This window comes from Opisthocomus hoazin, unplaced genomic scaffold, assembly GCF_030867145.1.
Source record: "Opisthocomus hoazin isolate bOpiHoa1 unplaced genomic scaffold, bOpiHoa1.hap1 HAP1_SCAFFOLD_117, whole genome shotgun sequence".
Classification (NCBI taxonomy): Eukaryota; Metazoa; Chordata; class Aves; order Opisthocomiformes; family Opisthocomidae; genus Opisthocomus; species Opisthocomus hoazin.
Window position 1 is genome coordinate 2,353 of NW_027448814.1, and position 65,981 is coordinate 68,333.

The 65,981-nt window shown below is 64.2% G+C and overlaps 1 long non-coding RNA gene across 1 annotated transcript; it reads left to right on the forward strand.

Moving 5' to 3' along the window:
- Positions 1–19,586: 19,586 nt before the first annotated feature.
- Positions 19,587–30,351, forward strand: LOC142359399 (uncharacterized). The gene is made up of 3 exons (XR_012762325.1): positions 19,587–19,651; positions 27,605–27,714; positions 30,248–30,351. It is a non-coding gene; the product is annotated as an uncharacterized LOC142359399 (long non-coding RNA).
- Positions 30,352–65,981: the final 35,630 nt, after the last annotated feature.

Below are 65,981 nucleotides of genomic sequence, written 5' to 3' on the forward strand. Positions count from 1 at the left end.
GCTCTTGCTCTCTTGCTGCTGCTTCTTTCTCCGTCTCTGTGGGACTGCCTGTCCCCGTCCTTCTCTCGCCGTCCCTTTCCCTGCTTGGTGCTTTCTCGTTCCACCGCCGCTGTCCAGCCACCTGTCACTTTTCTCCTCTCTTGTAGTGGCCTGCACCCTGCTCCTCATTTTTGGCAGCCTCTGCCGAGCAGCGCGTCGCTCCGGGAGGCGACGGACGGACTGTTCGCCGCTGAATCAACGGGCGCAGCTGCGGGAAGGAGTGCGAGGTGTCGGAGGGGCAGAGGGAGCGTCGGGGGCCCCGAGCCCCGGAGCAGAGCGGCTCCGGGACTGGCTGGGTGCGTGACTGAGTAAAGACCTGCGGTCCCTTTTGCCCTGGCGGCTGCGTTTGTGCTTGGTTTGCACGGGACGAGGGGCTGCGCCAGAGGCCAGGGGAGAAGGGGACGGGCTGTGGGGCTGGGGCGACGGCCCCCTGTTCCTGCCGGGGTCCAGCCGTGGGCCGGGGCCGGGGGAGCCCCAGGTGCGGGCAGCGGGGCTGATGGCGACGGCCGCTCCCTGTGCCGGTGGAGGGCCCGGTGCTGCCGTGGCGCGGGTGGCCGTGGAGGGGCCGGTGCTGCCGTGGCGCGGGTGGCCGTGGAGGGGCCGGTACGATCGCTGCTGCCACCCGGTGAGCAAAGTTCGGTACTGCGGCTCGGGTGGCGCCGTGTCCAAGGGCTCGCTGCTGCCACCCGGTGAGCAAAGTTCGGTACTGCGGCTCGGGCGGCGCCAATGCGCGGTGGCGCGTGTCCAAGAGCTCGCTGCTGCCACCCGGTGAGCAAAGTTCGGTACTGCCGCTCGAGTGGCGCAGGTGCTTTGCGCGCTGGGAGGAGCCGTGCCCTGTGTGTCCGGCGCTGCAATAAGGAACGCCTGCCTGCTTGCTGAAGTGCCCAAAGGGCTTCAGAGAGTCTTTGTGTTTGCCCAATGACGGCATCGTGGGCTCCAGCCGTGGGCCGGGGCCGGAAGAGCCCCAGGTGCGGGCAGCGGGGCTGATGGCGACGGCCCCTCCCTCTGCCGGTAGAGGGCCCGGTGCTGCCGTGCCGGGCCCGATGCGAGCCGAAGGAGGAGCGGAGCCATAGCCGGGTTGCGGCTGCAGCGAGGGAGAAGGTGAGCGCGGGGTATGGGGGTGGGGTTGGATGGAGCGGCGGGTCCCGGGGAAAAGCCCCCGGGAGGGCGGGGTCCGTGTCGGGGGCAAGGAGCGATGGGGGTGCGGCGCCGTGTCGGAGCCGCGAGTCGGGGGTCTGCTCGGAGGCGGAGCCGGCGCCGCCCCCGCCGGCTCCGCCCCCGCCCCCGCCGGCGCCGCCCCCGCCGGCGCCGCCCCCGCCGGCGCCGCCCCCGCCCCCGCCGGCGCCGCCCCCGCCCCCGCCGGCGCCGCCGCCGCCCCCGCCGGCACCGCCGCCGCCCCCGCCGGCACCGCCCCCGCCCCCCGCTGGCGCCGCCCCCGCTGGCGCCGCCCCCGCCCCCCGCTGGCGCCGCCCCCGCCCCCGCTGGCTCCGCCCCCGCTGGCGCCGCCCCCGCCCCCGCTGGCGCCGCCGGCGCCGCCCCCGCCCCCGCTGGCACCGCCCCCGCCCCCGCTGGCGCCGCCCCCGCCCCCGCTGGCGCCGCCCCCGCCCCCGCTGGCGCCGCCCCCGCCCCCGCTGGCGCCGCCCCCGCCCCCGCTGGCGCCGCCCCCGCCCCCGCTGGCGCCGCCGGCACCGCCCCCGCCCCCGCTGGCACCGCCCCGCCCCCGCTTTCGCCGCCCCCGCCCCCGCTGGCGCCGCCCCCGCCCCCGCTGGCACCGCCCCCGCCCCGCTGGCGCCGCCCCCGCCCCCGCCGCCCCCTGGCCGCAACGCGGTACTGCAGCCCGGCGTTCGGCTCAGAGTGTGGCCCCTCCGGCGCGCCGTCGGCTCGTGGCGCATGCGCGGTGCGGCGGAGCAGCATGGCGGCGGGCTGGTGTTCGGTGCCGGGGCGGCGGGGGAGCAGAGAGGCCAGCGGTGAGGCGCGGGCTCCCCTCCAGCGGGTGCGGGGGTGCGTGGTGGCTGCCCGAGGGTGGTGGGACGGGAAGCTTGGAGCCGGCCGCTGCGGCAGGCTGCAGGAGGCGAGCCGGGTGCGGGCAGCCCCGGGGCCAGAGGCGGGAGGTGACGGAAGGGAATGGGAGAAGGAGGCGGGCACCCCCCCCCCCCCCCCAAGTCGGCAGTGCTCCCCCGGCCCCGCTCGCCCCGCGCAGCCGCCCCCAGCTGCCTCACGTCCCCTGAAGCCTGTGTCCCGGAGCGCCCGGCCTCCCCCAAGGCCCGTGGTGCGGGCTGCCTCGGCCTCCCTGAACGCCGTCGCCGCTGCTTGTTTATGTGTGGCAGGGGCTGCGCTGAGGACGCGTTTGTCCGTTCGTGCCCTGGGGATGCCGTTGGCTGCGCCCGCTCCAGGCTTGTGTGGGCTGCGTGTGCCGGGCCTCGCTGTGCTGGCGGCGTGGGGGCGAAAAGGGAGAGGCGGAGCGCTGAGTGGCTGCGGACAGGAGGTGGCGTGGCTGAAGCTGGAGAGTCCCGAGAAGGCTGAAGAAGAAGAAGAAGAAATGGAAGGCCACCTGGCTGGCAGCTGCCTGGCGCTGCGGGTGAGGAAGGCTCCGTCTTGGTAGCCCGCAGCAGGCCAGGCCGCCAGCGTGCCCCGCAGGGTCTGTATGTGTCACCAGCAGCAGCATGGTCCGGTTGTGGAGCGCGCGAGTGCAGCTGCGTGCGTAGGGAGCCTTGTCTCGTAAGAGCTGCGAGACATGGACGTTTTGTCTTAGGTGGGGACAGCCAAGCGACCGGAGTTACGGAAGAGGAATGGAGGAGAGCAGGACGGAGAAGCGTCTGAAGCGGCAGAGTCTCCCGGGAGCGCGGAGAGCGAGAGCTGCGGTGAGTGGCGGGCCCTCGGGGCCCTGTCGCCCCTCTTCTGTGTCCCGAGCTGTCCCCTGGATCCTTCTCTCTCCCACGCTGCTGTGATTTTTTTTTTTTTTTTCTTTTTCCTTTTGTTTTCCTTTCCTGTACCTCCCGTCTTCTGTCTGTGTGTGTGTTCTGCTCCCTCTCCCTCTTTTTCTCCCTTCAGAATTTCTCTAGCCGGCTCCCTGTCTCTATTTCTCTGTCCTGCTGGCTGTCCGGTCGTTTCTTACTGTACCTCCCTGTCCAGCCGACTCTCTTTTTGCTCTCCCTTTTTGCCTTTCTCTCCTTCTCTGTCCTGCTTCATGGCCCTTTCTTCTCTTTCTCTCCCTCTCTGTTCTCTAGCCCCTTGCTGGTTTGTTTTGGGGTTTCCCTGCACACACGCCCCCCGCCCCTTTCTTGGTCTCTTTGTCTAGATCTGACCCTTTCTTTGTTTCTCGGTCCCTTTTTCCTGTTCACTGTCCTTTTTCTCTCTCTGTCTGTGTCCCCTGCGCTCCGTTGCCATCTTTATCTCTCCTTTCTTCTTCATCTCCTCCCCCTGCCCCCGTCTCTCTCTCCCTCTTTCGCGCTCCACCGGCCCTACATTTTCGTGCTCCGTCTCTGCAAGGCTCCTCGTCCCTGTATTTCTTGATTTCTCTACCTCTCTGGCGTTTCCTTTCGACCCTTCTTTCTCTCTGAGCTTCTCGGTCTTCTCCCTTGTCTTATTTTCCTCTTCCTAGTGCTCTGCCCTGCTCCCCATCGCTTATTTTCTCTCTCCGTTTCTCTGCCCTGCTCCCCGTCCCTGTCTTTCTTTCTCCGTCCCCCTCGGCTGCTCCACAGCAGAGTTTTTCCTTTCTCCGGCTCTCTGACCCGCTCCCCGCCCACCCAGGTTGACCGTCCCAGGTTTTGTTCTGCGTCTCCATCCTGCCGCTGTCCTCATCTATCCTTTTGTGCCCTTCTCTTTCTGTCTCTTTTCGTGTGTCCCCGCTGCTTTTTTTCCCATCTCTGTCCAGCTCCCTGTCCCTTTCCTTTTTCCTCTTGCTGTCCTTTTGCCCTGCTTCCTCTTGCTGTTTTTTCTGCCTTTCTCTCTCTGCGCCATTCCCTCTCCCATCCTTTCTTTCTCGATCCCCCTGTGCAGCTCGCTGTCCCTTGTTTCCTTTCTCTCTTCCTCGGTATTTTTTTTCTTTCTCCATACCTCTCTCCCGCTGCCCGTCACGGTCGCATTTCTCCCCCCAACGCTGTCCTGCTCTGTCCCTTTTCTCTCTCTCTGTCGTTTTGTCCTGCTCCCTGTGTTTGTTTTTTAATTCCTCCCTCAGGGTCCCTCAGCCCGGTGCTGTTTTTTCCCTTCTCCGCCTCTGTCTCCTGCTGCCCAGCTGAGGCTTTTCCCCCTCCGTCTCTGTCCTGCTCCCCCGTCTCTTACTTGTGCCTGTCTTTCACTTTGTCCTGCCTCCTTGTCCCCTTTTTCTCTCTCAGTATCACCTTGTCCCGCTCCCTGTCCCTGTCTTTCTCTGACAATCTGTCCCGCTCCTTGTCCTTCTCTTTCCCTTTGCTGTTATTCCCCGTCCTTGTTCTGGCCTTTCTTCCTTCTCTTTCTGTCCTACTGCCCCAGTGCCTCTTTTTCCACCGCTGTCCTGCTCCCTGGCCCTTGTTTCCTCTCGCCGTCCCTCTGTCCTGCTTCCTGTCCCCAGTTTTTCTGTCTCTCTTTCTCGATCCTGCTGCCTGTCCGGTCGTTTCTTGCTGTACCTGCCTGTGCAGCCGGCTCTCCCTTTTTGCCTTTCTCTCCTTCTCTTCCTGCTTCCCGGCCCGTTCTTGTCTTCCTCTCTGTCTGTCCTCTATCCCCTTGCTGGTTTGTGTTGGGATTCCAACCCTGACCACCCACCCCCTTCTTCGTCTGACCCTTTCTTTGTTTCTTAGTACGTTTCTTCCTGTTGCCTGTCCTTTTTCTCTCTCTGTCAGTGTGTCCTGCACTGCGTGGGACGGTGGTGGGAGGCTGAAAAAGGGTGGGAAGCTGGGGGGGCGGAGTGGAGGCTGGAAAGAGGTAGGAGGTTGCAGAGGGGTGGGAAGCTGAATTAAGTAGAGGCCAGCAAAAAGGGAGTTAGGAGGCTATCGAGGGGTGGGAGGCGGGGGGGGGGGGGCGAGGAGGGGGGAGTAGAGGCCAGGAAAAAAAAGGAGGCCGGAAAGGGGTGGGAGGCTGCAGAGGGGTGGGAGGCCGGGGGCGAGAGTAGAGGCCAGAAAAAAAGGGAGGCCGGAAAGGGGTGGGAGGCTGCAGAGGGGTGGGAGGCTGGGGGCGAGAGTAGAGGCCAGAAAAAAAAGGAGGCCGGGGGGTGCGAGTAGAGGCCAGAAAGGCCCTTTTTTGTGGCTTCTTCCCTGTCTTTATCTCGCTTTCCTGCCTTGTTTACTCCTCTGATTCAAATTCTCTCTCGATCCGTGTGTTCTGCTTCCCACTCATCATATTCTCTCTTTTTCTCTGTCCTGTTCCTGAGGCTTCTTGCCTAGGAAGCCACGTCTCGTATGAGCTCTAAGACAGCCACATGCATTTTCTCTCAGGTGCAGGAGAGCCAAACGATTGGAGCTGCGGAAGAAGAAGGGAAGAGAGAAGGGGAGAGAAACATCTGAAGTGTCAAAGTCTCCCGGCAGCACCGAGAGTGAGAGCTGCGGTGAGTCGTGGGCCCTCGGGGCCCTGTCACCCCTCTTCTGCATCCTGGGCCCTCCCCGGCTCCCTCTCTTTCCCCCACTGCTACGATTATTTTTTTTTCCTGCTCTTGTGTACCTTCTTTCTCCATCTGTCTCTGACTTGTCCCCATCTTTTAGGTCCTCCCTCTTTCTGCCCTGCAGCCTGTGGCATTTTTTTCCTTCTTCCCCTCTTTCTGTTCAGCTCCCGGTTACTAGTTTTGCTTTCCTCCTACTCTGTAGCCTGTCAGTACTTTTGCTGTCTTTGGTGCTCTCTGTCTGCCTCCTCGTCCCTTGATTCGAGGCCTTCCTTCTCGGCTCCGTAGCACGTCACAGATCTACTGCTTTCTCCATGTCTATTCTATTCTATTTCCTCATCTCTCTTTGTCCAGGTCCCTGCCGCTATTCTTTTTTCCTCTGTCATGCTGCAGGGTTTTTTTTTTGCATCTCCTTCCTGCTCCCCGTTCTTCATTTTCGGTCTGTGTCCTGCTCCCTCTTCTTCTTTCTGCTGCCGCTCTTGCTCTCTTGCTGCTGCTTCTTTCTCCGTCTCTGTGGGACTGCCTGTCCCCGTCCTTCTCTCGCCGTCCCTTTCCCTGCTTGGTGCTTTCTCGTTCCACCGCCGCTGTCCAGCCACCTGTCACTTTTCTCCTCTCTTGTAGTGGCCTGCACCCTGCTCCTCATTTTTGGCAGCCTCTGCCGAGCAGCGCGTCGCTCCGGGAGGCGACGGACGGACTGTTCGCCGCTGAATCAACGGGCGCAGCTGCGGGAAGGAGTGCCGAGGTGTCGGAGGGGCAGAGGGAGCGTCGGGGGCCCCGAGCCCCGGAGCAGAGCGGCTCCCGGGACTGGCTGGGTGCGTGACTGAGTAAAGACCTGCGGTCCCTTTTGCCCTGGCGGCTGCGTTTGTGCTTGGTTTGCACGGGACGAGGGGCTGCGCCAGAGGCCAGGGGAGAAGGGGACGGGCTGTGGGGCTGGGGCGACGGCCCCCTGTTCCTGCCGGGGTCCAGCCGTGGGCCGGGGCCGGGGGAGCCCCAGGTGCGGGCAGCGGGGCTGATGGCGACGGCCGCTCCCTGTGCCGGTGGAGGGCCCGGTGCTGCCGTGGCGCGGGTGGCCGTGGAGGGGCCGGTGCTGCCGTGGCGCGGGTGGCCGTGGAGGGGCCGGTACGATCGCTGCTGCCACCCGGTGAGCAAAGTTCGGTACTGCGGCTCGGGTGGCGCCGTGTCCAAGGGCTCGCTGCTGCCACCCGGTGAGCAAAGTTCGGTACTGCGGCTCGGGCGGCGCCAATGCGCGGTGGCGCCGTGTCCAAGAGCTCGCTGCTGCCACCCGGTGAGCAAAGTTCGGTACTGCCGCTCGAGTGGCGCAGGTGCTTTGCGCGCTGGGAGGAGCCGTGCCCTGTGTGTCCGGCGCTGCAATAAGGAACGCCTGCCTGCTTGCTGAAGTGCCCAAAGGGCTTCAGAGAGTCTTTGTGTTTGCCCAATGACGGCATCGTGGGCTCCAGCCGTGGGCCGGGGCCGGAAGAGCCCCAGGTGCGGGCAGCGGGGCTGATGGCGACGGCCCCTCCCTCTGCCGGTAGAGGGCCCGGTGCTGCCGTGCCGGGCCCGATGCGAGACGAAGGAGGAGCGGAGCCATAGCCGGGTTGCGGCTGCAGCGAGGGAGAAGGTGAGCGCGGGGTATGGGGGTGGGGTTGGATGGAGCGGCGGGTCCCGGGGAAAAGCCCCCGGGAGGGCGGGGTCCGTGTCGGGGGCAAGGAGCGATGGGGGTGCGGCGCCGTGTCGGAGCCGCGAGTCGGGGTCTGCTCGGAGGCGGAGCCGGCGCCGCCCCCGCCCCCGCCGGCTCCGCCCCCGCCCCCGCCGGCGCCGCCCCCGCCGGCGCCGCCCCCGCCGGCGCCGCCCCCGCCCCCGCCGGCGCCGCCCCCGCCCCCGCCGGCGCCGCCCCCGCCCCCGCCGGCGCCGCCCCCGCCCCCGCAGGCACCGCCGCCGCCCCCGCTGGCACCGCCCCCGCCCCCGCTGGCGCCGCCCCCGCTGGCACCGCCCCCGCCCCCGCTGGCGCCGCCCCCGCTGGCGCCGCCCCCGCCCCCGCTGGCGCCGCCCCCGCCCCCGCTGGCTCCGCCCCCGCTGGCGCCGCCCCCGCCCCCGCTGGCGCCGCCCCCGCCCCCGCTGGCGCCGCCCCCGCCCCCGCTGGCGCCGCCCCCGCCCCCGCTGGCGCCGCCCCCGCCCCCGCTGGCGCCGCCCTCGCCCCCGCTGGCGCCGCCCCCGCCCCCGCTGGCGCCGCCGGCACCGCCCCCGCCCCCGCTGGCACCGCCCCCGCCCCCGCTTTCGCCGCCCCCGCCCCCGCTGGCGCCGCCCCCGCCCCCGCTGGCACCGCCCCCGGCCCCGCTGGCGCCGCCCCCGCCCCCGCCGCCCCCTGGCCGCAACGCGGTACTGCAGCCCGGCGTTCGGCTCAGAGTGTGGCCCCTCCGGCGCGCCGTCGGCTCGTGGCGCATGCGCGGTGCGGCGGAGCAGCATGGCGGCGGGCTGGTGTTCGGTGCCGGGGCGGCGGGGGAGCAGAGAGGCCAGCGGTGAGGCGCGGGCTCCCCTCCAGCGGGTGCGGGGGTGCGTGGTGGCTGCCCGAGGGTGGTGGGACGGGAAGCTTGGAGCCGGCCGCTGCGGCAGGCTGCAGGAGGCGAGCCGGGTGCGGGCAGCCCCGGGGCCAGAGGCGGGAGGTGACGGAAGGGAATGGGAGAAGGAGGCGGGCACCCCCCCCCCCCCCCAAGTCGGCAGTGCTCCCCCGGCCCCGCTCGCCCCGCGCAGCCGCCCCCAGCTGCCTCACGTCCCCTGAAGCCTGTGTCCCGGAGCGCCCGGCCTCCCCCAAGGCCCGTGGTGCGGGCTGCCTCGGCCTCCCTGAACGCCGTCGCCGCTGCTTGTTTATGTGTGGCAGGGGCTGCGCTGAGGACGCGTTTGTCCGTTCGTGCCCTGGGGATGCCGTTGGCTGCGCCCGCTCCAGGCTTGTGTGGGCTGCGTGTGCCGGGCCTCGCTGTGCTGGCGGCGTGGGGGCGAAAAGGGAGAGGCGGAGCGCTGAGTGGCTGCGGGCAGGAGGTGGCGCGGCTGAAGCTGGAGAGTCCCGAGAAGGCTGAAGAAGAAGAAGAAGAAATGGAAGGCCACCTGGCTGGCAGCTGCCTGGCGCTGCGGGTGAGGAAGGCTCCGTCTTGGTAGCCCGCAGCAGGCCAGGCCGCCAGCGTGCCCCGCAGGGTCTGTATGTGTCACCAGCAGCAGCATGTTCCGGTTGTGGAGCGCGCGAGTGCGGCTGCGTGCGTAGGGAGCCTTGTCTCGTAAGAGCTGCGAGACATGGACGTTTTGTCTTAGGTGGGGGACAGCCAAGCGACCGGAGTTACGGAAGAGGAATGGAGGAGAGCAGGACGGAGAAGCGTCTGAAGCGGCAGAGTCTCCCGGGAGCGCGGAGAGCGAGAGCCGCGGTGAGTGGCGGGCCCTCGGGGCCCTGTCGCCCCTCTTCTGTGTCCCGAGCTGTCCCCTGGATCCTTCTCTCTCCCACGCTGCTGTGATTTTTTTTTTTTTCTTTTTCCTTTTGTTTTCCTTTCCCTGTACCTCCCGTCTTCTGTCTGCGTGTGTGTTCTGCTCCCTCTCCCTCTTTTTCTCCCTTCAGAATTTCTCTAGCCGGCTCCCTGTCTCTATTTCTCTGTCCTGCTGGCTGTCCGGTCGTTTCTTACTGTACCTCCCTGTCCAGCCGGCTCTCTTTTTGCTCTCCCTTTTGCCTTTCTCTCCTTCTCTGTCCTGCTTCATGGCCCTTTCTTCTCTTTCTCTCCCTCTCTGTTCTCTAGCCCCTTGCTGGTTTGTTTTGGGGTTTCCCTGCACACACGCCCCCCGCCCCTTTCTTGGTCTCTTTGTCTAGATCTGACCCTTTCTTTGTTTCTCGGTCCCTTTTTTCCTGTTCACTGTCCTTTTTCTCTCTCTGTCTGTGTCCCCTGCGCTCCGTTGCCATCTTTATCTCTCCTTTCTTCTTCATCTCCTCCCCCTGCCCCCGTCTCTCTCTCCCTCTTTCGCGCTCACCGGCCCTACATTTTCGTGCTCCGTCTCTGCAAGGCTCCTCGTCCCTGTATTTCTTGATTTCTCTACCTCTCTGGCGTTTCCTTTCGACCCTTCTTTCTCTCTGAGCTTCTCGGTCTTCTCCCTTGTCTTATTTTCCTCTTCCTAGTGCTCTGCCCTGCTCCCCATCGCTTATTTTCTCTCTCCGTTTCTCTGCCCTGCTCCCCGTCCCTGTCTTTCTTTCTCCGTCCCCCTCGGCTGCTCCACAGCAGAGTTTTTCCTTTCTCCGGCTCTCTGACCCGCTCCCCGCCCACCCAGGTTGACCGTCCCAGGTTTTGTTCTGCGTCTCCATCCTGCCGCTGTCCTCATCTATCCTTTTGTGCCCTTCTCTTTCTGTCTCTTTTCGTGTGTCCCCGCTGCTTTTTTCCCATCTCTGTCCAGCTCCCTGTCCCTTTCCTTTTTCCTCTTGCTGTCCTTTTGCCCTGCTTCCTCTTGCTGTTTTTTCTGCCTTTCTCTCTCTGCGCCATTCCCTCTCCCATCCTTTCTTTCTCGATCCCCCTGTGCAGCTCGCTGTCCCTTGTTTCCTTTCTCTCTTCCTCGGTATTTTTTTTCTTTCTCCATACCTCTCTCCCGCTGCCCGTCACGGTCGCATTTCTCCCCCCAACGCTGTCCTGCTCTGTCCCTTTTCTCTCTCTCTGTCGTTTTGTCCTGCTCCCTGTGTTTGTTTTTTAATTCCTCCCTCAGGGTCCCTCAGCCCGGTGCTGTTTTTTCCCTTCTCCGCCTCTGTCTCCTGCTGCCCAGCTGAGGCTTTTCCCCCTCCGTCTCTGTCCTGCTCCCCCGTCTCTTACTTGTGCCTGTCTTTCACTTTGTCCTGCCTCCTTGTCCCCTTTTTCTCTCTCAGCATCACCTTGTCCCGCTCCCTGTCCCTGTCTTTCTCTGACAATCTGTCCCGCTCCTTGTCCTTCTCTTTCCCTTTGCTGTTATTCCCCGTCCTTGTTCTGGCCTTTCTTCCTTCTCTTTCTGTCCTACTGCCCCAGTGCCTCTTTTTCCACCGCTGTCCTGCTCCCTGGCCCTTGTTTCCTCTCGCCGTCCCTCTGTCCTGCTTCCTGTCCCCAGTTTTTCTGTCTCTCTCTCTCGATCCTGCTGCCTGTCCGGTCGTTTCTTGCTGTACCTGCCTGTGCAGCCGGCTCTCCCTTTTTGCCTTTCTCTCCTTCTCTTCCTGCTTCCCGGCCCGTTCTTGTCTTCCTCTCTGTCTGTCCTCTATCCCCTTGCTGGTTTGTGTTGGGATTCCAACCCTGACCACCCACCCCCTTCTTCGTCTGACCCTTTCTTTGTTTCTTAGTACGTTTCTTCCTGTTGCCTGTCCTTTTTCTCTCTCTGTCAGTGTGTCCTGCACTGCGTGGGACGGTGGTGGGAGGCTGAAAAAGGGTGGGAAGCTGGGGGGGCGGAGTGGAGGCTGGAAAGAGGTAGGAGGTTGCAGAGGGGTGGGAAGCTGAATTAAGTAGAGGCCAGCAAAAAGGGAGTTAGGAGGCTATCGAGGGGTGGGAGGCGGGGGGGGGGGGGGCGAGGAGGGGGGAGTAGAGGCCAGGAAAAAAAAGGAGGCCGGAAAGGGGTGGGAGGCTGCAGAGGGGTGGGAGGCCGGGGGCGAGAGTAGAGGCCAGAAAAAAAGGGAGGCCGGAAAGGGGTGGGAGGCTGCAGAGGGGTGGGAGGCTGGGGGCGAGAGTAGAGGCCAGAAAAAAAAGGAGGCCGGGGGGTGCGAGTAGAGGCCAGAAAGGCCCTTTTTTGTGGCTTCTTCCCTGTCTTTATCTCTCTTTCCTGCCTTGTTTACTCCTCTGATTCAAGTTCTCTCTCGATCCGTGTGTTCTGCTTCCCACTCATCATATTCTCTCTTTTTCTCTGTCCTGTTCCTGAGGCTTCTTGCCTAGGAAGCCACGTCTCGTATGAGCTCTAAGACAGCCACATGCATTTTCTCTCAGGTGCAGGAGAGCCAAACGATTGGAGTTGCGGAAGAAGAAGGGAAGAGAGAAGGGGAGAGAAACATCTGAAGTGTCAAAGTCTCCCGGCAGCACCGAGAGTGAGAGCTGCGGTGAGTCGTGGGCCCTCGGGGCCCTGTCACCCCTCTTCTGCATCCTGGGCCCTCCCCGGCTCCCTCTCTTTCCCCCACTGCTACGATTATTTTTTTTTCCTGCTCTTGTGTACCTTCTTTCTCCATCTGTCTCTGACTTGTCCCCATCTTTTAGGTCCTCCCTCTTTCTGCCCTGCAGCCCGTGGCATTTTTTTCCTTCTTCCCCTCTTTCTGTTCAGCTCCCGGTTACTAGTTTTGCTTTCCTCCTACTCTGTAGCCTGTCAGTACTTTTGCTGTCTTTGGTGCTCTCTGTCTGGCTCCTCGTCCCTTGATTCGAGGCCTTCCTTCTCGGCTCCGTAGCACGTCACAGATCTACTGCTTTCTCCATGTCTATTCTATTCTATTTCCTCATCTCTCTTTGTCCAGGTCCCTGCCGCTATTCTTTTTTCCTCTGTCATGCTGCAGGGTTTTTTTTTGCATCTCCTTCCTGCTCCCCGTTCTTCATTTTCGGTCTGTGTCCTGCTCCCTCTTCTTCTTTCTGCTGCCGCTCTTGCTCTCTTGCTGCTGCTTCTTTCTCCGTCTCTGTGGGACTGCCTGTCCCCGTCCTTCTCTCGCCGTCCCTTTCCCTGCTTGGTGCTTTCTCGTTCCACCGCCGCTGTCCAGCCACCTGTCACTTTTCTCCTCTCTTGTAGTGGCCTGCACCCTGCTCCTCATTTTTGGCAGCCTCTGCCGAGCAGCGCGTCGCTCCGGGAGGCGACGGACGGACTGTTCGCCGCTGGATCAACGGGCGCAGCTGCGGGAAGGAGTGCCGAGGTGTCGGAGGGGCAGAGGGAGCGTCGGGGGCCCCGAGCCCCGGAGCAGAGCGGCTCCCGGGACTGGCTGGGTGCGTGACTGAGTAAAGACCTGCGGTCCCTTTTGCCCTGGCGGCTGCGTTTGTGCTTGGTTTGCACGGGACGAGGGGCTGCGCCAGAGGCCAGGGGAGGAGGGGACGGGCTGTGGGGCTGGGGCGACGGCCCCCTGTTCCTGCCGGGGTCCAGCCGTGGGCCGGGGCCGGGGGAGCCCCAGGTGCGGGCAGCGGGGCTGATGGCGATGGCCCCTCCCTGTGCCGGTGGAGGGCCCGGTGCTGCCGTGGCGCGGGTGGCCGTGGAGGGCCCGGTGCTGCCGTGGCGCGGGTGGCCGTGGAGGGGCCGGTGCTGCCGTGGCGCGGGTGGCCGTGGAGGGGCCGGTACGATCGCTGCTGCCACCCGGTGAGCAAAGTTCGGTACTGCGGCTCGGGTGGCGCCGTGTCCAAGGGCTCGCTGCTGCCACCCGGTGAGCAAAGTTCGGTACTGCGGCTCGGGCGGCGCCAATGCGCGGTGGCGCCGTGTCCAAGAGCTCGCTGCTGCCACCCGGTGAGCAAAGTTCGGTACTGCCGCTCGAGTGGCGCAGGTGCTTTGCGCGCTGGGAGGAGCCGTGCCCTGTGTGTCCGGCGCTGCAATAAGGAACGCCTGCCTGCTTGCTGAAGTGCCCAAAGGGCTTCAGAGAGTCTTTGTGTTTGCCCAATGACGGCATCGTGGGCTCCAGCCGTGGGCCGGGGCCGGAAGAGCCCCAGGTGCGGGCAGCGGGGCTGATGGCGACGGCCCCTCCCTCTGCCGGTAGAGGGCCCGGTGCTGCCGTGCCGGGCCCGATGCGAGCCGAAGGAGGAGCGGAGCCATAGCCGGGTTGCGGCTGCAGCGAGGGAGAAGGTGAGCGCGGGGTATGGGGGTGGGGTTGGATGGAGCGGCGGGTCCCGGGGAAAAGCCCCCGGGAGGGCGGGGTCCGTGTCGGGGGCAAGGAGCGATGGGGGGGCGGCGCCGTGTCGGAGCCGCGAGTCGGGGTCTGCTCGGAGGCGGAGCCGGAGCCGCCCCCGCCGGCGCCGCCCCCGCCCCCGCCGGCTCCGCCCCCGCCCCCGCCGGCTCCGCCCCCGCCCCCGCAGGCGCCGCCCCCGCCCCCGCAGGCGCCGCCCCCGCCCCCGCAGGCACCGCCGCCGCCCCCGCTGGCGCCGCCCCCGCTCCCGCTGGCGCCGCCCCCGCTGGCGCCGCCCCCGCCCCCGCTGGCGCCGCCCCCGCCCCCGCTGGCGCCGCCCCCGCCCCCGCTGGCGCCGCCCCCGCCCCCGCTGGCTCCGCCCCCGCTGGCGCCGCCCCCGCCCCCGCTGGCGCCGCCGGCACCGCCCCCGCCCCCGCTGGCACCGCCCCCGCTGGCGCCGCCCCCGCCCCCGCTGGCGCCGCCCCCGCCCCCGCTGGCGCCGCCCCCGCCCCCGATGGCGCCGCCACCGCCCCCGATGGCGCCGCCGCCGCCCCCGCCCCCGCTGGCGCCGCCCCCGCCCCCGCTGGCACCGCCCCCGCCCCCGCTGGCGCCGCCCCCGCTGGCGCCGCCCCCGCCCCCGCTGGCGCCGCCGGCGCCGCCCCCGCCCCCGCTGGCACCGCCCCCGCCCCCGCTGGCACCGCCCCCGCCCCCGCTGGCGCCGCCCCCCGCCCCCGCTGGCGCCGCCCCCGCCCCCGCTGGCGCCGCCGGCGCCGCCCCCGCCCCCGCTGGCGCCGCCCCCGCTGGCACCGCCTTCGCTCCCGCTGGCACCGCCCCCGGCCCCGCTGGCGCCGCCCCCGCTGGCGCCGCCCCCTGGCCGCAACGCGGTACTGCAGCCCGGCGTTCGACTCAGAGTGTGGCCCCTCCGGCGCGCCGTCGGCTCGTGGCGCATGCGCGGTGCGGCGGAGCAGCATGGCGGCGGGCTGGTGTTCGGTGCCGGGGCGGCGGGGGAGCAGAGAGGCCAGCGGTGAGGCGCGGGCTCCCCTCCAGCGGGTGCGGGGGTGCGTGGTGGCTGCCCGAGGGTGGTGGGACGGGAAGCTTGGAGCCGGCCGCTGCGGCAGGCTGCAGGAGGCGAGCCGGGTGCGGGCAGCCCCGGGGCCAGAGGCGGGAGGTGACGGAAGGGAATGGGAGAAGGAGGCGGGCACCCCCCCCCCCCCCAAGTCGGCAGTGCTCCCCCGGCCCCGCTCGCCCCGCGCAGCCGCCCCCAGCTGCAGCACGTCCCCTGAAGCCTGTGTCCCGGAGCGCCCGGCCTCCCCCAAGGCCCGTGGTGCGGGCTGCCTCGGCCTCCCTGAACGCGGTCGCCGCTGCTTGTTTATGTGTGGCAGGGGCTGCGCTGAGGACGCGTTTGTCCGTTCGTGCCCTGGGGATGCCGTTGGCTGCGCCCGCTCCAGGCTTGTGTGGGCTGCGTGTGCCGGGCCTCGCTGTGCTGGCGGCGTGGGGGCGAAAAGGGAGAGGCGGAGCGCTGAGTGGCTGCGGACAGGAGGTGGCGTGGCTGAAGCTGGAGAGTCCCAAGAAGGCTGAAGAAGAAGAAGAAATGGAAGGCCACCTGGCTGGCAGCTGCCTGGCGCTGCGGGTGAGGAAGGCTCCGTCTTGGTAGCCCGCAGCAGGCCAGGCCGCCAGCGTGCCCCGCAGGGTCTGTATGTGTCACCAGCAGCAGCATGGTCCGGTTGTGGAGCGCGCGAGTGCAGCTGCGTGCGTAGGGAGCCTTGTCTCGTAAGAGCTGCGAGACATGGACGTTTTGTCTTAGGTGGGGGACAGCCAAGCGACCGGAGTTACGGAAGAGGAATGGAGGAGAGCAGGACGGAGAAGCGTCTGAAGCGGCAGAGTCTCCCGGGAGCGCGGAGAGCGAGAGCTGCGGTGAGTGGCGGGCCCTCGGGGCCCTGTCGCCCCTCTTCTGTGTCCCGAGCTGTCCCCTGGATCCTTCTCTCTCCCACGCTGCTGTGATTTTTTTTTTTTTTTTTCTTTTTCCTTTTGTTTTCCTTTCCCTGTACCTCCCGTCTTCTGTCTGTGTGTGTGTTCTGCTCCCTCTCCCTCTTTTTCTCCCTTCAGAATTTCTCTAGCCGGCTCCCTGTCTCTATTTCTCTGTCCTGCTGGCTGTCCGGTCGTTTCTTACTGTACCTCCCTGTCCAGCCGGCTCTCTTTTTGCTCTCCCTTTTTGCCTTTCTCTCCTTCTCTGTCCTGCTTCATGGCCCTTTCTTCTCTTTCTCTCCCTCTCTGTTCTCTAGCCCCTTGCTGGTTTGTTTTGGGGTTTCCCTGCACACACGCCCCCCGCCCCTTTCTTGGTCTCTTTGTCTAGATCTGACCCTTTCTTTGTTTCTCGGTCCCTTTTTTCCTGTTCACTGTCCTTTTTCTCTCTCTGTCTGTGTCCCCTGCGCTCCGTTGCCATCTTTATCTCTCCTTTCTTCTTCATCTCCTCCCCCTGCCCCCGTCTCTCTCTCCCTCTTTCGCGCTCACCGGCCCTACATTTTCGTGCTCCGTCTCTGCAAGGCTCCTCGTCCCTGTATTTCTTGATTTCTCTACCTCTCTGGCGTTTCCTTTCGACCCTTCTTTCTCTCTGAGCTTCTCGGTCTTCTCCCTTGTCTTATTTTCCTCTTCCTAGTGCTCTGCCCTGCTCCCCATCGCTTATTTTCTCTCTCCGTTTCTCTGCCCTGCTCCCCGTCCCTGTCTTTCTTTCTCCGTCCCCCTCTGCTGCTCCACAGCAGAGTTTTTCCTTTCTCCGGCTCTCTGACCCGCTCCCCGCCCACCCAGGTTGACCGTCCCAGGTTTTGTTCTGCGTCTCCATCCTGCCGCTGTCCTCATCTATCCTTTTGTGCCCTTCTCTTTCTGTCTCTTTTCGTGTGTCCCCGCTGCTTTTTTTCCCATCTCTGTCCAGCTCCCTGTCCCTTTCCTTTTTCCTCTTGCTGTCCTTTTGCCCTGCTTCCTCTTGCTGTTTTTTCTGCCTTTCTCTCTCTGCGCCATTCCCTCTCCCATCCTTTCTTTCTCGATCCCCCTGTGCAGCTCGCTGTCCCTTGTTTCCTTTCTCTCTTCCTCGGTATTTTTTTTCTTTCTCCATACCTCTCTCCCGCTGCCCGTCACGGTCGCATTTCTCCCCCCAACGCTGTCCTGCTCTGTCCCTTTTCTCTCTCTCTGTCGTTTTGTCCTGCTCCCTGTGTTTGTTTTTTAATTCCTCCCTCAGGGTCCCTCAGCCCGGTGCTGTTTTTTCCCTTCTCCGCCTCTGTCTCCTGCTGCCCAGCTGAGGCTTTTCCCCCTCCGTCTCTGTCCTGCTCCCCCGTCTCTTACTTGTGCCTGTCTTTCACTTTGTCCTGCCTCCTTGTCCCCTTTTTCTCTCTCAGTATCACCTTGTCCCGCTCCCTGTCCCTGTCTTTCTCTGACAATCTGTCCCGCTCCTTGTCCTTCTCTTTCCCTTTGCTGTTATTCCCCGTCCTTGTTCTGGCCTTTCTTCCTTCTCTTTCTGTCCTACTGCCCCAGTGCCTCTTTTTCCACCGCTGTCCTGCTCCCTGGCCCTTGTTTCCTCTCGCCGTCCCTCTGTCCTGCTTCCTGTCCCCAGTTTTTCTGTCTCTCTTTCTCGATCCTGCTGCCTGTCCGGTCGTTTCTTGCTGTACCTGCCTGTGCAGCCGGCTCTCCCTTTTTGCCTTTCTCTCCTTCTCTTCCTGCTTCCCGGCCCGTTCTTGTCTTCCTCTCTGTCTGTCCTCTATCCCCTTGCTGGTTTGTGTTGGGATTCCAACCCTGACCACCCACCCCCTTCTTCGTCTGACCCTTTCTTTGTTTCTTAGTACGTTTCTTCCTGTTGCCTGTCCTTTTTCTCTCTCTGTCAGTGTGTCCTGCACTGCGTGGGACGGTGGTGGGAGGCTGAAAAAGGGTGGGAAGCTGGGGGGGCGGAGTGGAGGCTGGAAAGAGGTAGGAGGTTGCAGAGGGGTGGGAAGCTGAATTAAGTAGAGGCCAGCAAAAAGGGAGTTAGGAGGCTATCGAGGGGTGGGAGGCGGGGGGGGGGGGCGAGGAGGGGGGAGTAGAGGCCAGGAAAAAAAAGGAGGCCGGAAAGGGGTGGGAGGCTGCAGAGGGGTGGGAGGCCGGGGGCGAGAGTAGAGGCCAGAAAAAAAGGGAGGCCGGAAAGGGGTGGGAGGCTGCAGAGGGGTGGGAGGCTGGGGGCGAGAGTAGAGGCCAGAAAAAAAAGGAGGCCGGGGGGTGCGAGTAGAGGCCAGAAAGGCCCTTTTTTGTGGCTTCTTCCCTGTCTTTATCTCGCTTTCCTGCCTTGTTTACTCCTCTGATTCAAATTCTCTCTCGATCCGTGTGTTCTGCTTCCCACTCATCATATTCTCTCTTTTTCTCTGTCCTGTTCCTGAGGCTTCTTGCCTAGGAAGCCACGTCTCGTATGAGCTCTAAGACAGCCACATGCATTTTCTCTCAGGTGCAGGAGAGCCAAACGATTGGAGCTGCGGAAGAAGAAGGGAAGAGAGAAGGGGAGAGAAACATCTGAAGTGTCAAAGTCTCCCGGCAGCACCGAGAGTGAGAGCTGCGGTGAGTCGTGGGCCCTCGGGGCCCTGTCACCCCTCTTCTGCATCCTGGGCCCTCCCCGGCTCCCTCTCTTTCCCCCACTGCTACGATTATTTTTTTTTCCTGCTCTTGTGTACCTTCTTTCTCCATCTGTCTCTGACTTGTCCCCATCTTTTAGGTCCTCCCTCTTTCTGCCCTGCAGCCTGTGGCATTTTTTTCCTTCTTCCCCTCTTTCTGTTCAGCTCCCGGTTACTAGTTTTGCTTTCCTCCTACTCTGTAGCCTGTCAGTACTTTTGCTGTCTTTGGTGCTCTCTGTCTGCCTCCTCGTCCCTTGATTCGAGGCCTTCCTTCTCGGCTCCGTAGCACGTCACAGATCTACTGCTTTCTCCATTCTATTCTATTCTATTCCTCATCTCTCTTTGTCCAGGTCCCTGCCGCTATTCTTTTTTCCTCTGTCATGCTGCAGGGTTTTTTTTTTGCATCTCCTTCCTGCTCCCGTTCTTCATTTTCGGTCTATGTCCTGCTCCCTCTTCTTCTTTCTGCTGCCGCTCTTGCTCTCTTGCTGCTGCTTCTTTCTCCGTCTCTGTGGGACTGCCTGTCCCCGTCCTTCTCTCGCCGTCCCTTTCCCTGCTTGGTGCTTTCTCGTTCCACCGCCGCTGTCCAGTCACCTGTCACTTTTCTCCTCTCTTGTAGTGGCCTGCACCCTGCTCCTCATTTTTGGCAGCCTCTGCCGAGCAGCGCGTCGCTCCGGAGGCGACGGACGGACTGTTCGCCGCTGAATCAACGGGCGCAGCTGCGGGAAGGAGTGCCGAGGTGTCGGAGGGGCAGAGGGAGCGTCGGGGGCCCCGAGCCCCGGAGCAGAGCGGCTCCCGGGACTGGCTGGGTGCGTGACTGAGTAAAGACCTGCGGTCCCTTTTGCCCTGGCGGCTGCGTTTGTGCTTGGTTTGCACGGACGAGGGGCTGCGCCAGAGGCCAGGGGAGAAGGGGACGGGCTGTGGGGCTGGGCGACGGCCCCCTGTTCCTGCCGGGGTCCAGCCGTGGGCCGGGGCCGGGGGAGCCCCCAGGTGCGGCAGCGGGGCTGATGGCGACGGCCGCTCCCTGTGCCGGTGGAGGGCCCGGTGCTGCCGTGGCGCGGGTGGCCGTGGAGGGGCCGGTGCTGCCGTGGCGCGGGTGGCCGTGGAGGGGCCGGTACGATCGCTGCTGCCACCCGGTGAGCAAAGTTCGGTACTGCGGCTCGGGTGGCGCCGTGTCCAAGGGCTCGCTGCTGCCACCCGGTGAGCAAAGTTCGGTACTGCGGCTCGGGCGGCGCCAATGCGCGGTGGCGCCGTGTCCAAGAGCTCGCTGCTGCCACCCGGTGAGCAAAGTTCGGTACTGCCGCTCGAGTGGCGCAGGTGCTTTGCGCGCTGGGAGGAGCCGTGCCCTGTGTGTCCGGCGCTGCAATAAGGAACGCCTGCCTGCTTGCTGAAGTGCCCAAAGGGCTTCAGAGAGTCTTTGTGTTTGCCCAATGACGGCATCGTGGGCTCCAGCCGTGGGCCGGGGCCGGAAGAGCCCCAGGTGCGGGCAGCGGGGCTGATGGCGACGGCCCCTCCCTCTGCCGGTAGAGGGCCCGGTGCTGCCGTGCCGGGGCCCGATGCGAGACGAAGGAGGAGCGGAGCCATAGCCGGGTTGCGGCTGCAGCGAGGGAGAAGGTGAGCGCGGGGTATGGGGGTGGGGTTGGATGGAGCGGCGGGTCCCGGGAAAAGCCCCCGGGAGGGCGGGGTCCGTGTCGGGGGCAAGGAGCGATGGGGTGCGGCGCCGTGTCGGAGCCGCGAGTCGGGGTCTGCTCGGAGGCGGAGCCGGCGCCGCCCCCGCCCCCGCCGGCTCCGCCCCCCGCCCCCCGCCGCGCCGCCCCCGCCGGCGCCGCCGGCGCCGCCCCCGCCCCCGCCGGCGCCGCCCCCGCCCCCGCCGGCGCCGCCCCCGCCCCCGCAGGCACCGCCGCCGCCCCCGCAGGCACCGCCGCCGCCCCCGCTGGCACCGCCCCCGCCCCCGCTGGCGCCGCCCCCGCCCCCGCTGGCGCCGCCCCCGCCCCCGCCGGCGCCGCCCCCGCCGGCGCCGCCCCCGCCCCCGCAGGCACCGCCGGCGGCCGCCCCCGCCGGCGCCGCCCCCGCCCCCGCAGGCACCGCCGCCGCCCCCGCTGGCACCGCCCCCGCCCCCGCTGGCGCCCGCCCCCGCTGGCGCCGCCCCCGCCCCCGCTGGCGCCGCCCCCCGCCCCCGCTGGCTCCGCCCCCGCTGGCGCCGCCCCCCGCCCCCGATGGCGCCGCCCCCGCCCCCGATGGCGCCGCCCCCGCCCCCGCTGGCGCCGCCCCCGCCCCCGCTGGCGCCGCCCCCCGCCCCCGCTGGCGCCGCCCCCAGCCCCCGCTGGCGCCGCCCTCCGCCCCCGCTGGCGCCGCCCCCGCCCCCCGCTGGCGCCCGCCGGCACCGCCCCCGCCCCCGCTGCACCGCCCCCGCCCCCGCTTTCGCCGCCCCCGCCCCCGCTGGCGCCGCCCCCGCCCCGCTGCACCGCCCCCGGCCCGCTGGCGCCGCCCCGCCCCCGCCGCCCCCTGCCGCAACGCGGTACTGCAGCCCGGCGTTCGGCTCAGAGTGTGGCCCCTCCGGCGCGCCGTCGGCTCGTGGCGCATGCGCGGTGCGGCGGAGCAGCATGGCGGCGGGCTGGTGTTCGGTGCCGGGGCGGCGGGGGAGCAGAGAGGCCAGCGGTGAGGCGCGGGCTCCCCTCCAGCGGGTGCGGGGGTGCGTGGTGGCTGCCCGAGGGTGGTGGGACGGGAAGCTTGGAGCCGGCCGCCTGCCGGCAGGCTGCAGGAGGCGAGCCGGTGCGGGCAGCCCCGGGGCCAGAGGCGGGAGGTGACGGAAGGGAATGGGAGAAGGAGGCGGGCACCCCCCCCCCCCCCAAGTCGGCAGTGCTCCCCCGGCCCGCTCGCCCCGCGCAGCCGCCCCCAGCTGCCTCACGTCCCCTGAAGCCTGCTGTCCCGGAGCGCCCGGCCTCCCCCAAGGCCCGTGGTGCGGGCTGCCTCGGCCTCCCTGAACGCGGTCGCCGCTGCTTGTTTATGTGTGGCAGGGGCTGCGCTGAGGACGCGTTTGTCCGTTCGTGCCCTGGGGATGCCGTTGGCTGCGCCCGCTCCAGGCTTGTGTGGGCTGCGTGTGCCGGGCCTCGCTGTGCTGGCGGCGTGGGGGCGAAAAGGGAGAGGCGGAGCGCTGAGTGGCTGCGGGCAGGAGGTGGCGCGGCTGAAGCTGGAGAGTCCCGAGAAGGCTGAAGAAGAAGAAGAAGAAATGGAAGGCCACCTGGCTGGCAGCTGCCTGGCGCTGCGGGTGAGGAAGGCTCCGTCTTGGTAGCCCGCAGCAGGCCAGGCCGCCAGCGTGCCCCGCAGGGTCTGTATGTGTCACCAGCAGCAGCATGTTCCGGTTGTGGAGCGCGCGAGTGCGGCTGCGTGCGTAGGGAGCCTTGTCTCGTAAGAGCTGCGAGACATGGACGTTTGTCTTAGGTGGGGGACAGCCAAAGCGACCGAGTTACGGAAGAGGAATGGAGGAGAGCAGGACGGAGAAGCGTCTGAAGCGGCAGAGTCTCCCGGGAGCGCGGAGAGCGAGAGCTGCGGTGAGTGGCGGGCCCTCGGGGCCCTGTCGCCCCTCTTCTGTGTCCGAGCTGTCCCCTGGATCCTTCTCTCTCCCACGCTGCTGTGATTTTTTTTTTTTTCTTTTTCCTTTTGTTTTCCTTTCCCTGTACCTCCCGTCTTCTGTCTGCGTGTGGTGTTCTGCTCCCTCTCCCTCTTTTTCTCCCTTCAGATTTCTCTAGCCGGCTCCTGTCTCTATTTCTCTGTCCTGCTGGCTGTCCGGTCGTTTCTTACTGTACCTCCCTGTCCAGCCGGCTCTCTTTTTGCTCTCCCTTTTTGCCTTTCTCTCCTTCTCTGTCCTGCTTCATGGCCCTTTCTTCTCTTTCTCTCCCTCTCTGTTCTCTAGCCCCTTGCTGGTTTGTTTTGGGGTATCCCTGCACAACACGCCCCCCGCCCTTTCTTGGTCTCTTTGTCTAGATCTGACCCTTTCTTTGTTTCTCGGTCCCTTTTTCCTGTTCACTGTCCTTTTCTCTCTCTGTCTGTGTCCCCTGCGCTCCGTTGCCATCTTTATCTCTCTTTCTTCTTCATCTCCTCCCCCTGCCCCGTCTCTCTCTCCCTCTTTCGCGCTCACCGGCCCTACATTTTCGTGCTCCGTCTCTGCAAGGCTCCTCGTCCTGTATTTCTTGATTTCTCTACCTCTCTGGCGTTTCCTTTCGACCCTTCTTTCTCTCTGAGCTTCTCGGTCTTCTCCCTTGTCTTATTTTCCTCTTCCTAGTGCTCTGCCCTGCTCCCCATCGCTTATTTCTCTCTCCGTTTCTCTGCCCTGCTCCCGTCCCTGTCTTTCTTTCTCCGTCCCCCTCGGCTGCTCCACAGCAGAGTTTTTCCTTTCTCCGGCTCTCTGACCCGGCTCCCCGCCCACCCAGGTTGACCGTCCCAGGTTTTGTTCTGCGTCTCCATCCTGCCGCTGTCCTCATCTATCCTTTTGTGCCCTTCTCTTTCTGTCTCTTTTCGTGTGTCCCGCTGCTTTTTTTCCCATCTCTGTCCAGCTCCCTGTCCCTTTCCTTTTTCCTCTTGCTGTCTTTTGCCCTGCTTCCTCTTGCTGTTTTTTCTGCCTTTCTCTCTCTGCGCCATTCCCTCTCCCATCCTTTCTTTCTCGATCCCCCTGTGCAGCTCGCTGTCCCTTGTTTCCTTTCTCTCTCCTCGGTATTTTTTTTCTTTCTCCATACCTCTCTCCCGCTGCCCGTCACGGTCGCATTTCTCCCCCCAACGCTGTCCTGCTCTGTCCCTTTTCTCTCTCTCTGTCGTTTTGTCCTGCTCCCTGTGTTTGTTTTTAATTCCTCCCTCAGGGTCCCTCAGCCCGGTGCTGTTTTTTCCCTTCTCCGCCTCTGTCTCCTGCTGCCCAGCTGAGGCTTTTCCCCCTCCGTCTCTGTCCTGCTCCCCCGTCTCTTACTTGTGCCTGTCTTTCACTTTGTCCTGCCTCCTTGTCCCCTTTTTCTCTCTCAGCATCACCTTGTCCCGCTCCCTGTCCCTGTCTTTCTCTGACAATCTGTCCCGCTCCTTGTCCTTCTCTTTCCTTTGCTGTTATTCCCCGTCCTTGTTCTGGCCTTTCTTCCTTCTCTTTCTGTCCTACTGCCCAGTGCCTCTTTTTCCACCGCTGTCCTGCTCCCCTGGCCCTTGTTTCTCTCGCCGTCCCTCTGTCCTGCTTCCTGTCCCCAGTTTTTCTGTCTCTCTCTCTCGATCCTGCTGCCTGTCCGGTCGTTTCTTGCTGTACCTGCCTGTGCAGCGCGGCTCTCCCTTTTGCCTTTCTCTCCTTCTCTTCCTGCTTTCCGGCCCGTTCTTGTCTTCCTCTCTGTCTGTCCTCTATCCCCTTGCTGGTTTGTGTTGGGATTCCAACCCTGAACACCCACCCCCTTCTTCGTCTGACCCTCTTTCTTTGTTTCTTAGTACGTTTCTTCCTGTTGCCTGTCCTTTTTCTCTCTCTGTCAGTGTGTCTGCACTGCGTGGACGGTGGTGGGAGGCTGAAAAAGGGTGGGAAGCTGGGGGGCGGAGTGGAGGCTGGAAAGAGGTAGGAGGTTGCAGAGGGGTGGGAAGCTGAATTAAGTAGAGGCCAGCAAAAAGGGAGTTAGGAGGCTATCGAGGGGTGGGAGGCGGGGGGGGGGGGGGCGAGGAGGGGGGAGTAGAGGCCAGGAAAAAAAAGGAGGCCGGAAAGGGGTGGGAGGCTGCAGAGGGGTGGGAGGCCGGGGGCGAGAGTAGAGGCCAGAAAAAAAGGGATGCCGGAAAGGGGTGGGAGGCTGCAGAGGGGTGGGAGGCTGGGGGCGAGAGTAGAAGGCCAGAAAAAAAAAGGAGGCCGGGGGTGCGAGTAGAGGCCAGAAAGGCCCTTTTTTGTGGCTTCTTCCCTGTCTTTATCTCTCTTTCCTGCCTTGTTTACTCCTCTGATTCAAGTTCTCTCTCGATCCGTGTGTTCTGCTTTCCACTCATCATATCTCTCTTTTTCTCTGTCCTGTTCCTGAGGCTTCTTGTCTAGGAAGCCACGTCTCGTATGAGCTCTAAGACAGCCACATGCATTTTCTCTCAGGTGCAGGAGAGCCAAACGATTGGAGTTGCGGAAGAAGAAGGGAAGAGAGAAGGGGAGAGAAACATCTGAAGTGTCAAAGTCTCCCGGCAGCACCGAGAGTGAGAGCTGCGGTGAGTCGTGGGCCCTCGGGGCCCTGTCACCCCTCTTCTGCATCCTGGGCCCTCCCCGGCTCCCTCTCTTTCCCCCACTGCTACGATTATTTTTTTTTCCTGCTCTTGTGTACCTTCTTTCTCCATCTGTCTCTGACTTGTCCCCATCTTTTAGGTCCTCCCTCTTTCTGCCCTGCAGCCCGTGGCATTTTTTTCCTCTTCCCTCTTTCTGTTCAGCTCCCGGTTACTAGTTTTGCTTTCCTCCTACTCTGTAGCCTGTCAGTACTTTGCTGTCTTTGGTGCTCTCTGTCTGCCTCCTCGTCCCTTGATTCGAGGCCTTCCTTCTCAGGCTCCGTAGCACGTCACAGATCTACTGCTTTCTCCATGTCTTTCTATTCTATTTCCTCATCTCTCTTTGTCCAGGTCCCTGCCGCTATTCTTTTTTCCTCTGTCATGCTGCAGGGGTTTTTTTTGCATCTCCTTCCTGCTCCCGTTCTTCATTTTCGGTCTGTGTCCTGCTCCTCTTCTTCTTTCTGCTGCCGCTCTTGCTCTCTTGCTGCTGCTTCTTTCTCCGTCTCTGTGGGACTGCCTGTCCCCGTCCTTCTCTCGCCGTCCCTTTCCCTGCTTGGTGCTTTCCTCGTTCCACCGCCGCTGTCCAGCCACCTGTCACTTTTCTCCTCTCTTGTAGTGGCCTGCACCCTGCTCCTCATTTTTGGCAGCCTCTGCCGAGCAGCGCGTCGCTCAGGGAGGCGACGGACGGACTGTTCGCCGCTGGATCAACGGGCGCAGCTGCGGGAAGGAGTGCCGAGGTGTCGGAGGGGCAGAGGGAGAGTCGGGGGCCCCGAGCCCGGAGCAGAGCGGCTCCCGGGAGTGGCTGGGTGCGTGACTGAGTAAAGACCTGCGGTCCCTTTTGCCCTGGCGGCTGCGTTTGTGCTTGGTTTGCACGGGACGAGGGGCTGCGCCAGAGGCCAGGGGAGGAGGGGACGGGCTGTGGGGCTGGGGCGACGGCCCCCTCTTCCTGCCGGGGTCCATCCGTGGGCCGGGGCCGGGGGAGCCCCAGGTGGCGGGCAGCGGGGCTGATGGCGACGGCCGCTCCCTGTGCCGGTGGAGGGCCCGGTGCTGCCGTGGCGCGGGTGGCCGTGGAGGGGCCGGTGCTGCCGTGGCGCGCGGGTGGCCGTGGAGGGGCCGGTACGATCGCTGCTGCCACCCGGTGAGCAAAGTTCGGTACTCGCGGCTCGAGTGGCGCAGGTGCTTTGCGCGCTGGGAGGAGGCCGTGCCCTGTGTGTCCGGCGCTGCAATAAGGAACGCCTGCCTGCTTGCTGAAGTGCCCAAAGGGCTTCAGAGAGTCTTTGTGTTTGCCCAATGACGGCATCGTGGCTCCAGCCGTGGGCCGGGGCCGGAAGAGCCCCAGGTGCGGGCAGCGGGGCTGATGGCGACGGCCCCTCCCTCTGCCGGTAGAGGGCCCGGTGCTGCCGTGCCGGGCCCGATGCGAGCCGAAGGAGGAGCGGAGCCATAGCCGGGTTGCGGCTGCAGCGAGGGAGAAGGTGAGCGCGAGGTATGGGGGGGGGGGTTGGATGGAGCGGCGGGTCCCGGGGAAAAGCCCCCGGGAGGGCGGGGTCCGTGTCGGGGGCAAGGAGCGATGGGGGTGCGTCGCCGTGTCGGAGCCGCGAGTCGGGGTCTGCTCGGAGCCGGAGCCGGCTATGGGCGCCGCCCCCGCCCCCGCTGGCGCCGCCCCCGCCCCCGCTGGCACGCCCCCGCCCCCGCTGGCGCCGCCCCCGCCCCCGCTGGCGCCGCCCCCGCCCCCGCTGGGCACCGCCCCCGCCCCCGCTGGCGCCGCCCCCGCCCCCGCTGGCGCCGCCCCCCGCCCCCGCTGGCGCCGCCCCCGCCCCCGCTGGCGCCGCCCCCGCCCCCGCTGGCGCCGCCCCAGCCCCCGCTGGCGCCGCCCCCGCCCCGCTGGCGCCGCCCCGCCCCCGATGGCGCCGCCCCCGCCCCCGATGGCGCCGCCCCCGCCCCCGATGGCGCCGCCCCCGCCCCCGATGGCGCCGCCCCCGCCCCGATGGCGCCGCCCCCGCCCCCGATGGCGCCGCCCCCGCCCCCGATGGCGCCGCCCCCCGCCCCCGATGGCGCCGCCCCCGCCCGATGGCGCCGCCCCCGCCCCGATGGCGCCGCCCCGCCCCCGATGGCGCCGCCCCCGCCCCCGATGGCGCCGCCCCCGCCCCCGATGGCGCCGCCCCGCCCCCGATGGCGCCGCCCCCCGCCCCCGATGGCGCCGCCCCCGCCCCCGATGGCGCCGCCCCCGCCCCCGATGGCGCGCCCCCGCCCCGATGGCGCCGCCCCCGCCCCCGATGGCGCCGCCCCCGCCCCCGATGGCGCCCGCCCCCGCCCCCCGATGGCGCCGCCCCCGCCCCCGCTGGCACCGCCCTCTGCCCCGCTGGCGCCGCCCCCGCCCCCGCCGCCCCCTGGCCGGAACGCGGTACTGCAGCCCGGCGTTCGGCTCAGAGTGTGGCCCCTCCGGCGCGCCGTCGGCTCGTGGCGCATGCGCGGTGCGGCGGAGCAGCATGGCGGCGGGCTGGTGTTCGGTGCCGGGGGCGGCCGGGGGAGCAGAGAGGCCAGCGGTGAGGCGCGGGCCTCCCCTCCAGCGGGTGCGGGGGTGCGTGGTGGCTGCCCGAGGGTGGTGGGACGGGAAGCTTGGAGCCGGCCGCTGCGGCAGGCTGCAGGAGGCGAGCCGGGTGCGGGCAGCCCCGGGGCCAGAGGCGGGAGGTGACGGAAGGGAATGGGAGAAGGAGGCGGGCACCCCCCCCCCCCCCCAAGTCGGCAGTGCTCTCCCCGGCCCCGCTCGCCCCGCGCAGCCGCCCCCAGCTGCAGCACGTCCCCTGAAGCCTGTGTCCCGGAGCGCCCGGCCTCCCCCAAGGCCCGTGGTGCGGGCTGCCTCGGCCTCCCCTGAACGCGGTCGCCGCTGCTTGTTTATGTGTGGCAGGGGCTGCGCTGAGGACGCGTTTGTCCGTTCCGTGCCCTGGGGATGCCGTTGGCTGCGCCCGCTCCAGGCTTGTGTGGGCTGCGTGTGCCGGGCCTCGCTGTGCTGGCGGCGTGGGGCGAAAAGGAGAGGCGGAGCGCTGAGTGGCTGCGGGCAGGAGGTGGCGCGGCTGAAGCTGGAGAGTCCCGAGAAGGCTGAAGAAGAAGAAGAAATGGAAGGCCACCTGGCTGGCAGCTGCCTGGCGCTGCGGTGAGGAAGGCTCCGTCTTGGTAGCCCGCAGCAGGCCAGGCCGCCAGCGTGCCCGCAGGGTCTGTATGTGTCACCAGCAGCAGCATGTTCCGGTTGTGGAGCGCGCGAGTGCGGCTGCGTGCGTAGGGAGCCTTGTCTCGTAAGAGCTGCGAGACATGGACGTTTTGTCTTAGGTGGGGGACAGCCAAGCGACCGGAGTTACGGAAGAGGAATGGAGGAGAGCAGGACGGAGAAGCGTCTGAAGCGGCAGAGTCTCCCGGGAGCGCGGAGAGCGAGAGCCGCGGTGAGTGGCGGGCCCTCGGGGCCCTGTCGCCCCTCTTCTGTGTCCCGAGCTGTCCCCTGGATCCTTCTCTCTCCCACGCTGCTGTGATTTTTTTTTTTTTCTTTTTCCTTTTGTTTTCCTTTCCCTGTACCTCCCGTCTTCTGTCTGCGTGTGTGTTCTGCTCCCTCTCCCTCTTTTTCTCCCTTCAGAATTTCTCTAGCCGGCTCCCTGTCTCTATTTCTCTGTCCTGCTGGCTGTCCGGTCGTTTCTTACTGTACCTCCCTGTCCAGCCGGCTCTCTTTTTGCTCTCCCTTTTTGCCTTTCTCTCCTTCTCTGTCCTGCTTCATGGCCCTTTCTTCTCTTTCTCTCCCTCTCTGTTCTCTAGCCCCTTGCTGGTTTGTTTTGGGGTTTCCCTGCACACACGCCCCCCGCCCCTTTCTTGGTCTCTTTGTCTAGATCTGACCCTTTCTTTGTTTCTCGGTCCCTTTTTTCCTGTTCACTGTCCTTTTTCTCTCTCTGTCTGTGTCCCCTGCGCTCCGTTGCCATCTTTATCTCTCCTTTCTTCTTCATCTCCTCCCCCTGCCCCCGTCTCTCTCTCCCTCTTTCGCGCTCACCGGCCCTACGTTTTCGTGCTCCGTCTCTGCAAGGCTCCTCGTCCCTGTATTTCTTGATTTCTCTACCTCTCTGGCGTTTCCTTTCGACCCTTCTTTCTCTCTGAGCTTCTCGGTCTTCTCCCTTGTCTTATTTTCCTCTTCCTAGTGCTCTGCCCTGCTCCCCATCGCTTATTTTCTCTCTCCGTTTCTCTGCCCTGCTCCCCGTCCCTGTCTTTCTTTCTCCGTCCCCCTCGGCTGCTCCACAGCAGAGTTTTTCCTTTCTCCGGCTCTCTGACCCGCTCCCCGCCCACCCAGGTTGACCGTCCCAGGTTTTGTTCTGCGTCTCCATCCTGCCGCTGTCCTCATCTATCCTTTTGTGCCCTTCTCTTTCTGTCTCTTTTCGTGTGTCCCCGCTGCTTTTTTTCCCATCTCTGTCCAGCTCCCTGTCCCTTTCCTTTTTCCTCTTGCTGTCCTTTTGCCCTGCTTCCTCTTGCTGTTTTTTCTGCCTTTCTCTCTCTGCGCCATTCCCTCTCCCATCCTTTCTTTCTCGATCCCCCTGTGCAGCTCGCTGTCCCTTGTTTCCTTTCTCTCTTCCTCGGTATTTTTTTTCTTTCTCCATACCTCTCTCCCGCTGCCCGTCACGGTCGCATTTCTCCCCCCAACGCTGTCCTGCTCTGTCCCTTTTCTCTCTCTCTGTCGTTTTGTCCTGCTCCCTGTGTTTGTTTTTTAATTCCTCCCTCAGGGTCCCTCAGCCCGGTGCTGTTTTTTCCCTTCTCCGCCTCTGTCTCCTGCTGCCCAGCTGAGGCTTTTCCCCCTCCGTCTCTGTCCTGCTCCCCCGTCTCTTACTTGTGCCTGTCTTTCACTTTGTCCTGCCTCCTTGTCCCCTTTTTCTCTCTCAGCATCACCTTGTCCCGCTCCCTGTCCCTGTCTTTCTCTGACAATCTGTCCCGCTCCTTGTCCTTCTCTTTCCCTTTGCTGTTATTCCCCGTCCTTGTTCTGGCCTTTCTTCCTTCTCTTTCTGTCCTGCTGCCCCAGTGCCTCTTTTTCCACCGCTGTCCTGCTCCCTGGCCCTTGTTTCCTCTCGCCGTCCCTCTGTCCTGCTTCCTGTCCCCAGTTTTTCTGTCTCTCTTTCTCGATGCTGCTGCCTGTCCGGTCGTTTCTTGCTGTACCTGCCTGTGCAGCCGGCTCTCCCTTTTTGCCTTTCTCTCCTTCTCTTCCTGCTTCCCGGCCCGTTCTTGTCTTCCTCTCTGTCTGTCCTCTATCCCCTTGCTGGTTTGTGTTGGGATTCCAACCCTGACCACCCACCCCCTTCTTCGTCTGACCCTTTCTTTGTTTCTTAGTACGTTTCTTCCTGTTGCCTGTCCTTTTTCTCTCTCTGTCAGTGTGTCCTGCACTGCGTGGGACGGTGGTGGGAGGCTGAAAAAGGGTGGGAAGCTGGGGGGGCGGAGTGGAGGCTGGAAAGAGGTAGGAGGTTGCAGAGGGGTGGGAAGCTGAATTAAGTAGAGGCCAGCAAAAAGGGAGTTAGGAGGCTATCGAGGGGTGGGAGGCGGGGGGGGGGGGGGGCAGAGGCCAGGAAAAAAAAGGAGGCCGGAAAGGGGTGGGAGGCTGCAGAGGGGTGGGAGGCCGGGGGCGAGAGTAGAGGCCAGAAAAAAAGGGAGGCCGGAAAGGGGTGGGAGGCTGCAGAGGGGTGGGAGGCTGGGGGCGAGAGTAGAGGCCAGAAAAAAAAGGAGGCCGGGGGGTGCGAGTAGAGGCCAGAAAGGCCCTTTTTTGTGGCTTCTTCTCTGTCTTTATCTCGCTTTCCTGCCTTGTTTACTCCTCTGATTCAAGTTCTCTCTCGATCCGTGTGTTCTGCTTCCCACTCATCATATTCTCTCTTTTTCTTTGTCCTGTTCCTGAGGCTTCTTGCCTAGGAAGCCACGTCTCGTATGAGCTCTAAGACAGCCACATGCATTTTCTCTCAGGTGCAGGAGAGCCAAACGATTGGAGTTGCGGAAGAAGAAGGGAAGAGAGAAGGGGAGAGAAACATCTGAAGTGTCAAAGTCTCCCGGCAGCACCGAGAGTGAGAGCTGCGGTGAGTCGTGGGCCCTCGGGGCCCTGTCACCCCTCTTCTGCATCCTGGGCCCTCCCCGGCTCCCTCTCTTTCCCCCACTGCTACGATTATTTTTTTTTCCTGCTCTTGTGTACCTTCTTTCTCCATCTGTCTCTGACTTGTCCCCATCTTTTAGGTCCTCCCTCTTTCTGCCCTGCAGCCCGTGGCATTTTTTTCCTTCTTCCCCTCTTTCTGTTCAGCTCCCGGTTACTAGTTTTGCTTTCCTCCTACTCTGTAGCCTGTCAGTACTTTTGCTGTCTTTGGTGCTCTCTGTCTGCCTCCTCGTCCCTTGATTCGAGGCCTTCCTTCTCGGCTCCGTAGCACGTCACAGATCTACTGCTTTCTCCATGTCTATTCTATTCTATTTCCTCATCTCTCTTTGTCCAGGTCCCTGCCGCTATTCTTTTTTCCTCTGTCATGCTGCAGGGTTTTTTTTTTGCATCTCCTTCCTGCTCCCCGTTCTTCATTTTCGGTCTGTGTCCTGCTCCCTCTTCTTCTTTCTGCTGCCGCTCTTGCTCTCTTGCTGCTGCTTCTTTCTCCGTCTCTGTGGGACTGCCTGCTCCCGTCCTTCTCTCGCCGTCCCTTTCCCTGCTTTGGTGCTTTCTCGTTCCACCGCCGCTGTCCAGCCACCTGTCACTTTTCTCCTCTCTTGTAGTGGCCTGCACCCTGCTCCTCATTTTTGGCAGCCTCTGCCGAGCAGCGCGTCGCTCCGGGAGGCGACGGACGGACTGTTCGCCGCTGGATCAACGGGCGCAGCTGCGGGGAAGGAGTGCCGAGTGTCGGAGCGGCAGAGGGAGCGTCGGGGGCCCGAGCCCCGGAGCAGAGCGGCTCCCGGGACTGGCTGGGTGCGTGACTGAGTAAAGACCTGCGGTCCCTTTTGCCCTGGCGGCTGCGTTTGTGCTTGGTTTGCACGGGACGAGGGGCTGCGCCAGAGGCCAGGGGAGAAGGGGACGGGCTGTGGGGCTGGGGCGACGGCCCCCTGTTCCTGCCGGGGTCCAGCCGTGGGCCGGGGCCGGGGGAGCCCCAGGTGCGGGCAGCGGGGCTGATGGCGACGGCCGCTCCCTGTGCCGGTGGAGGGCCCGGTGCTGCCGTGGCGCCGGGTGGCCGTGGAGGGGCCGGTGCTGCCGTGGCGCGGGTGGCCGTGGAGGGGCCGGTACGATCGCTGCTGCCACCCGGTGAGCAAAGTTCGGTACTGCGGCTCGGGTGGCGCCGTGTCCAAGGGCTCGCTGCTGCCACCCGGTGAGCAAAGTTCGGTACTGCGGCTCGGGCGGCGCCAATGCGCGGTGGCGCCGTGTCCAAGAGCTCGCTGCTGCCACCCCGGTGAGCAAAGTTCGGTACTGCCGCTCGAGTGGCGCAGGTGCTACGCGCTGGGAGGAGCCGTGCCCTGTGTGTCCGGCGCTGCAATAAGGAACGCCTGCCTGCTTGCTGAAGTGCCCAAAGGGCTTCAGAGAGTCTTTGTGTTTGCCCAATGACGGCATCGTGGGCTCCAGCCGTGGGCCGGGGCCGGAAGAGCCCCAGGTGCGGGCAGCGGGGCTGATGGCGACGGCCCCTCCCTCTGCCGGTAGAGGGCCCGGTGCTGCCGTGCCGGGCCCGATGCGAGCCGAAGGAGGAGCGGAGCCATAGCCGGGTTGCGGCTGCAGCGAGGGAGAAGGTGAGCGCGGGGTATGGGGGTGGGGTTGGATGGAGCGGCGGGTCCCGGGGAAAAGCCCCCGGGAGGGCGGGGTCCGTGTCGGGGGCAAGGAGCGATGGGGGTGCGGCGCCGTGTCGGAGCCGCGAGTCGGGGTCTGCTCGGAGCCGGAGCCGGCGCTGGGCGCCGCCCCCGCCCCCGCTGGCGCCGCCCCCGCCCCCGCTGGCGCCGCCCCCGCCCCCGCTGGCGCCGCCCCCGCCCCCGCTGGCGCCGCCCCCGCCCCCGCTGGCGCCGCCCCCGCCCCCGCTGGCGCCGCCCCCGCCCCCGCTGGCGCCGCCCCCGCCCCCGCTGGCGCCGCCCCCGCCCCCGCTGGCGCCGCCCCCGCCCCCGCTGGCGCCGCCCCCGCCCCCGCTGGCGCCGCCCCCGCCCCCGCTGGCGCCGCCCCCGCCCCCGCTGGCGCCGCCCCCGCCCCCGCTGGCGCCGCCCCCGCCCCCGATGGCGCCGCCGCCGCCCCCGCCCCCGCTGGCGCCGCCCCCGCCCCCGCTGGCACCGCCCCCGCCCCCGCTGGCGCCGCCCCCGCTGGCGCCGCCCCCGCCCCCGCTGGCGCCGCCGGCGCCGCCCCCGCCCCCGCTGGCACCGCCCCCGCCCCCGCTGGCACCGCCCCCGCCCCCGCTGGCGCCGCCCCCGCCCCCGCTGGCGCCGCCCCCGCCCCCGCTGGCGCCGCCCCCGCTGGCACCGCCTTCGCTCCCGCTGGCACCGCCCCCGGCCCCGCTGGCGCCGCCCCCGCTGGCGCCGCCCCCTGGCCGCAACGCGGTACTGCAGCCCGGCGTTCGACTCAGAGTGTGGCCCCTCCGGCGCGCCGTCGGCTCGTGGCGCATGCGCGGTGCGGCGGAGCAGCATGGCGGCGGGCTGGTGTTCGGTGCCGGGGCGGCGGGGGAGCAGAGAGGCCAGCGGTGAGGCGCGGGCTCCCCTCCAGCGGGTGCGGGGGTGCGTGGTGGCTGCCCGAGGGTGGTGGGACGGGAAGCTTGGAGCCGGCCGCTGCGGCAGGCTGCAGGAGGCGAGCCGGGTGCGGGCAGCCCCGGGGCCAGAGGCGGGAGGTGACGGAAGGGAATGGGAGAAGGAGGCGGGCACCCCCCCCCCCCCCAAGTCGGCAGTGCTCCCCCGGCCCCGCTCGCCCCGCGCAGCCGCCCCCAGCTGCCTCACGTCCCCTGAAGCCTGTGTCCCGGAGCGCCCGGCCTCCCCCAAGGCCCGTGGTGCGGGCTGCCTCGGCCTCCCTGAACGCGGTCGCCGCTGCTTGTTTATGTGTGGCAGGGGCTGCGCTGAGGACGCGTTTGTCCGTTCGTGCCCTGGGGATGCCGTTGGCTGCGCCCGCTCCAGGCTTGTGTGGGCTGCGTGTGCCGGGCCTCGCTGTGCTGGCGGCGTGGGGGCGAAAAGGGAGAGGCGGAGCGCTGAGTGGCTGCGGACAGGAGGTGGCGTGGCTGAAGCTGGAGAGTCCCGAGAAGGCTGAAGAAGAAGAAGAAGAAATGGAAGGCCACCTGGCTGGCAGCTGCCTGGCGCTGCGGGTGAGGAAGGCTCCGTCTTGGTAGCCCGCAGCAGGCCAGGCCGCCAGCGTGCCCCGCAGGGTCTGTATGTGTCACCAGCAGCAGCATGGTCCGGTTGTGGAGCGCGCGAGTGCAGCTGCGTGCGTAGGGAGCCTTGTCTCGTAAGAGCTGCGAGACATGGACGTTTTGTCTTAGGTGGGGGACAGCCAAGCGACCGGAGTTACGGAAGAGGAATGGAGGAGAGCAGGACGGAGAAGCGTCTGAAGCGGCAGAGTCTCCCGGGAGCGCGGAGAGCGAGAGCTGCGGTGAGTGGCGGGCCCTCGGGGCCCTGTCGCCCCTCTTCTGTGTCCCGAGCTGTCCCCTGGATCCTTCTCTCTCCCACGCTGCTGTGATTTTTTTTTTTTTTTTTTCTTTTTCCTTTTGTTTTCCTTTCCCTGTACCTCCCGTCTTCTGTCTGTGTGTGTGTTCTGCTCCCTCTCCCTCTTTTTCTCCCTTCAGAATTTCTCTAGCCGGCTCCCTGTCTCTATTTCTCTGTCCTGCTGGCTGTCCGGTCGTTTCTTACTGTACCTCCCTGTCCAGCCGACTCTCTTTTTGCTCTCCCTTTTTGCCTTTCTCTCCTTCTCTGTCCTGCTTCATGGCCCTTTCTTCTCTTTCTCTCCCTCTCTGTTCTCTAGCCCCTTGCTGGTTTGTTTTGGGGTTTCCCTGCACACACGCCCCCCGCCCCTTTCTTGGTCTCTTTGTCTAGATCTGACCCTTTCTTTGTTTCTCGGTCCCTTTTTTCCTGTTCACTGTCCTTTTTCTCTCTCTGTCTGTGTCCCCTGCGCTCCGTTGCCATCTTTATCTCTCCTTTCTTCTTCATCTCCTCCCCCTGCCCCCGTCTCTCTCTCCCTCTTTCGCGCTCACCGGCCCTACATTTTCGTGCTCCGTCTCTGCAAGGCTCCTCGTCCCTGTATTTCTTGATTTCTCTACCTCTCTGGCGTTTCCTTTCGACCCTTCTTTCTCTCTGAGCTTCTCGGTCTTCTCCCTTGTCTTATTTTCCTCTTCCTAGTGCTCTGCCCTGCTCCCCATCGCTTATTTTCTCTCTCCGTTTCTCTGCCCTGCTCCCCGTCCCTGTCTTTCTTTCTCCGTCCCCCTCTGCTGCTCCACAGCAGAGTTTTTCCTTTCTCCGGCTCTCTGACCCGCTCCCCGCCCACCCAGGTTGACCGTCCCAGGTTTTGTTCTGCGTCTCCATCCTGCCGCTGTCCTCATCTATCCTTTTGTGCCCTTCTCTTTCTGTCTCTTTTCGTGTGTCCCCGCTGCTTTTTTTCCCATCTCTGTCCAGCTCCCTGTCCCTTTCCTTTTTCCTCTTGCTGTCCTTTTGCCCTGCTTCCTCTTGCTGTTTTTTCTGCCTTTCTCTCTCTGCGCCATTCCCTCTCCCATCCTTTCTTTCTCGATCCCCCTGTGCAGCTCGCTGTCCCTTGTTTCCTTTCTCTCTTCCTCGGTATTTTTTTTCTTTCTCCATACCTCTCTCCCGCTGCCCGTCACGGTCGCATTTCTCCCCCCAACGCTGTCCTGCTCTGTCCCTTTTCTCTCTCTCTGTCGTTTTGTCCTGCTCCCTGTGTTTGTTTTTTAATTCCTCCCTCAGGGTCCCTCAGCCCGGTGCTGTTTTTTCCCTTCTCCGCCTCTGTCTCCTGCTGCCCAGCTGAGGCTTTTCCCCCTCCGTCTCTGTCCTGCTCCCCCGTCTCTTACTTGTGCCTGTCTTTCACTTTGTCCTGCCTCCTTGTCCCCTTTTTCTCTCTCAGTATCACCTTGTCCCGCTCCCTGTCCCTGTCTTTCTCTGACAATCTGTCCCGCTCCTTGTCCTTCTCTTTCCCTTTGCTGTTATTCCCCGTCCTTGTTCTGGCCTTTCTTCCTTCTCTTTCTGTCCTACTGCCCCAGTGCCTCTTTTTCCACCGCTGTCCTGCTCCCTGGCCCTTGTTTCCTCTCGCCGTCCCTCTGTCCTGCTTCCTGTCCCCAGTTTTTCTGTCTCTCTTTCTCGATCCTGCTGCCTGTCCGGTCGTTTCTTGCTGTACCTGCCTGTGCAGCCGGCTCTCCCTTTTTGCCTTTCTCTCCTTCTCTTCCTGCTTCCCGGCCCGTTCTTGTCTTCCTCTCTGTCTGTCCTCTATCCCCTTGCTGGTTTGTGTTGGGATTCCAACCCTGACCACCCACCCCCTTCTTCGTCTGACCCTTTCTTTGTTTCTTAGTACGTTTCTTCCTGTTGCCTGTCCTTTTTCTCTCTCTGTCAGTGTGTCCTGCACTGCGTGGGACGGTGGTGGGAGGCTGAAAAAGGGTGGGAAGCTGGGGGGGCGGAGTGGAGGCTGGAAAGAGGTAGGAGGTTGCAGAGGGGTGGGAAGCTGAATTAAGTAGAGGCCAGCAAAAAGGGAGTTAGGAGGCTATCGAGGGGTGGGAGGCGGGGGGGGGGGGGCGAGGAGGGGGGAGTAGAGGCCAGGAAAAAAAAGGAGGCCGGAAAGGGGTGGGAGGCTGCAGAGGGGTGGGAGGCCGGGGGCGAGAGTAGAGGCCAGAAAAAAAGGGAGGCCGGAAAGGGGTGGGAGGCTGCAGAGGGGTGGGAGGCTGGGGGCGAGAGTAGAGGCCAGAAAAAAAAGGAGGCCGGGGGGTGCGAGTAGAGGCCAGAAAGGCCCTTTTTTGTGGCTTCTTCCCTGTCTTTATCTCGCTTTCCTGCCTTGTTTACTCCTCTGATTCAAATTCTCTCTCGATCCGTGTGTTCTGCTTCCCACTCATCATATTCTCTCTTTTTCTCTGTCCTGTTCCTGAGGCTTCTTGCCTAGGAAGCCACGTCTCGTATGAGCTCTAAGACAGCCACATGCATTTTCTCTCAGGTGCAGGAGAGCCAAACGATTGGAGCTGCGGAAGAAGAAGGGAAGAGAGAAGGGGAGAGAAACATCTGAAGTGTCAAAGTCTCCCGGCAGCACCGAGAGTGAGAGCTGCGGTGAGTCGTGGGCCCTCGGGGCCCTGTCACCCCTCTTCTGCATCCTGGGCCCTCCCCGGCTCCCTCTCTTTCCCCCACTGCTACGATTATTTTTTTTTCCTGCTCTTGTGTACCTTCTTTCTCCATCTGTCTCTGACTTGTCCCCATCTTTTAGGTCCTCCCTCTTTCTGCCCTGCAGCCTGTGGCATTTTTTTCCTTCTTCCCCTCTTTCTGTTCAGCTCCCGGTTACTAGTTTTGCTTTCCTCCTGCTCTGTAGCCTGTCAGTACTTTTGCTGTCTTTGGTGCTCTCTGTCTGCCTCCTCGTCCCTTGATTCGAGGCCTTCCTTCTCGGCTCCGTAGCACGTCACAGATCTACTGCTTTCTCCATGTCTATTCTATTCTATTTCCTCATCTCTCTTTGTCCAGGTCCCTGCCGCTATTCTTTTTTCCTCTGTCATGCTGCAGGGTTTTTTTTTTGCATCTCCTTCCTGCTCCCCGTTCTTCATTTTCGGTCTGTGTCCTGCTCCCTCTTCTTCTTTCTGCTGCCGCTCTTGCTCTCTTGCTGCTGCTTCTTTCTCCGTCTCTGTGGGACTGCCTGTCCCCGTCCTTCTCTCGCCGTCCCTTTCCCTGCTTGGTGCTTTCTCGTTCCACCGCCGCTGTCCAGCCACCTGTCACTTTTCTCCTCTCTTGTAGTGGCCTGCACCCTGCTCCTCATTTTTGGCAGCCTCTGCCGAGCAGCGCGTCGCTCCGGGAGGCGACGGACGGACTGTTCGCCGCTGAATCAACGGGCGCAGCTGCGGGAAGGAGTGCCGAGGTGTCGGAGGGGCAGAGGGAGCGTCGGGGGCCCCGAGCCCCGGAGCAGAGCGGCTCCCGGGACTGGCTGGGTGCGTGACTGAGTAAAGACCTGCGGTCCCTTTTGCCCTGGCGGCTGCGTTTGTGCTTGGTTTGCACGGGACGAGGGGCTGCGCCAGAGGCCAGGGGAGAAGGGGACGGGCTGTGGGGCTGGGGCGACGGCCCCCTGTTCCTGCCGGGGTCCAGCCGTGGGCCGGGGCCGGGGGAGCCCCAGGTGCGGGCAGCGGGGCTGATGGCGACGGCCGCTCCCTGTGCCGGTGGAGGGCCCGGTGCTGCCGTGGCGCGGGTGGCCGTGGAGGGGCCGGTGCTGCCGTGGCGCGGGTGGCCGTGGAGGGGCCGGTACGATCGCTGCTGCCACCCGGTGAGCAAAGTTCGGTACTGCGGCTCGGGTGGCGCCGTGTCCAAGGGCTCGCTGCTGCCACCCGGTGAGCAAAGTTCGGTACTGCGGCTCGGGCGGCGCCAATGCGCGGTGGCGCCGTGTCCAAGAGCTCGCTGCTGCCACCCGGTGAGCAAAGTTCGGTACTGCCGCTCGAGTGGCGCAGGTGCTTTGCGCGCTGGGAGGAGCCGTGCCCTGTGTGTCCGGCGCTGCAATAAGGAACGCCTGCCTGCTTGCTGAAGTGCCCAAAGGGCTTCAGAGAGTCTTTGTGTTTGCCCAATGACGGCATCGTGGGCTCCAGCCGTGGGCCGGGGCCGGAAGAGCCCCAGGTGCGGGCAGCGGGGCTGATGGCGACGGCCCCTCCCTCTGCCGGTAGAGGGCCCGGTGCTGCCGTGCCGGGCCCGATGCGAGCCGAAGGAGGAGCGGAGCCATAGCCGGGTTGCGGCTGCAGCGAGGGAGAAGGTGAGCGCGGGGTATGGGGGTGGGGTTGGATGGAGCGGCGGGTCCCGGGGAAAAGCCCCCGGGAGGGCGGGGTCCGTGTCGGGGGCAAGGAGCGATGGGGGTGCGGCGCCGTGTCGGAGCCGCGAGTCGGGGTCTGCTCGTAGCCGGAGCCGGCGCTGGGCGCCGCCCCCGCCCCCGCTGGCGCCGCCCCCGCCCCCGCTGGCGCCGCCCCCGCCCCCGCTGGCGCCGCCCCCGCCCCCGCTGGCGCCGCCCCCGCCCCCGCTGGCGCCGCCCCCGCCCCCGCTGGCGCCGCCCCCGCCCCCGCTGGCGCCGCCGGCACCGCCCCCGCCCCCGCTGGCACCGCCCCCGCCCCCGCTTTCGCCGCCCCCGCCCCCGCTGGCGCCGCCCCCGCCCCCGCTGGCACCGCCCCCGGCCCCGCTGGCGCCGCCCCCGCCCCCGCCGCCCCCTGGCCGCAACGCGGTACTGCAGCCCGGCGTTCGGCTCAGAGTGTGGCCCCTCCGGCGCGCCGTCGGCTCGTGGCGCATGCGCGGTGCGGCGGAGCAGCATGGCGGCGGGCTGGTGTTCGGTGCCGGGGCGGCGGGGGAGCAGAGAGGCCAGCGGTGAGGCGCGGGCTCCCCTCCAGCGGGTGCGGGGGTGCGTGGTGGCTGCCCGAGGGTGGTGGGACGGGAAGCTTGGAGCCGGCCGCTGCGGCAGGCTGCAGGAGGCGAGCCGGGTGCGGGCAGCCCCGGGGCCAGAGGCGGGAGGTGACGGAAGGGAATGGGAGAAGGAGGCGGGCACCCCCCCCCCCCCCCCAAGTCGGCAGTGCTCCCCCGGCCCCGCTCGCCCCGCGCAGCCGCCCCCAGCTGCCTCACGTCCCCTGAAGCCTGTGTCCCGGAGCGCCCGGCCTCCCCCAAGGCCCGTGGTGCGGGCTGCCTCGGCCTCCCTGAACGCCGTCGCCGCTGCTTGTTTATGTGTGGCAGGGGCTGCGCTGAGGACGCGTTTGTCCGTTCGTGCCCTGGGGATGCCGTTGGCTGCGCCCGCTCCAGGCTTGTGTGGGCTGCGTGTGCCGGGCCTCGCTGTGCTGGCGGCGTGGGGGCGAAAAGGGAGAGGCGGAGCGCTGAGTGGCTGCGGACAGGAGGTGGCGTGGCTGAAGCTGGAGAGTCCCGAGAAGGCTGAAGAAGAAGAAGAAGAAATGGAAGGCCACCTGGCTGGCAGCTGCCTGGCGCTGCGGGTGAGGAAGGCTCCGTCTTGGTAGCCCGCAGCAGGCCAGGCCGCCAGCGTGCCCCGCAGGGTCTGTATGTGTCACCAGCAGCAGCATGGTCCGGTTGTGGAGCGCGCGAGTGCAGCTGCGTGCGTAGGGAGCCTTGTCTCGTAAGAGCTGCGAGACATGGACGTTTTGTCTTAGGTGGGGGACAGCCAAGCGACCGGAGTTACGGAAGAGGAATGGAGGAGAGCAGGACGGAGAAGCGTCTGAAGCGGCAGAGTCTCCCGGGAGCGCGGAGAGCGAGAGCTGCGGTGAGTGGCGGGCCCTCGGGGCCCTGTCGCCCCTCTTCTGTGTCCCGAGCTGTCCCCTGGATCCTTCTCTCTCCCACGCTGCTGTGATTTTTTTTTTTTTTTTTCTTTTTCCTTTTGTTTTCCTTTCCCTGTACCTCCCGTCTTCTGTCTGCGTGTGTGTTCTGCTCCCTCTCCCTCTTTTTCTCCCTTCAGAATTTCTCTAGCCGGCTCCCTGTCTCTATTTCTCTGTCCTGCTGGCTGTCCGGTCGTTTCTTACTGTACCTCCCTGTCCAGCCGGCTCTCTTTTTGCTCTCCCTTTTTGCCTTTCTCTCCTTCTCTGTCCTGCTTCATGGCCCTTTCTTCTCTTTCTCTCCCTCTCTGTTCTCTAGCCCCTTGCTGGTTTGTTTTGGGGTTTCCCTGCACACACGCCCCCCGCCCCTTTCTTGGTCTCTTTGTCTAGATCTGACCCTTTCTTTGTTTCTCGGTCCCTTTTTTCCTGTTCACTGTCCTTTTTCTCTCTCTGTCTGTGTCCCCTGCGCTCCGTTGCCATCTTTATCTCTCCTTTCTTCTTCATCTCCTCCCCCTGCCCCCGTCTCTCTCTCCCTCTTTCGCGCTCACCGGCCCTACATTTTCGTGCTCCGTCTCTGCAAGGCTCCTCGTCCCTGTATTTCTTGATTTCTCTACCTCTCTGGCGTTTCCTTTCGACCCTTCTTTCTCTCTGAGCTTCTCGGTCTTCTCCCTTGTCTTATTTTCCTCTTCCTAGTGCTCTGCCCTGCTCCCCATCGCTTATTTTCTCTCTCCGTTTCTCTGCCCTGCTCCCCGTCCCTGTCTTTCTTTCTCCGTCCCCCTCGGCTGCTCCACAGCAGAGTTTTTCCTTTCTCCGGCTCTCTGACCCGCTCCCCGCCCACCCAGGTTGACCGTCCCAGGTTTTGTTCTGCGTCTCCATCCTGCCGCTGTCCTCATCTATCCTTTTGTGCCCTTCTCTTTCTGTCTCTTTTCGTGTGTCCCCGCTGCTTTTTTTCCCATCTCTGTCCAGCTCCCTGTCCCTTTCCTTTTTCCTCTTGCTGTCCTTTTGCCCTGCTTCCTCTTGCTGTTTTTTCTGCCTTTCTCTCTCTGCGCCATTCCCTCTCCCATCCTTTCTTTCTCGATCCCCCTGTGCAGCTCGCTGTCCCTTGTTTCCTTTCTCTCTTCCTCGGTATTTTTTTTCTTTCTCCATACCTCTCTCCCGCTGCCCGTCACGGTCGCATTTCTCCCCCCAACGCTGTCCTGCTCTGTCCCTTTTCTCTCTCTCTGTCGTTTTGTCCTGCTCCCTGTGTTTGTTTTTTAATTCCTCCCTCAGGGTCCCTCAGCCCGGTGCTGTTTTTTCCCTTCTCCGCCTCTGTCTCCTGCTGCCCAGCTGAGGCTTTTCCCCCTCCGTCTCTGTCCTGCTCCCCCGTCTCTTACTTGTGCCTGTCTTTCACTTTGTCCTGCCTCCTTGTCCCCTTTTTCTCTCTCAGCATCACCTTGTCCCGCTCCCTGTCCCTGTCTTTCTCTGACAATCTGTCCCGCTCCTTGTCCTTCTCTTTCCCTTTGCTGTTATTCCCCGTCCTTGTTCTGGCCTTTCTTCCTTCTCTTTCTGTCCTACTGCCCCAGTGCCTCTTTTTCCACCGCTGTCCTGCTCCCTGGCCCTTGTTTCCTCTCGCCGTCCCTCTGTCCTGCTTCCTGTCCCCAGTTTTTCTGTCTCTCTCTCTCGATCCTGCTGCCTGTCCGGTCGTTTCTTGCTGTACCTGCCTGTGCAGCCGGCTCTCCCTTTTTGCCTTTCTCTCCTTCTCTTCCTGCTTCCCGGCCCGTTCTTGTCTTCCTCTCTGTCTGTCCTCTATCCCCTTGCTGGTTTGTGTTGGGATTCCAACCCTGACCACCCACCCCCTTCTTCGTCTGACCCTTTCTTTGTTTCTTAGTACGTTTCTTCCTGTTGCCTGTCCTTTTTCTCTCTCTGTCAGTGTGTCCTGCACTGCGTGGGACGGTGGTGGGAGGCTGAAAAAGGGTGGGAAGCTGGGGGGGCGGAGTGGAGGCTGGAAAGAGGTAGGAGGTTGCAGAGGGGTGGGAAGCTGAATTAAGTAGAGGCCAGCAAAAAGGGAGTTAGGAGGCTATCGAGGGGTGGGAGGCGGGGGGGGGGGGGGCGAGGAGGGGGGAGTAGAGGCCAGGAAAAAAAAGGAGGCCGGAAAGGGGTGGGAGGCTGCAGAGGGGTGGGAGGCCGGGGGCGAGAGTAGAGGCCAGAAAAAAAGGGAGGCCGGAAAGGGGTGGGAGGCTGCAGAGGGGTGGGAGGCTGGGGGCGAGAGTAGAGGCCAGAAAAAAAAGGAGGCCGGGGGGTGCGAGTAGAGGCCAGAAAGGCCCTTTTTTGTGGCTTCTTCCCTGTCTTTATCTCTCTTTCCTGCCTTGTTTACTCCTCTGATTCAAGTTCTCTCTCGATCCGTGTGTTCTGCTTCCCACTCATCATATTCTCTCTTTTTCTCTGTCCTGTTCCTGAGGCTTCTTGCCTAGGAAGCCACGTCTCGTATGAGCTCTAAGACAGCCACATGCATTTTCTCTCAGGTGCAGGAGAGCCAAACGATTGGAGTTGCGGAAGAAGAAGGGAAGAGAGAAGGGGAGAGAAACATCTGAAGTGTCAAAGTCTCCCGGCAGCACCGAGAGTGAGAGCTGCGGTGAGTCGTGGGCCCTCGGGGCCCTGTCACCCCTCTTCTGCATCCTGGGCCCTCCCCGGCTCCCTCTCTTTCCCCCACTGCTACGATTATTTTTTTTTCCTGCTCTTGTGTACCTTCTTTCTCCATCTGTCTCTGACTTGTCCCCATCTTTTAGGTCCTCCCTCTTTCTGCCCTGCAGCCCGTGGCATTTTTTTCCTTCTTCCCCTCTTTCTGTTCAGCTCCCGGTTACTAGTTTTGCTTTCCTCCTACTCTGTAGCCTGTCAGTACTTTTGCTGTCTTTGGTGCTCTCTGTCTGGCTCCTCGTCCCTTGATTCGAGGCCTTCCTTCTCGGCTCCGTAGCACGTCACAGATCTACTGCTTTCTCCATGTCTATTCTATTCTATTTCCTCATCTCTCTTTGTCCAGGTCCCTGCCGCTATTCTTTTTTCCTCTGTCATGCTGCAGGGTTTTTTTTTGCATCTCCTTCCTGCTCCCCGTTCTTCATTTTCGGTCTGTGTCCTGCTCCCTCTTCTTCTTTCTGCTGCCGCTCTTGCTCTCTTGCTGCTGCTTCTTTCTCCGTCTCTGTGGGACTGCCTGTCCCCGTCCTTCTCTCGCCGTCCCTTTCCCTGCTTGGTGCTTTCTCGTTCCACCGCCGCTGTCCAGCCACCTGTCACTTTTCTCCTCTCTTGTAGTGGCCTGCACCCTGCTCCTCATTTTTGGCAGCCTCTGCCGAGCAGCGCGTCGCTCCGGGAGGCGACGGACGGACTGTTCGCCGCTGGATCAACGGGCGCAGCTGCGGGAAGGAGTGCCGAGGTGTCGGAGGGGCAGAGGGAGCGTCGGGGGCCCCGAGCCCCGGAGCAGAGCGGCTCCCGGGACTGGCTGGGTGCGTGACTGAGTAAAGACCTGCGGTCCCTTTTGCCCTGGCGGCTGCGTTTGTGCTTGGTTTGCACGGGACGAGGGGCTGCGCCAGAGGCCAGGGGAGGAGGGGACGGGCTGTGGGGCTGGGGCGACGGCCCCCTGTTCCTGCCGGGGTCCAGCCGTGGGCCGGGGCCGGGGGAGCCCCAGGTGCGGGCAGCGGGGCTGATGGCGATGGCCCCTCCCTGTGCCGGTGGAGGGCCCGGTGCTGCCGTGGCGCGGGTGGCCGTGGAGGGCCCGGTGCTGCCGTGGCGCGGGTGGCCGTGGAGGGGCCGGTGCTGCCGTGGCGCGGGTGGCCGTGGAGGGGCCGGTACGATCGCTGCTGCCACCCGGTGAGCAAAGTTCGGTACTGCGGCTCGGGTGGCGCCGTGTCCAAGGGCTCGCTGCTGCCACCCGGTGAGCAAAGTTCGGTACTGCGGCTCGGGCGGCGCCAATGCGCGGTGGCGCCGTGTCCAAGAGCTCGCTGCTGCCACCCGGTGAGCAAAGTTCGGTACTGCCGCTCGAGTGGCGCAGGTGCTTTGCGCGCTGGGAGGAGCCGTGCCCTGTGTGTCCGGCGCTGCAATAAGGAACGCCTGCCTGCTTGCTGAAGTGCCCAAAGGGCTTCAGAGAGTCTTTGTGTTTGCCCAATGACGGCATCGTGGGCTCCAGCCGTGGGCCGGGGCCGGAAGAGCCCCAGGTGCGGGCAGCGGGGCTGATGGCGACGGCCCCTCCCTCTGCCGGTAGAGGGCCCGGTGCTGCCGTGCCGGGCCCGATGCGAGCCGAAGGAGGAGCGGAGCCATAGCCGGGTTGCGGCTGCAGCGAGGGAGAAGGTGAGCGCGGGGTATGGGGGTGGGGTTGGATGGAGCGGCGGGTCCCGGGGAAAAGCCCCCGGGAGGGCGGGGTCCGTGTCGGGGGCAAGGAGCGATGGGGGGGCGGCGCCGTGTCGGAGCCGCGAGTCGGGGTCTGCTCGGAGGCGGAGCCGGAGCCGCCCCCGCCGGCGCCGCCCCCGCCCCCGCCGGCGCCGGCGCCGGCGCCGCCCCCGCCGGCGCCGCCCCCGCCCCCGCCGGCACCGCCCCCGCCCCCGCCGGCTCCGCCCCCGCCCCCGCAGGCGCCGCCCCCGCCCCCGCAGGCGCCGCCCCCGCCCCCGCAGGCACCGCCGCCGCTCCCGCTGGCGCCGCCCCCGCTCCCGCTGGCGCCGCCCCCGCTGGCGCCGCCCCCGCCCCCGCTGGCGCCGCCCCCGCCCCCGCTGGCGCCGCCCCCGCCCCCGCTGGCGCCGCCCCCGCCCCCGCTGGCGCCGCCCCCGCTGGCGCCGCCCCCGCCCCCGCTGGCGCCGCCGGCACCGCCCCCGCCCCCGCTGGCACCGCCCCCGCTGGCGCCGCCCCCGCCCCCGCTGGCGCCGCCCCCGCCCCCGCTGGCGCCGCCCCCGCCCCCGATGGCGCCGCCACCGCCCCCGATGGCGCCGCCGCCGCCCCCGCCCCCGCTGGCGCCGCCCCCGCCCCCGCTGGCACCGCCCCCGCCCCCGCTGGCGCCGCCCCCGCTGGCGCCGCCCCCGCCCCCGCTGGCGCCGCCGGCGCCGCCCCCGCCCCCGCTGGCACCGCCCCCGCCCCCGCTGGCACCGCCCCCGCCCCCGCTGGCGCCGCCCCCGCCTCCGCTGGCGCCGCCCCCGCCCCCGCTGGCGCCGCCGGCGCCGCCCCCGCCCCCGCTGGCGCCGCCCCCGCTGGCACCGCCTTCGCTCCCGCTGGCACCGCCCCCGGCCCCGCTGGCGCCGCCCCCGCTGGCGCCGCCCCCTGGCCGCAACGCGGTACTGCAGCCCGGCGTTCGACTCAGAGTGTGGCCCCTCCGGCGCGCCGTCGGCTCGTGGCGCATGCGCGGTGCGGCGGAGCAGCATGGCGGCGGGCTGGTGTTCGGTGCCGGGGCGGCGGGGGAGCAGAGAGGCCAGCGGTGAGGCGCGGGCTCCCCTCCAGCGGGTGCGGGGGTGCGTGGTGGCTGCCCGAGGGTGGTGGGACGGGAAGCTTGGAGCCGGCCGCTGCGGCAGGCTGCAGGAGGCGAGCCGGGTGCGGGCAGCCCCGGGGCCAGAGGCGGGAGGTGACGGAAGGGAATGGGAGAAGGAGGCGGGCACCCCCCCCCCCCCCCAAGTCGGCAGTGCTCCCCCGGCCCCGCTCGCCCCGCGCAGCCGCCCCCAGCTGCAGCACGTCCCCTGAAGCCTGTGTCCCGGAGCGCCCGGCCTCCCCCAAGGCCCGTGGTGCGGGCTGCCTCGGCCTCCCTGAACGCGGTCGCCGCTGCTTGTTTATGTGTGGCAGGGGCTGCGCTGAGGACGCGTTTGTCCGTTCGTGCCCTGGGGATGCCGTTGGCTGCGCCCGCTCCAGGCTTGTGTGGGCTGCGTGTGCCGGGCCTCGCTGTGCTGGCGGCGTGGGGGCGAAAAGGGAGAGGCGGAGCGCTGAGTGGCTGCGGACAGGAGGTGGCGTGGCTGAAGCTGGAGAGTCCCAAGAAGGCTGAAGAAGAAGAAGAAATGGAAGGCCACCTGGCTGGCAGCTGCCTGGCGCTGCGGGTGAGGAAGGCTCCGTCTTGGTAGCCCGCAGCAGGCCAGGCCGCCAGCGTGCCCCGCAGGGTCTGTATGTGTCACCAGCAGCAGCATGGTCCGGTTGTGGAGCGCGCGAGTGCAGCTGCGTGCGTAGGGAGCCTTGTCTCGTAAGAGCTGCGAGACATGGACGTTTTGTCTTAGGTGGGGGACAGCCAAGCGACCGGAGTTACGGAAGAGGAATGGAGGAGAGCAGGACGGAGAAGCGTCTGAAGCGGCAGAGTCTCCCGGGAGCGCGGAGAGCGAGAGCTGCGGTGAGTGGCGGGCCCTCGGGGCCCTGTCGCCCCTCTTCTGTGTCCCGAGCTGTCCCCTGGATCCTTCTCTCTCCCACGCTGCTGTGATTTTTTTTTTTTTTTTTCTTTTTCCTTTTGTTTTCCTTTCCCTGTACCTCCCGTCTTCTGTCTGTGTGTGTGTTCTGCTCCCTCTCCCTCTTTTTCTCCCTTCAGAATTTCTCTAGCCGGCTCCCTGTCTCTATTTCTCTGTCCTGCTGGCTGTCCGGTCGTTTCTTGCTGTACCTCCCTGTCCAGCCGGCTCTCTTTTTGCTCTCCCTTTTTGCCTTTCTCTCCTTCTCTGTCCTGCTTCATGGCCCTTTCTTCTCTTTCTCTCCCTCTCTGTTCTCTAGCCCCTTGCTGGTTTGTTTTGGGGTTTCCCTGCACACACGCCCCCCGCCCCTTTCTTGGTCTCTTTGTCTAGATCTGACCCTTTCTTTGTTTCTCGGTCCCTTTTTTCCTGTTCACTGTCCTTTTTCTCTCTCTGTCTGTGTCCCCTGCGCTCCGTTGCCATCTTTATCTCTCCTTTCTTCTTCATCTCCTCCCCCTGCCCCCGTCTCTCTCTCCCTCTTTCGCGCTCACCGGCCCTACGTTTTCGTGCTCCGTCTCTGCAAGGCTCCTCGTCCCTGTATTTCTTGATTTCTCTACCTCTCTGGCGTTTCCTTTCGACCCTTCTTTCTCTCTGAGCTTCTCGGTCTTCTCCCTTGTCTTATTTTCCTCTTCCTAGTGCTCTGCCCTGCTCCCCATCGCTTATTTTCTCTCTCCGTTTCTCTGCCCTGCTCCCCGTCCCTGTCTTTCTTTCTCCGTCCCCCTCGGCTGCTCCACAGCAGAGTTTTTCCTTTCTCCGGCTCTCTGACCCGCTCCCCGCCCACCCAGGTTGACCGTCCCAGGTTTTGTTCTGCGTCTCCATCCTGCCGCTGTCCTCATCTATCCTTTTGTGCCCTTCTCTTTCTGTCTCTTTTCGTGTGTCCCCGCTGCTTTTTTTCCCATCTCTGTCCAGCTCCCTGTCCCTTTCCTTTTTCCTCTTGCTGTCCTTTTGCCCTGCTTCCTCTTGCTGTTTTTTCTGCCTTTCTCTCTCTGCGCCATTCCCTCTCCCATCCTTTCTTTCTCGATCCCCCTGTGCAGCTCGCTGTCCCTTGTTTCCTTTCTCTCTTCCTCGGTATTTTTTTTCTTTCTCCATACCTCTCTCCCGCTGCCCGTCACGGTCGCATTTCTCCCCCCAACGCTGTCCTGCTCTGTCCCTTTTCTCTCTCTCTGTCGTTTTGTCCTGCTCCCTGTGTTTGTTTTTTAATTCCTCCCTCAGGGTCCCTCAGCCCGGTGCTGTTTTTTCCCTTCTCCGCCTCTGTCTCCTGCTGCCCAGCTGAGGCTTTTCCCCCTCCGTCTCTGTCCTGCTCCCCCGTCTCTTACTTGTGCCTGTCTTTCACTTTGTCCTGCCTCCTTGTCCCCTTTTTCTCTCTCAGTATCACCTTGTCCCGCTCCCTGTCCCTGTCTTTCTCTGACAATCTGTCCCGCTCCTTGTCCTTCTCTTTCCCTTTGCTGTTATTCCCCGTCCTTGTTCTGGCCTTTCTTCCTTCTCTTTCTGTCCTACTGCCCCAGTGCCTCTTTTTCCACCGCTGTCCTGCTCCCTGGCCCTTGTTTCCTCTCGCCGTCCCTCTGTCCTGCTTCCTGTCCCCAGTTTTTCTGTCTCTCTTTCTCGATCCTGCTGCCTGTCCGGTCGTTTCTTGCTGTACCTGCCTGTGCAGCCGGCTCTCCCTTTTTGCCTTTCTCTCCTTCTCTTCCTGCTTCCCGGCCCGTTCTTGTCTTCCTCTCTGTCTGTCCTCTATCCCCTTGCTGGTTTGTGTTGGGATTCCAACCCTGACCACCCACCCCCTTCTTCGTCTGACCCTTTCTTTGTTTCTTAGTACGTTTCTTCCTGTTGCCTGTCCTTTTTCTCTCTCTGTCAGTGTGTCCTGCACTGCGTGGGACGGTGGTGGGAGGCTGAAAAAGGGTGGGAAGCTGGGGGGGCGGAGTGGAGGCTGGAAAGAGGTAGGAGGTTGCAGAGGGGTGGGAAGCTGAATTAAGTAGAGGCCAGCAAAAAGGGAGTTAGGAGGCTATCGAGGGGTGGGAGGCGGGGGGGGGGGCGAGGAGGGGGGAGTAGAGGCCAGGAAAAAAAAGGAGGCCGGAAAGGGGTGGGAGGCTGCAGAGGGGTGGGAGGCCGGGGGCGAGAGTAGAGGCCAGAAAAAAAGGGAGGCCGGAAAGGGGTGGGAGGCTGCAGAGGGGTGGGAGGCTGGGGGCGAGAGTAGAGGCCAGAAAAAAAAGGAGGCCGGGGGGTGCGAGTAGAGGCCAGAAAGGCCCTTTTTTGTGGCTTCTTCCCTGTCTTTATCTCTCTTTCCTGCCTTGTTTACTCCTCTGATTCAAGTTCTCTCTCGATCCGTGTGTTCTGCTTTCCACTCATCATATTCTCTCTTTTTCTCTGTCCTGTTCCTGAGGCTTCTTGTCTAGGAAGCCACGTCTCGTATGAGCTCTAAGACAGCCACATGCATTTTCTCTCAGGTGCAGGAGAGCCAAACGATTGGAGTTGCGGAAGAAGAAGGGAAGAGAGAAGGGGAGAGAAACATCTGAAGTGTCAAAGTCTCCCGGCAGCACCGAGAGTGAGAGCTGCGGTGAGTCGTGGGCCCTCGGGGCCCTGTCACCCCTCTTCTGCATCCTGGGCCCTCCCCGGCTCCCTCTCTTTCCCCCACTGCTACGATTATTTTTTTTTTCTGCTCTTGTGTACCTTCTTTCTCCATCTGTCTCTGACTTGTCCCCATCTTTTAGGTCCTCCCTCTTTCTGCCCTGCAGCCCGTGGCATTTTTTTCCTTCTTCCCCTCTTTCTGTTCAGCTCCCGGTTACTAGTTTTGCTTTCCTCCTACTCTGTAGCCTGTCAGTACTTTTGCTGTCTTTGGTGCTCTCTGTCTGGCTCCTCGTCCCTTGATTCGAGGCCTTCCTTCTCGGCTCCGTAGCACGTCACAGATCTACTGCTTTCTCCATGTCTATTCTATTCTATTTCCTCATCTCTCTTTGTCCAGGTCCCTGCCGCTATTCTTTTTTCCTCTGTCATGCTGCAGGGTTTTTTTTTGCATCTCCTTCCTGCTCCCCGTTCTTCATTTTCGGTCTGTGTCCTGCTCCCTCTTCTTCTTTCTGCTGCCGCTCTTGCTCTCTTGCTGCTGCTTCTTTCTCCGTCTCTGTGGGACTGCCTGTCCCCGTCCTTCTCTCGCCGTCCCTTTCCCTGCTTGGTGCTTTCTCGTTCCACCGCCGCTGTCCAGCCACCTGTCACTTTTCTCCTCTCTTGTAGTGGCCTGCACCCTGCTCCTCATTTTTGGCAGCCTCTGCCGAGCAGCGCGTCGCTCCGGGAGGCGACGGACGGACTGTTCGCCGCTGGATCAACGGGCGCAGCTGCGGGAAGGAGTGCCGAGGTGTCGGAGGGGCAGAGGGAGCGTCGGGGGCCCCGAGCCCCGGAGCAGAGCGGCTCCCGGGACTGGCTGGGTGCGTGACTGAGTAAAGACCTGCGGTCCCTTTTGCCCTGGCGGCTGCGTTTGTGCTTGGTTTGCACGGGACGAGGGGCTGCGCCAGAGGCCAGGGGAGGAGGGGACGGGCTGTGGGGCTGGGGCGACGGCCCCCTGTTCCTGCCGGGGTCCATCCGTGGGCCGGGGCCGGGGGAGCCCCAGGTGCGGGCAGCGGGGCTGATGGCGACGGCCGCTCCCTGTGCCGGTGGAGGGCCCGGTGCTGCCGTGCCGGGCCCGATGCGAGCCGAAGGAGGAGCGGAGCCATAGCCGGGTTGCGGCTGCAGCGAGGGAGAAGGTGAGCGCGGGGTATGGGGGGGGGGTTGGATGGAGCGGCGGGTCCCGGGGAAAAGCCCCCGGGAGGGCGGGGTCCGTGTCGGGGGCAAGGAGCGGCGGGGGTGCGGCGCCGTGTCGGAGCCGCGAGTCGGGGTCTGCTCGTAGCCGGAGCCGGCGCTGGGCGCCGCCCCCGCAGGCGCCGCCCCCGCCCCCGCTGGCGCCGCCCCCGCCCCCGCTGGCGCCGCCCCCGCCCACCGCAGGCGCCGCCCCCGCAGGCGCCGCCCCGCAGGCGCCGCCCCCGCCCCCGCTGGCGCCGCCCCCGCAGGCACCGCCCCCGCAGGCACCGCCCCCGCAGGCACCGCCCCCGCAGGCACCGCCCCCGCCCCCGCAGGCGCCGCCCCCGCCCCCGCCGGCGCCGCCCCCGCAGGCACCGCCCCCGCCCCCGCAGGCGCCGCCCCCGCCCCCGCCGGCGCCGCCCCCGCCCCCGCCGGCGCCGCCCCCGCCCCCGCTGGCACCGCCCCCGCCCCCGCTGGCACCGCCCCCGCCCCCGCTGGCGCCGCCCCCGCCTCCGCTGGCGCCGCCCCCGCCCCCGCTGGCGCCGCCGGCGCCGCCCCCGCCCCCGCTGGCGCCGCCCCCGCTGGCACCGCCTTCGCTCCCGCTGGCACCGCCCCCGGCCCCGCTGGCGCCGCCCCCGCTGGCGCCGCCCCCTGGCCGCAACGCGGTACTGCAGCCCGGCGTTCGACTCAGAGTGTGGCCCCTCCGGCGCGCCGTCGGCTCGTGGCGCATGCGCGGTGCGGCGGAGCAGCATGGCGGCGGGCTGGTGTTCGGTGCCGGGGCGGCGGGGGAGCAGAGAGGCCAGCGGTGAGGCGCGGGCTCCCCTCCAGCGGGTGCGGGGGTGCGTGGTGGCTGCCCGAGGGTGGTGGGACGGGAAGCTTGGAGCCGGCCGCTGCGGCAGGCTGCAGGAGGCGAGCCGGGTGCGGGCAGCCCCGGGGCCAGAGGCGGGAGGTGACGGAAGGGAATGGGAGAAGGAGGCGGGCACCCCCCCCCCCCCCCAAGTCGGCAGTGCTCCCCCGGCCCCGCTCGCCCCGCGCAGCCGCCCCCAGCTGCAGCACGTCCCCTGAAGCCTGTGTCCCGGAGCGCCCGGCCTCCCCCAAGGCCCGTGGTGCGGGCTGCCTCGGCCTCCCTGAACGCGGTCGCCGCTGCTTGTTTATGTGTGGCAGGGGCTGCGCTGAGGACGCGTTTGTCCGTTCGTGCCCTGGGGATGCCGTTGGCTGCGCCCGCTCCAGGCTTGTGTGGGCTGCGTGTGCCGGGCCTCGCTGTGCTGGCGGCGTGGGGGCGAAAAGGGAGAGGCGGAGCGCTGAGTGGCTGCGGACAGGAGGTGGCGTGGCTGAAGCTGGAGAGTCCCAAGAAGGCTGAAGAAGAAGAAGAAATGGAAGGCCACCTGGCTGGCAGCTGCCTGGCGCTGCGGGTGAGGAAGGCTCCGTCTTGGTAGCCCGCAGCAGGCCAGGCCGCCAGCGTGCCCCGCAGGGTCTGTATGTGTCACCAGCAGCAGCATGGTCCGGTTGTGGAGCGCGCGAGTGCAGCTGCGTGCGTAGGGAGCCTTGTCTCGTAAGAGCTGCGAGACATGGACGTTTTGTCTTAGGTGGGGGACAGCCAAGCGACCGGAGTTACGGAAGAGGAATGGAGGAGAGCAGGACGGAGAAGCGTCTGAAGCGGCAGAGTCTCCCGGGAGCGCGGAGAGCGAGAGCTGCGGTGAGTGGCGGGCCCTCGGGGCCCTGTCGCCCCTCTTCTGTGTCCCGAGCTGTCCCCTGGATCCTTCTCTCTCCCACGCTGCTGTGATTTTTTTTTTTTTTTTTCTTTTTCCTTTTGTTTTCCTTTCCCTGTACCTCCCGTCTTCTGTCTGTGTGTGTGTTCTGCTCCCTCTCCCTCTTTTTCTCCCTTCAGAATTTCTCTAGCCGGCTCCCTGTCTCTATTTCTCTGTCCTGCTGGCTGTCCGGTCGTTTCTTGCTGTACCTCCCTGTCCAGCCGGCTCTCTTTTTGCTCTCCCTTTTTGCCTTTCTCTCCTTCTCTGTCCTGCTTCATGGCCCTTTCTTCTCTTTCTCTCCCTCTCTGTTCTCTAGCCCCTTGCTGGTTTGTTTTGGGGTTTCCCTGCACACACGCCCCCCGCCCCTTTCTTGGTCTCTTTGTCTAGATCTGACCCTTTCTTTGTTTCTCGGTCCCTTTTTTCCTGTTCACTGTCCTTTTTCTCTCTCTGTCTGTGTCCCCTGCGCTCCGTTGCCATCTTTATCTCTCCTTTCTTCTTCATCTCCTCCCCCTGCCCCCGTCTCTCTCTCCCTCTTTCGCGCTCACCGGCCCTACGTTTTCGTGCTCCGTCTCTGCAAGGCTCCTCGTCCCTGTATTTCTTGATTTCTCTACCTCTCTGGCGTTTCCTTTCGACCCTTCTTTCTCTCTGAGCTTCTCGGTCTTCTCCCTTGTCTTATTTTCCTCTTCCTAGTGCTCTGCCCTGCTCCCCATCGCTTATTTTCTCTCTCCGTTTCTCTGCCCTGCTCCCCGTCCCTGTCTTTCTTTCTCCGTCCCCCTCGGCTGCTCCACAGCAGAGTTTTTCCTTTCTCCGGCTCTCTGACCCGCTCCCCGCCCACCCAGGTTGACCGTCCCAGGTTTTGTTCTGCGTCTCCATCCTGCCGCTGTCCTCATCTATCCTTTTGTGCCCTTCTCTTTCTGTCTCTTTTCGTGTGTCCCCGCTGCTTTTTTTCCCATCTCTGTCCAGCTCCCTGTCCCTTTCCTTTTTCCTCTTGCTGTCCTTTTGCCCTGCTTCCTCTTGCTGTTTTTTCTGCCTTTCTCTCTCTGCGCCATTCCCTCTCCCATCCTTTCTTTCTCGATCCCCCTGTGCAGCTCGCTGTCCCTTGTTTCCTTTCTCTCTTCCTCGGTATTTTTTTTCTTTCTCCATACCTCTCTCCCGCTGCCCGTCACGGTCGCATTTCTCCCCCCAACGCTGTCCTGCTCTGTCCCTTTTCTCTCTCTCTGTCGTTTTGTCCTGCTCCCTGTGTTTGTTTTTTAATTCCTCCCTCAGGGTCCCTCAGCCCGGTGCTGTTTTTTCCCTTCTCCGCCTCTGTCTCCTGCTGCCCAGCTGAGGCTTTTCCCCCTCCGTCTCTGTCCTGCTCCCCCGTCTCTTACTTGTGCCTGTCTTTCACTTTGTCCTGCCTCCTTGTCCCCTTTTTCTCTCTCAGTATCACCTTGTCCCGCTCCCTGTCCCTGTCTTTCTCTGACAATCTGTCCCGCTCCTTGTCCTTCTCTTTCCCTTTGCTGTTATTCCCCGTCCTTGTTCTGGCCTTTCTTCCTTCTCTTTCTGTCCTACTGCCCCAGTGCCTCTTTTTCCACCGCTGTCCTGCTCCCTGGCCCTTGTTTCCTCTCGCCGTCCCTCTGTCCTGCTTCCTGTCCCCAGTTTTTCTGTCTCTCTTTCTCGATCCTGCTGCCTGTCCGGTCGTTTCTTGCTGTACCTGCCTGTGCAGCCGGCTCTCCCTTTTTGCCTTTCTCTCCTTCTCTTCCTGCTTCCCGGCCCGTTCTTGTCTTCCTCTCTGTCTGTCCTCTATCCCCTTGCTGGTTTGTGTTGGGATTCCAACCCTGACCACCCACCCCCTTCTTCGTCTGACCCTTTCTTTGTTTCTTAGTACGTTTCTTCCTGTTGCCTGTCCTTTTTCTCTCTCTGTCAGTGTGTCCTGCACTGCGTGGGACGGTGGTGGGAGGCTGAAAAAGGGTGGGAAGCTGGGGGGGCGGAGTGGAGGCTGGAAAGAGGTAGGAGGTTGCAGAGGGGTGGGAAGCTGAATTAAGTAGAGGCCAGCAAAAAGGGAGTTAGGAGGCTATCGAGGGGTGGGAGGCGGGGGGGGGGGGCGAGGAGGGGGGAGTAGAGGCCAGGAAAAAAAAGGAGGCCGGAAAGGGGTGGGAGGCTGCAGAGGGGTGGGAGGCCGGGGGCGAGAGTAGAGGCCAGAAAAAAAGGGAGGCCGGAAAGGGGTGGGAGGCTGCAGAGGGGTGGGAGGCTGGGGGCGAGAGTAGAGGCCAGAAAAAAAAGGAGGCCGGGGGGTGCGAGTAGAGGCCAGAAAGGCCCTTTTTTGTGGCTTCTTCCCTGTCTTTATCTCTCTTTCCTGCCTTGTTTACTCCTCTGATTCAAGTTCTCTCTCGATCCGTGTGTTCTGCTTTCCACTCATCATATTCTCTCTTTTTCTCTGTCCTGTTCCTGAGGCTTCTTGTCTAGGAAGCCACGTCTCGTATGAGCTCTAAGACAGCCACATGCATTTTCTCTCAGGTGCAGGAGAGCCAAACGATTGGAGTTGCGGAAGAAGAAGGGAAGAGAGAAGGGGAGAGAAACATCTGAAGTGTCAAAGTCTCCCGGCAGCACCGAGAGTGAGAGCTGCGGTGAGTCGTGGGCCCTCGGGGCCCTGTCACCCCTCTTCTGCATCCTGGGCCCTCCCCGGCTCCCTCTCTTTCCCCCACTGCTACGATTATTTTTTTTTTCTGCTCTTGTGTACCTTCTTTCTCCATCTGTCTCTGACTTGTCCCCATCTTTTAGGTCCTCCCTCTTTCTGCCCTGCAGCCCGTGGCATTTTTTTCCTTCTTCCCCTCTTTCTGTTCAGCTCCCGGTTACTAGTTTTGCTTTCCTCCTACTCTGTAGCCTGTCAGTACTTTTGCTGTCTTTGGTGCTCTCTGTCTGGCTCCTCGTCCCTTGATTCGAGGCCTTCCTTCTCGGCTCCGTAGCACGTCACAGATCTACTGCTTTCTCCATGTCTATTCTATTCTATTTCCTCATCTCTCTTTGTCCAGGTCCCTGCCGCTATTCTTTTTTCCTCTGTCATGCTGCAGGGTTTTTTTTTGCATCTCCTTCCTGCTCCCCGTTCTTCATTTTCGGTCTGTGTCCTGCTCCCTCTTCTTCTTTCTGCTGCCGCTCTTGCTCTCTTGCTGCTGCTTCTTTCTCCGTCTCTGTGGGACTGCCTGTCCCCGTCCTTCTCTCGCCGTCCCTTTCCCTGCTTGGTGCTTTCTCGTTCCACCGCCGCTGTCCAGCCACCTGTCACTTTTCTCCTCTCTTGTAGTGGCCTGCACCCTGCTCCTCATTTTTGGCAGCCTCTGCCGAGCAGCGCGTCGCTCCGGGAGGCGACGGACGGACTGTTCGCCGCTGGATCAACGGGCGCAGCTGCGGGAAGGAGTGCCGAGGTGTCGGAGGGGCAGAGGGAGCGTCGGGGGCCCCGAGCCCCGGAGCAGAGCGGCTCCCGGGACTGGCTGGGTGCGTGACTGAGTAAAGACCTGCGGTCCCTTTTGCCCTGGCGGCTGCGTTTGTGCTTGGTTTGCACGGGACGAGGGGCTGCGCCAGAGGCCAGGGGAGGAGGGGACGGGCTGTGGGGCTGGGGCGACGGCCCCCTGTTCCTGCCGGGGTCCATCCGTGGGCCGGGGCCGGGGGAGCCCCAGGTGCGGGCAGCGGGGCTGATGGCGACGGCCGCTCCCTGTGCCGGTGGAGGGCCCGGTGCTGCCGTGCCGGGCCCGATGCGAGCCGAAGGAGGAGCGGAGCCATAGCCGGGTTGCGGCTGCAGCGAGGGAGAAGGTGAGCGCGGGGTATGGGGGGGGGGTTGGATGGAGCGGCGGGTCCCGGGGAAAAGCCCCCGGGAGGGCGGGGTCCGTGTCGGGGGCAAGGAGCGGCGGGGGTGCGGCGCCGTGTCGGAGCCGCGAGTCGGGGTCTGCTCGTAGCCGGAGCCGGCGCTGGGCGCCGCCCCCGCAGGCGCCGCCCCCGCCCCCGCTGGCGCCGCCCCCGCCCCCGCTGGCGCCGCCCCCGCCCACCGCAGGCGCCGCCCCCGCAGGCGCCGCCCCGCAGGCGCCGCCCCCGCCCCCGCTGGCGCCGCCCCCGCAGGCACCGCCCCCGCAGGCACCGCCCCCGCAGGCACCGCCCCCGCAGGCACCGCCCCCGCCCCCGCAGGCGCCGCCCCCGCCCCCGCCGGCGCCGCCCCCCGCCCCCGCCGGCGCCGCCCCCGCCCCCGCCGGCGCCGCCCCCGCCCCCGCCGGCGCCGCCCCCGCCCCCGCCGGCGCCGCCCCCGCCCCCGCCGGCGCCGCCCCCGCCCCCGCCGGCGCCGCCCCCGCCCCCGCTGGCACCGCCCCCGCCCCCGCTGGCGCCGCCCCCGCTGGCACCGCCCCCTCCCCCGCTGGCGCCGCCCCCTGGCCGCAGCGCGGTACTGCAGCCCGGCGTTCGGCTCAGAGTGTGGCCCCTCCGGCGCGCCGTCGGCTCGTGGCGCATGCGCGGTGCGGCGGAGCAGCATGGCGGCGGGCTGGTGCCCGTTGCCGGGGCGGCGGGGGAGCAGAGAGGCCAGCGGTGAGGCGCGGGCTCCCCTCCGGCGGGTGCGGGGGTGCGTGGTGGCTGCCCGAGGGTGGTGGGACGGGAAGCTTGGAGCCGGCCGCTGCGGCAGGCTGCAGGAGGCGAGCCGGGTGCGGGTAACCCCGGGGCCAGAGGCGGGAGGTGACGGAAGGGAAGGGGAGAAGGAGCCGGGCACCCCCCCCCCCCCCCCCCCCCAAGTCGGCAGCGCTCCCCCGGCCCCGAAGCCCCGCGCAGCCGCCCCCAGCTGCAGCACGTCCCCTGAAGCCTGTGTCCCGGAGCGCCCGGCCTCCCCCAAGGCCCGTGGTGCGGGCGGCACGCTGGCCCTGGAGCGTGCCTCGGCCTCCCTGAACGCGGTCGCCGCTGCTTGTTTATGTGTGGCAGGGGCTGCGCTGAGGACGCGTTTGTCCGTTCGTGCCCTGGGGATGCCGTTGGCTGCGCCCGCTCCAGGCTTGTGTGGGCTGCGTGTGCCGGGCCTCGCTGTGCTGGCGGCGTGGGGGCGAAAAGGGAGAGGCGGAGCGCTGAGTGGCTGCGGACAGGAGGTGGCGCGGCTGAAGCTGGAGAGTCCCGAGAAGGCTGAAGAAGAAGAAGAAATGGAAGGCCACCTGGCTGGCAGCTGCCTGGCGCTGCGGGTGAGGAAGGCTCCCTCTTGGTAGCCCGCAGCAGGCCAGGCCGCCAGCGTGCCCCGCAGGGTCTGTAGGTGTCACCAGCAGCAGCATGGTCCGGTTGTGGAGCGCGCGAGCGCGGCTGCGTGCGTAGGGAGCCTTGTCTCGTAAGAGCTGCGAGACATGGACGTTTTGTCTTAGGTGGGGGACAGCCAAGCGACCGGAGTTACGGAAGAGGAATGGAGGAGAGCAGGAGAGAGAAGCGTCTGAAGCGGCAGAGTCTCCCGGGAGCGCGGAGAGCGAGAGCCGCGGTGAGTGGCGGGCCCTCGGGGCCCTGTCGCCCCTCTTCTGCGTCCCGGGCCCTCGCCTGGATCCTCCTCTCTCCCACGCTGCTGTGATTTTTTTTTTTTTTTCTTTTTCCTTTTGTTTTCCTTTCCCTGTACCTCCCGTCTTCTGTCTGTGTGTGTGTTCTGCTCCCTCTCCCTCTTCTTCTCCCTTCAGAATTTCTCTAGCCGGCTCCCTGTCTCTATTTCTCTGTCCTGCTGGCTGTCCGGTCGTTTCTTGCTGTACCTCCCTGTCCAGCCGGCTCTCTTTTTGCTCTCCCTTTTTGCCTTTCTCTCCTTCTCTGTCCTGCTTCATGGCCCTTTCTTCTCTTTCTCTCCCTCTCTGTTCTCTAGCCCCTTGCTGGTTTGTTTTGGGGTTTCCCTGCACACACGCCCCCCGCCCCTTTCTTGGTCTCTTTGTCTAGATCTGACCCTTTCTTTGTTTCTCGGTCCCTTTTTTCCTGTTCACTGTCCTGTTTCTCTCTCTGTCTGTGTCCCCTGCGCTCCGTTGCCATCTTTATCTCTCCTTTCTTCTTCATCTCCTCCCCCTACCCCCGTCTCTCTCTCCCTCTTTCGCGCTCACCGGCCCTACATTTTCGTGCTCCGTCTCTGCAAGGCTCCTCGTCCCTGTTTTTCTTGATTTCTCTACCTCTCTGGCGTTTCCTTTCGACCCTTCTTTCTCTCTGAGCTCCTCGGTCTTCTCCCTTGTCTTATTTTCCTCTTCCTAGTGCTCTGCCCTGCTCCCCATCGCTTATTTTCTCTCTCCGTTTCTCTGCCCTGCTCCCCGTCCCTCTCTCTCTTTCTCCGTCCCCCTCTGCTGCTCCACAGCAGTGTTTTTCCTTTCTCCAGCGCTCTGACCTGCTCCCCACCCCCCTCCCCCCTTTTTCTCTCTGTCGTTCTTCCTGCTTCCCTGGACCTCTCTCTCTGCAATCTCGAGTCCTACTCCCTGTTTGTATCCCACTGTCCTGGTCCCCATCCCTCTCTTTGCCTCTCTATCCCTCTGTCCCTGTTTTTTCTTTCTCCATCTCTCTGCCCTGCTGCCTAGTTCTGTCCGGTTCCCTTTCCGTTTGCTGGGTTGTTTTTTTTTCTCTCTCTTCATTCTTCTGCTTTGCTTTGTGTTCCCTCCCTCTCACTCCCGCAGCGTCCTGCTGTGTGTTACCTGTTCTTCTCCCTCTTGATATTTTTGCTCTTGCTCTGTCCCTCTGTCCTGCTGCCTGGAAGTAATTTTTTCTTCTCTGCATTTCTGTTCTTCTGACCATGGCTGTTTTTTCATTCTCCACCTCTCTCTCTCCTGCTCGCCAGCCTCGCCTTTCTCTCCCTGACGTTCTTTCCTCTTCCCAGTCCCTCTGCTTTTGTGTATCCTTGCACTCCACTCCCTCTGTCTCGCTCTGTCACGCTGTCTTGCTCCCCATCCCTCCCTTTCCTTTCTACCCTTCCGATGTCTGTGTCCCCCAAGCCCCCTTTGTACGTGTCCCTGTCAACACCCTTCTGTCACTCTTCTTCCCTTGCTGCTCTTGCTCTTCTTCTCTCTCTTCCTCTGTGCTGCGGCCCATCGCTGTTTTTAACTCCTCCATCCCTTTGTCCCGCTCCCTGTCCTTGTCAGTTTTGCCCTGTGCTCCAGGCTTTCCTTGTTTTCTGCATCTCTGTCCTTTTCCCTGTACCCTTTTTGTCTCTGCTCCTCAGTCCTCCTGCCTCGTCTTGTTTTTCTCTTTCTGCCGTCCCTCTCTTTTTGTCTGTGACCCTCTGTGCTCTTCTCCTTCTCCCTCTCAGTTTGCGGTTGTCTTATGTGTCCCACTCTCTGTCTCTCTCTTCTGCTGTCCTGCTCCCCAGCCCCGTTATTTATTGCTTCACCCCTCGGTCTTGCTCTCAGTCCCCGTTTTCTCTCGTGCTCCGCCTCGCTGCCGTTCTCTCTGTTGCTCTCGTTTGCTGTCTGTCCCAGCGTCCTGCTCCCTGTCGCGCTCTCTGTTTCACAGTCTGGCGTCGTGTCCCTCACCTGTTTTCTCTCTCACTCTGTCCTTCCTCCTGGCTTTTCCTTGTCCCTCTGGCCTCTTACTCGTCGCTACTTTTTTCTTCCTTTCTCTACCTCTCTGCCTCTGCCCTGTTGCTTTCTTCCTCTCTCTCTCTGCAATGTTTCTTTCTCCATCTGTGCCCCCCTCCCTGTCCCTTTTCTCTTGTTCTCTCTGTCCTCCATCCTCCCCGTAACTCTTTGTCTGTGTATCTCCATACTGCTGCCTGTCCCTTTGTTTCTCGCTATATGCCCCTGTCCAGCTTGCTGTCCCGTTGTTCTCCTCTGTGCTGAACCGTGGCCTTTTCTATCATCCTGCAGCCCATCACCGATTTTACTTTCTCCACCTCTTTGGCCTGATCTGTGTGTCTCCTGCCCCCGTCCATCTGGCTTGTTCGCTCTACTTGTGTCTCCCTCCAGTGTTCTTTATTCCTCCGATTCAGTTTCTCTCTTGATCCGTCAGTTCTGCTGCCCGCTCGTCGTTCTCTGTCTCTCTCTCTTTCCCTCTGTGCTGTTCCTGCGCGTAGCGCGCGAGCAAGCGAGGCTACGTGCCTGGGGATCCTTGTCTCGTAAGAGCTGCGAGACATGGACGTTTTGTCTTAGGTGGGGGACAGCCAAGCGACCGGAGTTACGGAAGAGGAATGGAGGAGAGCAGGAGAGAGAAGCGTCTGAAGCAGCAGAGTCTCCCGGCAGCGCAGAGAGCGAGAGCCGCGGTGAGTGGCGGGCCCTCGGGGCCCTGTCGCCCCTCTTCTGCGTCCCGGGCCCTCCCCTGGATCCTTCTCTCTCCCACGCTGCTGTGATTTTTTTTTTTTTTTCTTTTTCCTTTTGTTTTCCTTTCCCTGTACCTCCCGTCTTCTGTCTGTGTGTGTGTTCTGCTCCCTCTCCCTCTTTTTCTCCCTTCAGAATTTCTCTAGCCGGCTCCCTGTCTCTATTTCTCTGTCCTGCTGGCTGTCCGGTCGTTTCTTACTGTACCTCCCTGTCCAGCCGGCTCTCTTTTTGCTCTCCCTTTTTGCCTTTCTGTCCTTCTCTGTCCTGCTTCATGGCCCTTTCTTCTCTTTCTCTCCCTCTCTGTTCTCTAGCCCCTTGCTGGTTTGTTTTGGGGTTTCCCTGCACACACGCCCCCCGCCCCTTTCTTGGTCTCTTTGTCTAGATCTGACCCTTTCTTTGTTTCTCGGTCCCTTTTTTCCTGTTCACTGTCCTTTTTCTCTCTCTGTCTGTGTCCCCTGCGCTCCGTTGCCATCTTTATCTCTCCTTTCTTCTTCATCTCCTCCCCCTGCCCCCGTCTCTCTCTCCCTCTTTCGCGCTCACCGGCCCTACGTTTTCGTGCTCCGTCTCTGCAAGGCTCCTCGTCCCTGTATTTCTTGATTTCTCTACCTCTCTGGCGTTTCCTTTCGACCCTTCTTTCTCTCTGAGCTTCTCGGTCTTCTCCCTTGTCTTATTTTCCTCTTCCTAGTGCTCTGCCCTGCTCCCCATCGCTTATTTTCTCTCTCCGTTTCTCTGCCCTGCTCCCCGTCCCTGTCTTTCTTTCTCCGTCCCCCTCGGCTGCTCCACAGCAGAGTTTTTCCTTTCTCCGGCTCTCTGACCCGCTCCCCGCCCACCCAGGTTGACCGTCCCAGGTTTTGTTCTGCGTCTCCATCCTGCCGCTGTCCTCATCTATCCTTTTGTGCCCTTCTCTTTCTGTCTCTTTTCGTGTGTCCCCGCTGCTTTTTTTCCCATCTCTGTCCAGCTCCCTGTCCCTTTCCTTTTTCCTCTTGCTGTCCTTTTGCCCTGCTTCCTCTTGCTGTTTTTTCTGCCTTTCTCTCTCTGCGCCATTCCCTCTCCCATCCTTTCTTTCTCGATCCCCCTGTGCAGCTCGCTGTCCCTTGTTTCCTTTCTCTCTTCCTCGGTATTTTTTTTCTTTCTCCATACCTCTCTCCCGCTGCCCGTCACGGTCGCATTTCTCCCCCCAACGCTGTCCTGCTCTGTCCCTTTTCTCTCTCTCTGTCGTTTTGTCCTGCTCCCTGTGTTTGTTTTTTAATTCCTCCCTCAGGGTCCCTCAGCCCGGTGCTGTTTTTTCCCTTCTCCGCCTCTGTCTCCTGCTGCCCAGCTGAGGCTTTTCCCCCTCCGTCTCTGTCCTGCTCCCCCGTCTCTTACTTGTGCCTGTCTTTCACTTTGTCCTGCCTCCTTGTCCCCTTTTTCTCTCTCAGTATCACCTTGTCCCGCTCCCTGTCCCTGTCTTTCTCTGACAATCTGTCCCGCTCCTTGTCCTTCTCTTTCCCTTTGCTGTTATTCCCCGTCCTTGTTCTGGCCTTTCTTCCTTCTCTTTCTGTCCTACTGCCCCAGTGCCTCTTTTTCCACCGCTGTCCTGCTCCCTGGCCCTTGTTTCCTCTCGCCGTCCCTCTGTCCTGCTTCCTGTCCCCAGTTTTTCTGTCTCTCTTTCTCGATCCTGCTGCCTGTCCGGTCGTTTCTTGCTGTACCTGCCTGTGCAGCCGGCTCTCCCTTTTTGCCTTTCTCTCCTTCTCTTCCTGCTTCCCGGCCCGTTCTTGTCTTCCTCTCTGTCTGTCCTCTATCCCCTTGCTGGTTTGTGTTGGGATTCCAACCCTGACCACCCACCCCCTTCTTCGTCTGACCCTTTCTTTGTTTCTTAGTACGTTTCTTCCTGTTGCCTGTCCTTTTTCTCTCTCTGTCAGTGTGTCCTGCACTGCGTGGGACGGTGGTGGGAGGCTGAAAAAGGGTGGGAAGCTGGGGGGGCGGAGTGGAGGCTGGAAAGAGGTAGGAGGTTGCAGAGGGGTGGGAAGCTGAATTAAGTAGAGGCCAGCAAAAAGGGAGTTAGGAGGCTATCGAGGGGTGGGAGGCGGGGGGGGGGGGGGGGCGAGGAGGGGGGAGTAGAGGCCAGGAAAAAAAAGGAGGCCGGAAAGGGGTGGGAGGCTGCAGAGGGGTGGGAGGCCGGGGGCGAGAGTAGAGGCCAGAAAAAAAGGGAGGCCGGAAAGGGGTGGGAGGCTGCAGAGGGGTGGGAGGCTGGGGGCGAGAGTAGAGGCCAGAAAAAAAAGGAGGCCGGGGGGTGCGAGTAGAGGCCAGAAAGGCCCTTTTTTGTGGCTTCTTCCCTGTCTTTATCTCTCTTTCCTGCCTTGTTTACTCCTCTGATTCAAGTTCTCTCTCGATCCGTGTGTTCTGCTTTCCACTCATCATATTCTCTCTTTTTCTCTGTCCTGTTCCTGAGGCTTCTTGTCTAGGAAGCCACGTCTCGTATGAGCTCTAAGACAGCCACATGCATTTTCTCTCAGGTGCAGGAGAGCCAAACGATTGGAGTTGCGGAAGAAGAAGGGAAGAGAGAAGGGGAGAGAAACATCTGAAGTGTCAAAGTCTCCCGGCAGCACCGAGAGTGAGAGCTGCGGTGAGTCGTGGGCCCTCGGGGCCCTGTCACCCCTCTTCTGCATCCTGGGCCCTCCCCGGCTCCCTCTCTTTCCCCCACTGCTACGATTATTTTTTTTTTCTGCTCTTGTGTACCTTCTTTCTCCATCTGTCTCTGACTTGTCCCCATCTTTTAGGTCCTCCCTCTTTCTGCCCTGCAGCCCGTGGCATTTTTTTCCTTCTTCCCCTCTTTCTGTTCAGCTCCCGGTTACTAGTTTTGCTTTCCTCCTACTCTGTAGCCTGTCAGTACTTTTGCTGTCTTTGGTGCTCTCTGTCTGCCTCCTCGTCCCTTGATTCGAGGCCTTCCTTCTCGGCTCCGTAGCACGTCACAGATCTACTGCTTTCTCCATGTCTATTCTATTCTATTTCCTCATCTCTCTTTGTCCAGGTCCCTGCCGCTATTCTTTTTTCCTCTGTCATGCTGCAGGGGTTTTTTTTGCATCTCCTTCCTGCTCCCCGTTCTTCATTTTCGGTCTGTGTCCTGCTCCCTCTTCTTCTTTCTGCTGCCGCTCTTGCTCTCTTGCTGCTGCTTCTTTCTCCGTCTCTGTGGGACTGCCTGTCCCCGTCCTTCTCTCGCCGTCCCTTTCCCTGCTTGGTGCTTTCTCGTTCCACCGCCGCTGTCCAGCCACCTGTCACTTTTCTCCTCTCTTGTAGTGGCCTGCACCCTGCTCCTCATTTTTGGCAGCCTCTGCCGAGCAGCGCGTCGCTCCGGGAGGCGACGGACGGACTGTTCGCCGCTGGATCAACGGGCGCAGCTGCGGGAAGGAGTGCCGAGGTGTCGGAGGGGCAGAGGGAGCGTCGGGGGCCCCGAGCCCCGGAGCAGAGCGGCTCCCGGGACTGGCTGGGTGCGTGACTGAGTAAAGACCTGCGGTCCCTTTTGCCCTGGCGGCTGCGTTTGTGCTTGGTTTGCACGGGACGAGGGGCTGCGCCAGAGGCCAGGGGAGGAGGGGACGGGCTGTGGGGCTGGGGCGACGGCCCCCTGTTCCTGCCGGGGTCCATCCGTGGGCCGGGGCCGGGGGAGCCCCAGGTGCGGGCAGCGGGGCTGATGGCGACGGCCCCTCCCTCTGCCGGTAGAGGGCCCGGTGCTGCCGTGCCGGGCCCGAAGCGAGCCGAAGGAGGAGCGGAGCCATAGCCGGGTTGCGGCTGCAGCGAGGGAGAAGGTGAGCGCGGGGTATGGGGGGGGGGTTGGATGGAGCGGCGGGTCCCGGGGAAAAGCCCCCGGGAGGGCGGGGTCCGTGTCGGGGGCAAGGAGCGGCGGGGGTGCGGCGCCGTGTCGGAGCCGCGAGTCGGGGTCTGCTCGTAGCCGGAGCCGGCGCTGGGCGCCGCCCCCGCAGGCGCCGCCCCCGCCCCCGCTGGCACCGCCCCCGCCCCCGCTGGCGCCGCCCCCGCCCACCGCAGGCGCCGCCCCCGCAGGCGCCGCCCCCGCAGGCGCCGCCCCCGCCCCCGCTGGCGCCGCCCCCGCAGGCACCGCCCCCGCAGGCACCGCCCCCGCTGGCGCCGCCCCCGCCCCCGCTGGCGCCGCCCCCGCCCCCGCTGGCGCCGCCCCCGCCCCCGCTGGCGCCGCCCCCGCCCCCGCTGGCGCCGCCCCCGCCCCCGCTGGCACCGCCCCCGCCGGCGCCGCCCCCGCCCCCGCCGGCGCCGCCCCCGCCCCCGCCGGCGCCGCCCCCGCCCCCGCCGGCGCCGCCCCCGCTGGCGCCGCCCCCTCCCCCGCTGGCGCCGCCCCCTCCCCCGCTGGCACCGCCCCCGCCCCCGCTGGCACCGCCCCCGCTGGCACCGCCCCCTCCCCCGCTGGCGCCGCCCCCTGGCCGCAGCGCGGTACTGCAGCCCGGCGTTCGGCTCAGAGTGTGGCCCCTCCGGCGCGCCGTCGGCTCGTGGCGCATGCGCGGTGCGGCGGAGCAGCATGGCGGCGGGCTGGTGCCCGTTGCCGGGGCGGCGGGGGAGCAGAGAGGCCAGCGGTGAGGCGCGGGCTCCCCTCCGGCGGGTGCGGGGGTGCGTGGTGGCTGCCCGAGGGTGGTGGGACGGGAAGCTTGGAGCCGGCCGCTGCGGCAGGCTGCAGGAGGCGAGCCGGGTGCGGGCAACCCCGGGGCCAGAGGCGGGAGGTGACGGAAGGAAAGGGGAGAAGGAGGCGGGCACCCCCCCCCCCCCCCCCAAGTCGGCAGCGCTCCCCCGGCCCCGAAGCCCCGCGCAGCCGCCCCCAGCTGCAGCACGTCCCCTGAAGCCTGTCCCGGAGCGCCCGGCCTCCCCCAAGGCCCGTGGTGCGGGCGGCACGCTGGCCCTGGAGCGTGCCTCGGCCTCCCTGAACGCGGTCGCCGCTGCTTGTTTATGTGTGGCAGGGGCCGCGCTGAGGACGCGTTTGTCCGTTCGTGCCCTGGGGATGCCGTTGGCTGCGCCCGCTCCAGGCTTGTGTGGGCTGCGTGTGCCGGGCCTCGCTGTGCTGGCGACGTGGGGGCGAAAAGGGAGAGGCGGAGCGCTGAGTGGCTGCGGACAGGAGGTGGCGCGGCTGAAGCTGGAGAGTCCCGAGAAGGCTGAAGAAGAAGAAGAAATGGAAGGCCACCTGGCTGGCAGCTGCCTGGCGCTGCGGGTGAGGAAGGCTCCCTCTTGGTAGCCCGCAGCAGGCCAGGCCGCCAGCGTGCCCCGCAGGGTCTGTATGTGTCACCAGCAGCAGCATGGTCCGGTTGTGGAGCGCGCGAGCGCGGCTGCGTGCGTAGGGAGCCTTGTCTCGTAAGAGCTGCGAGACATGGACGTTTTGTCTTAGGTGGGGGACAGCCAAGCGACCGGAGTTACGGAAGAGGAATGGAGGAGAGCAGGAGAGAGAAGCGTCTGAAGCGGCAGAGTCTCCCGGGAGCGCGGAGAGCGAGAGCCGCGGTGAGTGGCGGGCCCTCGGGGCCCTGTCGCCCCTCTTCTGCGTCCCGGGCCCTCGCCTGGATCCTCCTCTCTCCCACGCTGCTGTGATTTTTTGTTTTTTTTCTTTTTCCTTTTGTTTTCCTTTCCCTGTACCTCCCGTCTTCTGTCTGTGTGTGTGTTCTGCTCCCTCTCCCTCTTCTTCTCCCTTCAGAATTTCTCTAGCCGGCTCCCTGTCTCTATTTCTCTGTCCTGCTGGCTGTCCGGTCGTTTCTTGCTGTACCTCCCTGTCCAGCCGGCTCTCTTTTTGCTCTCCCTTTTTGCCTTTCTCTCCTTCTCTGTCCTGCTTCATGGCCCTTTCTTCTCTTTCTCTCCCTCTCTGTTCTCTAGCCCCTTGCTGGTTTGTTTTGGGGTTTCCCTGCACACACGCCCCCCGCCCCTTTCTTGGTCTCTTTGTCTAGATCTGACCCTTTCTTTGTTTCTCGGTCCCTTTTTTCCTGTTCACTGTCCTGTTTCTCTCTCTGTCTGTGTCCCCTGCGCTCCGTTGCCATCTTTATCTCTCCTTTCTTCTTCATCTCCTCCCCCTGCCCCCGTCTCTCTCTCCCTCTTTCGCGCTCACCGGC